This window comes from Schistocerca serialis, chromosome 5 (genome assembly GCF_023864345.2).
Source record: "Schistocerca serialis cubense isolate TAMUIC-IGC-003099 chromosome 5, iqSchSeri2.2, whole genome shotgun sequence".
NCBI classification, from domain to species: Eukaryota; Metazoa; Arthropoda; class Insecta; order Orthoptera; family Acrididae; genus Schistocerca; species Schistocerca serialis.
The window spans coordinates 97,542,936-97,603,883 of NC_064642.1; the positions used below are offsets into that span (position 1 = coordinate 97,542,936).

At 41.5% G+C, this 60,948-nt stretch overlaps 1 pseudogene; it reads right to left on the reverse strand.

The window, feature by feature from the left end:
* Positions 1-39,295: 39,295 nt before the first annotated feature.
* Positions 39,296-39,412, reverse strand: LOC126482773 (5S ribosomal RNA; annotated as a pseudogene).
* Between the last annotated feature and the right edge of the window lie 21,536 nt (positions 39,413-60,948).

Genomic DNA, 60,948 nt, shown 5'->3' on the forward strand with positions numbered 1-60,948 from the left:
GTTATGGCAGTTACACTACTCAAAAATATTTTTTTCACCTGAAGATGGCTAGTATGTAGCATGCCTCCAACGGTGACAATGTCAACAAACATGAAAATCTTATATCAGTGTTTTAATCACTCATCATAGACTGTACAGTCACTGCAGCGCACTAAATGCTGCTGTTGTCCAGTCTACGCATGTGTTCTGCTTTGTGCAGCACTGAGTACAGGCGACATCAGAACAATCAAACATACAAAGATAAAATGTAGCGGATCTTTGGCGTCTGAAAAGCCACGTAGTTTTATGGACTTAACTGTATTTGTTAGGTCTAATATATAGCTAACGCACACATGTGTGCGTTGTCTGAAGACTAGAAATCTTTCTCGAATGTCATAGCATAATAAATACTATGTGCTTCGTGTATTATCCGTTATAATTAGCGTATTATAACTGTTCCTGTGTTTTCAACTATTTCTATTGCGTAGCTTTACAGTGATCCTCCCGTGTGTCGTGCGTCGTATTTTGCCTGTTGTGGGACGACTTACTCGCAGCCGTCGCTACTGCAAAGTGAGGACGTCCAGTGCCGCCAACCTTGCACTCAATTACTGTAAACACTGAAGATAACAAAACAGTGTCATTTCAGACAATAAGAATAACACAAAGCAGCTTGATAGATATCTTGCGGCACGATTCGGATGACGATAGACTAAAGTGGCTGTGCGGGTTTACGTGTATTTGGACGTTACTCTTAATGTGTAAAATACTACCTGATCACTTGAGATGTAGATTAATACCGAATCCTTATACGGGGACAAAATCTCAAATATTAAATAGAAGAAGTCAAATATATCGCCATTCGTCTGAACAATTTTGCAAGAAAATTTAACTTAGAGAGCTTATCTGATTAAGATTTTCCATTTCTCTTGTTCTGAAAGTTGTTATTGGTTTTCTTCGATCTTTATTTATCTCAGTAATAATAGTTCTTAAAATCGTTTAGAATGGCAAAGCAAAGAGAATATGCTAATGAGATCAACTGTTTCATAATAATGGATTCCTTCATCGATCCTCGAAAAAGGGCTTTCTTATTTCAGACACTAAATAGAAAATCCCGATGTAAGTTGTCAATCAATTATCGAGTTAGGAACCTTTCCCCAGGCAACAATTGTGTTAAATGTAAAGATATTAATGAGAGCCTCAGAGGGGCAACTATTTTTCAGCACGCCCTCTTACTACCAAAGAACTTTGCTTAACTTACGCTAGATGCAATACAGTTAGAATTCGAAGCTTAACTCAGTACAGCGTTAATCACACAGAAATCAGGAACAATAATTTCAGAAGGAATCTTTCACTCAGAAATGGAGTTTACGTTGTTCCATGCCGATTAAAACTATGTCCCGATCAGGTACACAGTTTTAATAGGTCACGAAGATTCATGACCAAAAAAAATATTTAATAACATCATATACGTAATGTTTGATAATATTACAAAATACAAGGGCTAAATCGCAATTTGTTACTACCAATATAGGCAGTAGAAAGGGGCAGGCTTTGGAACACACAGAACTATCCTCTGCCCACTCTACTTTGTGACGCAAGTATGATTATGAGAGTAACTATCAAGTGCCGATTTCGCTTTTGCAGATGAAGATTTGTCGGTGAACGTCTGACTCTTAAACACACAGTATTTCTGCTTTTATTTCGTTTTACTTTATTTTTTTTATTTATTTTTTGTTTGCGTGTTTTGATGCAGTCGTATTATCTTAATTGAGTCCTCTTAATTTAATAGTTCAGTTTCTTGCGAAAATAACTCGTTAGAGAAAGCATTGGAGATATTACGGCTCAAAACTAAATTCTTTTTTATTTCTTTGATTAATTATGCCGTACAATGCTTTTGAATCAAACCTTGGTGGCACAAACGTCTCTTCTGATAAAATGCAACTGTGACGATTGTTAGACTAGTTTGACAACAAAATTAATGGCGTCTTAATTCGTTAGGGGAAGAGGATAGTGTTGTACCTCGGAACACTTTTAAGATTTTCGCCTCCCGTTTAGCACACGGTAAAGGAAAGAAGGCAGAGAACAAGAAACCAGAAGAGAAGCCTTGTATGGAAAGAGGACCCTGACTACAAATCCGGGGTCTTCTGAAGAGGTGACATAAGAAAAAACGTTAGGTTGAACTTGAAACTTAAAATTATGTTCTTTTAAAGTTTATGTACCTTTTTCTCAGAATCCATGAAGGCTAGAATTACGAATTTTTGTACACTTATTTCTATAAACACAATAAATGTTGTTTCAAGAGTAAATTTTGAAATTCTGAGTGTTAGGTGAGATATGGGGCAAAGTGCATGGAGTTTTGCATGAATTTTATATTATACTTCTAGTATTATAATTAAAAATATTAAAATAATATTATTTGGTATGTTAAAAAAACCACATAAGAGGATTACTGTATGCAAAGCGATTAAACACCTTTTTTTGGAAACCTCTTGAATATTTTCTGAGGAAAAGGTACGTATATTATTTTTTGAAAATAAAATTTTTAAATTCCATAAAAAAGTTAAATATATATAACCTAAGGAACTTAACTGTTAATGTGTCAATGTCCTGAAAGGCATGGAACAAAATGTTGTTGCCTTATGTTCAGAATTATGGATTTGGTGCACCTTTTAAATACTGTGTTTTTTATGATCGTTCGACCTTAAGCAGGACGTCTTTGCAGTGTTCGCATGTGCGGCACCTGGGCAGAAGACTCACACAGAACACTCTCCTTTATGAAGCTGAGCAGTGCTTTCCTTACCGCCACCACAATTTTTAATAATTACTTAAAACCGATCACATAGACTGCCAGATTTTCTCGAAAACTACGTTAACTTTACCCAGGAGGCTGCAGTTATTCTTTGGTAAATCGCCGTGTTCCTTCTAGTGGCTGCCCTCATAGTTACTTGCCCCAATTCATCTACACCAGATGGTTATCGCGTGTAGCACGCAAATACGAGGCGCTTTCAATAAGTAATGCAATAAATTTTTTTTTCTGAAAGCAGGTTGGTTCTATTCAGGATTCCAGTACATCATATTATTCCCCACTCTTTTGGCTACAGAAACATATTTTTTCAATATAATCTCCGTTCAATGTGACGGCCTTACGCCGTCTTACTGGCGGGGCCTGTATGCCCGCACGGTACCACTCTATACTGGTCGAGTCCACAGTTTGTGGTCCAGTGACCAGCGTTGCTGCCTCTGCATCACTGAGACCCGGGTTCGATTCCCAGCCGGGTTGGGGATTTTCTATTTTCTCTGCCCGAGGACGGGGTGTTGTCCTCATCATTTCATCATCATCGTCCTTCGTGACAGTAGCTCGATTAGACTGTGTAAAAATTGGGTCTTTGTACGGGCGCTGATGACCGTGCAGTTGAGCGCCCCATAAGCCAAACATCATCATCATCATCTATTGGTCGACGTCGATGCCAACGTCTTGCTGCATCCTTCATTGGGCCAAACAGATGGAAGTCGAAAGGTGTGAGGTCCGGGCTGTAGGGTGGATGAGGAAGAACAGTCCAATGAAGTTTTCCCTGAGCTCCTCTCAGGTGCGGAGACTTGTGCGACGCCTTGCGTTGTCATGGAGAATGAGAAGTTTCTATGCATTTCTGTGGTGACGAACACGCTGAAGTCACTTGTTCTTTTTTTCAGTTCCCTGAGGATAGTTCAATACACTTTCGAGTTGATAGTTGCACCTTGATGGAGAACATAAACAGAATAACCGCTTCAGAGAGGCAAAGGCAGCTAATGTACAATATGTACCTGAACCAAGAGTGGACTATAAGAATGGAAGATGAAGTGCGAAATGCTTGGATTAAAAAGGGCATAAGCCAGCGATATTAGTCCTTCTCGTCTATTGTTCAAGCTGTGCGTCAATGAAGCAATGAGTGAAATGAAAGAAAATTCACGAGTCGGTATAAAATTCAGGGTGAGAGGGTATCAATAATACACTCCTGGAAATTGAAATAAGAACACCGTGAATTCATTGTCCCAGGAAGGGGAAACTTTATTGACACATTCCTGGGGTCAGATACATCACACGATCACACTGACAAAACCACAGGCACATAGACACAGGCAACAGAGCATGCACAATGTCTGCACTAGTACAGTGTATATCCACCTTTCGCAGCAATGCAGGCTGCTATTCTCCCATGGAGACGATCGTAGAGATGCTGGATGTAGTCCTGTGGAACGGCTTGCCATGCCATTTCCACCTGGCTCCTCATTTGGACCAGCGTTCGTGCTGGACGTGCAGACCGCGTGAGACGACGCTTCATCCAGTCCCAAACATGATCAATGGGGGACAGATCCGGAGATCTTGCTGGCCAGGGTAGTTGACTTACACCTTCTAGAGCACGTTGGGTGGCACGGGATACATGCGGACGTGCATTGTCCTGTTGGAACAGCAAGTTCCCTTGCCGGTCTAGGAATGGTAGAACGATGGGTTCGATGACGGTTTGGATGTACCGTGCACTATTCAGTGTCCCCTCGACGATCACCAGTGGTGTACGGCCAGTGTAGGAGATCGCTCCCCACACCATGATGCCGGGTGTTGGCCCTGTGTGCCTCGGTCGTATGCAGTCCTGATTGTGGCGCTCACCTGCACGGCGCCAAACACGCATACGACCATCATTGGCACCAAGGCAGAAGCGACTCTCATCGCTGAAGACGACACGTCTCCATTCGTCCCTCCATTCACGCCTGTCGCGACACCACTGGAGGCGGGCTGCACGATGTTGGGGCGTGAGCGGAAGACGGCCTAACGGTGTGCGGGACTGTAGCCCAGCTTCATGGAGACGGTTGCGAATGGTCCTCGCCTATACCCCAGGAGCAACAGTGTCCCTAATTTGCTGGGAAGTGGCGGTGCGGTCCCCTACGGCACTGCGTAGGATCCTACGGTCTTGGCGTGCATCCGTGCGTCGCTGCGGTCCGGTCCCAGGTCGACGGGCACGTGCACCTTCCGCCGACCACTGGCGACAACATCGATGTACTGTGGAGACCTCACGCCCCACGTGTTGAGCAATTCGGCGGTACGTCCACCCGGCCTCCCGCATGCCCACTATACGCCCTCGCTCAAAGTCCGTCAACTGCACATACGGTTCACGTCCACGCTGTCGCGGCATGCTACCAGTGTTAAAGACTGCGATGGAGCTCCGTATGCCACGGCAAACTGGCTGACACTGACGGCGGCGGTGCACAAATGCTGCGCAGCTAGCGCCATTCGACGGCCAACACCGCGGTTCCTGGTGTGTCCGCTGTGCCGTGCGTGTGATCATTGCTTGTACAGCCCTCTCGCAGTGTCCGGAGCAAGTATGGTGGGTCTGACACACCGGTGTCAATGTGTTGTTTTTTCCATTTCCAGGAGTGTAAGATCTGCTGACAAGATGGTTATCCTAAGTGAATGTGATCAAGAGTTACAGGACCTGTTCAATGGAATGTACTTAGCATTTAATATGAGTTGATGGTAAACTAAAGAAAGACAAAGGTAATGAAGTGTAGCAGAAAGGAGATTATCGCAAATTTAACATCAGACTCGGTGAAGAATTCTGCAAACTTGGAAGAGAAGTAACTCGTGATGGACAAAAGAATGGGGAATTAAGAAAAGATTATCACAGCCAAAGAGAACGTTCCTCACTAAAAGAAGACTACTGGCATCAAATATAGAATGTAGACATTTGTTAGCATGTGCTTATGGAGAACGTAGATTTCCGCAATGGGGACGGTGGTGGAGGCGGCAAAATAGTGAACTCGCCCTTCCTGGTATCTGAGCACAGGTTCTTTAATTCATTGCAGATTCTCACGAATTTATAGCGATGATGTTCTGTGATTCCACCAAACTTCAGTTTTAACATTACTGAGCCCTATGGGAAGTACACTGTCTTCAGCAGTCTACTTATACTACTAGGTATATTGCAAATTTTGGTTATAACACATCAGAAAATTAACTTACTCTGCCTGTTTTCATTCACTGATTTCTTATGGTATAATTTTTTGGGGTAATTCATCATTAAGGGAAAAAAATATTCATTGCACAAAAGCATGTAATCAGAATAATAGCTGGATCCCGACCAAGATCATCTTACACACATTTATTTAAGGAACTAAGGGTATTCACAGTAGTTGATATATATATATATATATATATATATATATATATATATATATATATATATATATATATATATATATAAATCACTTATGAAATTTGTTGTTAATAATCGATCCGAATTCAAAAGCAATAGCAATGTGCAAAACTACAACACTAGCAGAAGGGCTGATATTCACTATTCTGGGATAAATCGAACTTTGGCACAGAAAGCGGTGAATTGTGTTGCCAGAGAAGTCTTTGGTTACGTACCAAATAGCATGAGAAGTCTGACAGATAGCCAACCAGCACTTAAACACAGATTAAAAGAACTTCTGAATGATAACTCCTTCTACTCAACAGATTAATTATTAGATGTAAATTAGTAATCACATAGTTTAAAAAAGTTCCACTGAATAATGACATACAAAGAAACTTTTGTTAAACTGACACGTTCCACATCATTATGAAGTGTCACACTCACGATCTATGAAAGAAGTATCAATCTAATACAATCAACATTCACATCCATATATGTAGTTCGCAAGTCGCCGTACGGTGTATGGCGAAGGGCACTCTGAAAAAATGTCGGTCATTTCCTTTCGTGTTCCACTAGGAAATATAACGAGAGAAAAATGACTGTTTATATGTCTCCGTACGGGCGCAATTTCCTTGATCTTCTGGTCCTTACGCGAAATGTACGCTGATGGCAACAGAATCGTTCTGCAGTCAGCATTACATTCCGGTTCTCCAAATTTTCTCAGTGGTGTTCCTCGGAGAGAAAGTCGTCTTCCTTCCAGGTATTCCAATTTGAGTTCCCGAAGCATCTCCGTAATACTTGCGCTTTGCCTGAGCCTAGCAGTAACAACTCTAGCAGTCTGTCTCTGAATTCTTTCCATGTCTTCCTCTATTCCGACCAGGTGTGGATCCCAAAAATTCTAGAATGCTCAAGAATAGTTCGCGCTAGTGTCCTGTGTGCGGTCTCTTTTACTTGGTGGTCCTTACTTTACTAAAATTCTCCCAATAAACTGAAATCGACCCTTTGCCTTCCCTACTAAAATCCTTACATGCTCAGTACATTCCGTATCGCTTTGAAACGTTACGCCCTGATATTTAATCGACGACTTGTGAAGCATCAGACTAATAATGCTGTATTCGAGCATTACGGGTTTCTTTTTCCTATTCATCTGCAGTAATATACATTTTTATCCATTTATACATTTTCCTACATTTACAGCTAGCTGCTATTCATCACACCAACCACAAATTTTGTCTGAGTCATCTTGTGTCCATACTACAGTAAGTCAACGTTCACAGTTTCCAGTACACCACAGGAAGATCAGCAAACAGCCGCAGTCACTATACGTTTTGGGTTTTTTTATGTTGTTGTCGCGTTTTCCACAGGAAATGTTCCCGACAGCACGTTACGACGAGTTGTTCTACAGTCAATGTCGCTGTGAACCTTTACATAACCGTGCCGAAATAGTGTCCTCAATCTTTCTGTCACTGCCTCGTACAGGCCTTACCGAGCGGCTTGGACGGACGGCTCCAACACCCTGAGGGGGAGGTTCCTTGCACAACATGCCAAGGCTTATACCTACTGTTCTGAGAATTTCAAACTACTTGCAGAATTTTACGTTATCGCACGCGTTTTCTAGGCAAACAAATCCTATGAAAGGGTCCTAATATTTACCTTATGTCTTGCCTTCATCTACATCTACATCTACGTGATTACTCTGCTATTCACAGTTTAGTGCCTGGCAGAGGGTTCAATGAACCACCGTCAAGCTGTCTCTCTACAGTTCCAATCTCGAACGGCACGCGGGAAAAACGACTTAAATTTTTCTGTGCCAGCCCTGGTTTCTCTTATTTTATCGAGATGATCATTTCTCCCTATGTTGGTGGGTTCCAACAGAATGTTTTCGCAATCGAAGGAGAAAACTAGTGATTGAAATTTCATGAGAGGATCCCGTCGCAACATAAAAGTGAATATGTTTTAATGATTGCCACTCCATTTCAAGTATCATGTATGTGGCACTATCTCCCCCAATTTCGTGATAATACAAAACGAGATATCCATCTTTCAACTTTTTCGATGTCATCCGTCAGTCCCACCTGATGCGGATCCCACACCGCACAGCAACGCTCCAGAATAGGGCGGAAAAGAGTGGTGTAAGCAGTCTCTTTAGTAAACCTTCCGCACCTTCTAAGTGTTCTGCCAATGAATCGCAGTCATTGGTTGGCTCTACCCACAACATTGTCTACGTGATCGTTCCAATTTAGTTTATTTGTGATTGTAATCCCTAAGTATTTAGTTGAATTTACAGCCTTCAGATTTGTGTGACTTGTTGCGTAATCGAAATTTAGCGGATTTCTTTGAGTACTCATGTGAATAACTTGACACTTTTCTTTATTCAGGGTCAGTTGACACTTTTCGCACCATATAGATATCTTGTCTAAATCATTTTGCAATTCGTTGTGATCATCTGATGACTTTACAAGATGGTAAATGACAGCATCATCTGCAAACAATCTTCGAGGGGTACTCAGATTGTCTCCTATGTCGTTAATATAGATCAGAGACAATAGAGGGCCGGATATTACTTCTGTTTTACTCGATGACTTTCCGTCTATTATTACGAACTGTGACCTTTTTGAAAGGAAATCACGAATCCAGTAGCACAACGCGATATTGCGTAGGCACGTAGTATGGTTAGGAAACGCTTGTGAGAAACGGTGTCGAAAGCCTTCTGGAAATGTAAAAATATGGAATCAATTTGACATCCCCAGCCGATACCACTCATTACTTCGTGCGTATAAGGAGCCAGTTGTGTTTCACAAGAACGATATTTTCTTAATCCATCCTGACTATGTGTCAATAAATCGTTTCCTTCGAGGTAATTTATAATCTTGGAACGCAGTACATGTTCCAAAACCCCACTGTAAATCGACGTTAGTTATATGGGCCTGTAATTCAGTGGATTATTCCTATTTCCCTTTTTGGGTGTTTGTGTGACTTGAGCAATTTTCCAGTCTTTAGGCATGTATCTTTCTGTGAGCGAGCGGTTGTATACGAGTACAATTGCTAAATATGGAGCTATTGTGTCAGCATACTCATTGTGAAGTACGGCGTCAGACCTGCCTCTCTGGTGCCTTTCTTTAAGCCAGACTGAGCATTATCTAACACATTTTCAGCTTTCTTTTAGATTCTTCCGTATATTATACTTGTCAGCAACTTAGTAGGTATAACAACGACACGTATTTGGTTGGTTGAATCGAGGGGGAGGGGAACAAACAGCGAGGTCATTGGTTCGACCGAATTAGGGAAGGATTGGGAAGGAAGTCGGCCGTGCCCTTTCAAAGGAACCATCACGACATTCGCTTGAAACGATCTAGGAAAATCACGGAAAACCTAAATCAGGATGGCCGGTAGCGGGTTTGAACCGTCGTCCTCCCGAATGCGAGGCCAATGTGCTAACAACTGCGCCGCCTCGCTCAGTGACGCGTATTTAGACTAACCGAATAAATCAAATCAAAAGTGCTAATGTTGTAATCTTGTCCTTTTATGCGAAACTTGCTGTGTACACACACTACAGAACACAGCATTGTATGGAAGCTCTCACGGATTGTGGGAGAAGAAGAGAATCGAAGCGTTTGGGTTGTGGTGTTGCAGAAAAGTGCTAAAATTATGTTGACAGAAAAAAGTAAGGTCCTTCGAGTGGCAGCGCGGATGACTGCCATACGGAGGACCATGGTTCGATTCGCGGTACCTGCTAGAGATTTCTTCTTGATGGGAACAGTGGACGGGGTTCACTCGGCCTCGTGAAGCAAACTGAGGGGTTACTTGACATAGTAGCTGCAGGACGCGAAAACTGACCACACGACCCTCTATGCTTCATCGAATGATTGGCAAGGGATGAGACTGCCGTTGGTCGGTACTGATGGACCCGCCAGGGCCTGTGGACAGAGTTTACGTTTATGTTTACGATAAGATAAGAAATGTTCTCCGTAGACTCAGTAGCGAAATGCGTATATGGAAAACACTGACTAGGAAAAGGGACAGGGCGATAGGATGTTTTTTAAGATATCAGTGAATAACTTCCAAGCCTAGATGCTACCGTAGATGGCAAGAATTGCAGAGAAAGAAAGACACTGGAACACACCTAGCAAATAATGGAGGACGCTGGGCGCAATCGCTATTCTGAGACGATGAGGTTGGCATAGGGGAGGAATTCGTGACGAGCAAAAACAAACCAGCCTGAAAATTTAAGGAGAAAAAAATTAAATACAAATGGCTCTAAATGGCTCTGAGCACTGTAACAAACAGAAATACAGTTACCTATCCGGACAGCTAAACCACTAAAACAAGTGTAATAACCGTGTGTGTTGACCTAAGGAATAAGCATCAGACTTCAACTCGTTTCTTCAAATAAGTCATTAGTTCAGAGGTATGGCAAATAACAGTAGTTAGACTACTATTCTGCATCGATAACAATATATGTGGTTGGTGGTGCACTATAATTCGCCAGTCTAATTAGGCACACGTAATGAAGCTGAGTAGGACAGCAGAAAAGTTTGCAATTCCCTATTTACCTAACAGACTTCATTTTATATTTAGATAAAAGATGGATCAGCAATCAGTACAAGAATAGTTTGGCAGTTCGAAACAAAACTACAGCACCCAATTGCTTAATCAAACAGACTGATTTCATGAAAACAAAAGTAAATTGGGACAGGGGGGGGGGGATTTCTACATCAACATATTTGGTACTCAACAATTCACTGATTCACTCTAAACTGTTTAACGTTACTATTTATCACCATTAATCAACAACTTAGTATTTCCTTTCATTTTTCCTACGTATTCACATACGTAAGGTGAAAGCGATACAGATAGCCGTACCGTGGGTGCAACCACAACGGAGGGGTATCTGTTGAGAGGCCAGACAAACGTGTGGTTCCTGAAGAGGGGCAGCAGCCTTTTCAGTAGTTGCAAGGGCAACAGTCTGGATGATTGACTGATCTGGCCTTGTAACAATAACCAAAACGGCCTTGCTGTGCTGGTACTGCGAACGGCTGAAAGCAAGGGGAAACTACAGCCGTAATTTTTCCCGAGGGCATGCAGCTTTACTGTATGATTAAATGATGATGGCGTCCTCTTGGGTAAAATATTCCGGAGCTAAAATAGTCCCCCATTCGGATCTCCGGGCGGGGACTACTCAAGAGGATGTCGTTATCAGGAGAAAGAAAACTGGCGTTCTACGGATCGGAGCGTGGAATGTCAGATCCCTTAATCGGGCAGGTAGGTTAGAAAATTTAAAAAGGGAAGTGGATAGGTTGAAGTTAGATATAGTGGGAATTAGTGAAGTTCGGTGGCAGGAGGAACAAGACTTCTGGTCAGGTGACTACAGGGTTATAAACACAAAATCAAGTAGGGGTAATGCAGGAGTAGGTTTAATAATGAATAGGAAAAGGGGTAAGCTACTACAAACAGCATAGTGAACGCATTATTGTGGCCAAGATAGATACGAAGCCCACACCTACTACAGTAGTACAAGTTTATATGCCAACTAGCTCTGCAGATGACGAAGAAATTGAAGAAATGTATGATGAAATAAAAGAAATTATTCAGATTGTGAAGGGAGACGAAAATTTAATAGTCATGGGTGACTGGAATTCGAGTGTAGGAAAAGGGATAGAAGGAAACATAGTAGGTGAATATGGAATGGGGCTAAGAAATGAAAGAGGAAGCCGCCTGGTAGAATTTTGCACAGAGCACAACATAATCATAACTAACACTTGGTTTAAGAATCATGAAAGAAGGTTGTATACATGGAAGAACCCTGGAGATACTAAAAGGTATCAGATAGATTGTATAATGGTAAAACAGAGATTTAGGAACCAGGTTTTAAATTGTAAGACATTTCCAGGGGCAGATGTGCACTCTGACCACAATCTATTGGTTATGACCTGTAGATTAAAACTGAAGAAACTGCAAAAAGGTGGGAATTTAAGGAGATGGGACCTGGATAAACTGAAAGAACCAGAGGGTGTTGAGAGTTTCAGGGAGAGCATAAGGGAACAATTGACAGGAATGGGGGAAAGAAATACAGTAGAAGAAGAATGGGTAGCTTTGAGGGACGAAGTAGCGAAGGCAGCAGAGGATCAAGTAGGTAAAAAGACGAGGGCTAGTAGAAATCCTTGGGTAACAGAAGAAATATTGAATTTAATTGGTGAAAGGAGAAAATATAAAAATGCAGTAAATGAAGAAGGCAAAAAGGAATACAAACGTCTCAAAAATGAGATCGACAGGAAGTGCAAAATGGCTAAGCAGGGATGGCTAGAGGACAAATGTAAGGATGTAGAGGCCTATCTCACTAGGGGTAAGATAGATACTGCCTACAGGAAAATTAAAGAGACCTTTGGAGATAAGAGAACGACTTGTATGAATATCAAGAGCTCAGATGGAAACCCAGTTCTAAGCAAAGAAGGGAAAGCAGAAAGGTGGAAGGAGTATATAGAGGGTCTATACAAGGGCGATGTACTTGAGGACAATATTATGGAAATGGAAGAGGATGTAGATGAAGATGAAATGGGAGAAATGATACTGCGTGAAGAGTTTGACAGAGCACTGAAAGACCTGAGTCGAAACAAGGCCCCCGGAGTAGACAACATTCCATTGGAACTACTGACGGCCTTGAGAGAGCCAGTCCTGACAAAACTCTACCATCTGGTGAGCAAGATGTATGAAACAGGCGAAATACCCTCAGACTTCAAGAAGAATATAATAATTCCAATCCCAAAGAAAGCAGGTGTTGACAGATGTGAAAATTACCGAACTATCAGTTTAATAAGTCACAGCTGCAAAATACTAACACGAATTCTTTACAGACGAATGGAAAAACTAGTAGAAGCCAACCTCGGGGAAGATCAGTTTGGATTCCGTAGAAACACTGGAACACGTGAGGCAATACTGACCTTACGACTTATCTTAGAAGAAAGATTAAGGAAAGGCAAACCTACGTTTCTAGCATTTGTAGACTTAGAGAAAGCTTTTGACAATGTTGACTGGAATACTCTCTTTCAAATTCTAAAGGTGGCAGGGGTAAAATACAGGGAGCGAAAGGCTATTTACAATTTGTACAGAAACCAGATGGCAGTTATAAGAGTCGAGGGACATGAAAGGGAAGCAGTGGTTGGGAAGGGAGTAAGACAGGGTTGTAGCCTCTCCCCGATGTTGTTCAATCTGTATATTGAGCAAGCAGTAAAGGAAACAAAAGAAAAATTCGGAGTAGGTATTAAACTTCATGGAGAAGAAATAAAAACTTTGAGGTTCGCCGATGACATTGTAATTCTGTCAGAGACAGCAAAGGACTTCGAAGAGCAGTTGAATGGAATGGACAGTGTCTTGAAAGGAGGATATAAGATGAACATCAACAAAGGCAAAACCAGGATAATGGAATGTAGTCTAATTAAGTCGGGTGATGCTGAGGGAATTAGATTAGGAAATGAGACACTTAAGGTAGTAAAGGAGTTTTGCTATTTGGGGAGCAAAATAACTGATGATGGTCGAAGTAGAGAGGATATAAAATGTAGGTTGGCAATGGCAAGGAAAGCGTTTCTGAAGAAGAGAAATTTGTTAACATCCAGTATTGATTTAAGTGTCAGGAAGTCATTTCTGAAAGTATTTGTATGGAGTGTAGCCATGTATGGAAGTGAAACGTGGACGATAAATAGTTTGGACAAGAAGAGAATAGAAGCTTTCGAAATGTGGTGCTACAGAAGAATGCTGAAGATTAGATGGGTAGATCACATAACTAATGAGGAAGTACTGAATAGGATTGGGGAGAAGAGAAGTTTGTGGCACAACTTGGCCAGAAGAAGGGATCGGTTGGTAGGACATGTTCTGAGGCATCAAGGGATCAATAATTTAGTATTGGAGGGCAGCGTGGAGGGTAAAAATCGTAGAGGGAGACCAAGAGATGAATACACTAAGCAGATTCAGAAGGATGTAGGTTGCAGTAGGTACTGGGAAATGAAAAAGCTTGCACAGGATAGAGTAGCATGGAGAGCTGCATCAAACCAGTCTCAGGACTGAAGACCACAACAACAACAACAAGGTGAAAGCAGCAAACAATTTATCTAATGTGGTCTCTGAATCTGGCATAACCTTACATAATCATTTTAACACAGAAAATTATAGAAATGTTAATTATGAAATTCTCAGTTATTCTTTCCATCAATTATTTCACTGATTAATCACTGATTTGCCAACAATATATTACAGATTTCACAGTCTTCGCTGAATACAGGTCACTTGGAATTTTCATTTACCGGGTTACGATCCTGCTTGGTTTATGAGCGGGATAAATTACCAGGTGGACACAGTTGTTAATTTGGATGATGGTTATTATTCTTAAAGCACATTTCAACTTCCTGGCACGCACTATAATACATAGCTAAAATGTCGTAGCCTGTAAGCTGTTATCAGCGACGGTGGCATTGGTGGCAACAACTGCATTAATATCAGAACGGCCAAGAGCAGTTATCCATGTCGGACTTATTTCCTCTACATGGCGATGATCCATCTTATAATCAACAGCCCGTTTTTCTCCCCATACCACACCGTGATAAACTGCAGTTGCCAACCGAGGCAAGATGCAACAATATGGCGCACTCCACACTACGCTGGCGCTGTACTTGCTGCCTCTAAGATCACTGGCCACCGACTGACTTTGTTCGCGCCCGCCAAAGCGCGCCAAACGTTTCCGCTCCCACCTTTTCCTACGCTTACCCAGCTTCCCGTTCCTGACGGAACTACTCCATCTTTTATACTACACATATCTCATACAGCCCTAAGTGAGTGCCAGTAACTATTACATACATAATCACATTATAGCACCTTTTTACATTTAATAATTATAACAAATAGATATCTTTACAATATTTAAAAGTAAATATTACACCCTTTTTCTTAATATGTACATTCATTTTAATCTTATCAAAGAGTTTCAATATCGATTTCGCTTCAAACAAGATGTCTCTCTTTCTGCTTTAACAGTTTCAATAAAATATTTACAAAAAAATTTTAAAAAATGAACAATAATGTCACACAACTACTGCAACAACATCTATAATAAAGACAGTTACAGCCACTAAATACGAGGCTCTAGACTTGAAAGCTGGCCTGATGTACTTTTAAAATGTACTTTCAACTGGCTGCTTATTTCTTGTATATATAGCGATAATATTAAAAATAACGTTCAGTCCTTTGCATGCAAGAAAAGTTTACTCATATTCTAACTCATATTCTAACAAGTAAAATATTTTAAATCGTTCTGACCCGGCGTACACACAGAGTTAGAATTCGTTAATGGTTCTTTCATCAAGCATTAGGATATTATAAAACCAAAACTTTGAATTCCACTTTACAACTGGTACCTATTTTCAAATATTTCATGTCACAATTATTTGTATCTCTGAGTTCTAAATAACCTTTAGACTTGTTACTGCTGTTAGCTTTAATATTACGCTACTGGCCATTAAAAATGCTACACCAAGAAGAAATGCAGATGACAAACGGGTATTCATTGCACAAATATATTATACTAGAACTGACATGTGATTACGTTTTCACGCAATTTGGGTGCATAGATCCTGAGAAATCAGTACCCAGAACAACGGCCTCTGGACATAATAACGGCCTTGATACGCCTGGGCATTGAGTCAAACAGAGCTTGGATGGCGTGTACAGGTACAGCTACCCGTGCAGCTTCAACACGATACCACAGTTCATCAAGAGTAGTGATTGGCGTATTGTCACGAGCCAGTTGCTCGGCCACCATTGACCAGACGTTATCAATTAGTGAGAGATATGGAGAATGTGCTGGCCAGGGCAGCAGTTGAACATTTTCTGTATCCAGAAAGGCCCGTACAGGACCTGAAACATGCGGTCGTGCTTTATCCTGCGGAAATGTACGGTTTCGCAGGGATCGAATGAAGGGTAGAGCCACGGGTCGTAACACATCTGAAATGTAACGTCCACTGTTCAAAGTTCCGTCAATGCGAACAAGAGGTGACCGAGATGTGTAACCAATGGCACCCCATACCATCATACCGGGTGATACGCCAGTATGGCGATGACGAATACACGCTTCCATTGTGCGTTCACCGCAATGTCGCCAAACACGGATGCGACCATCATGATGTTGTAAACAGAACCTGGATTCGTCCGAAAAAATGACGTTTTGCCATTCGTGCACCCAGGTTCGTCGTTGAGTACACCATCGCAGGTGCTCCTGCCTGTGATGCAGCGTCAAGGGTAACCGCAGCCATGGTCTCCGAGCTGATAGTCCATGTTGCTGCAAACGTCGTCGAACTGTTCGTGCAGATGGTTGTTGTCTTGCAAACGTCCCCACCTGTTGACTCAGGGATCGAGACGTGGCTGCACGATCCGTTACAGCCATGCGGATAAGATGTCTGTCATCTCGACTGCTAGTGATACGAGGCAGTTGGGATCCAGCACGGCGTTCCGTAATATCCTCCTGAACCCACCGATTCCATATTCTGCTAAGTCATTGGATCTCGACTAACGCGAGCAGTAACTTCGCGATACGATAAACCGCAATCGCGACAGGCTACAATCCGATCTTTATCAAAGTAGGAAACGTGATGGTACGCATTTCTCCTCCTTACACGAGCCATCACAAGAACGTTTCACCAGGCTACGCCTGTTAACTGCTGTTTGTGTATGAGAAATCGGTATGAAAATTTCTCATGTCTGCACGTTTTAGGTGTCGCCACCGGCGTCAACCTTGTGTTGGTGCTCTGAAAAGCTAATCAATTGCATATCACAGCATCTTCTTCCTGTCGGCTAAATTTCGCGTCTGTAGCACGTCACCTTCGTGGTGTAGCAATTTTAATGGCCAGTAGTGTACTAACCTAGTGCAGAGTACTTTTAAGTTGCGCCAAACAATGATATTTTTAATCGCCATTAAAATCAGCATCATTTACTGCCATTTCTCATTTGCCGGATTTGTCTTCTCCTGTTTTTTTTTTTCACATCTCTTGCAAGCTCTGTTAGATTCTTTGTCCTCATTGTTCTTGACTAACAGCGTTGTATGTCAGCCACTGTCGAAGAAGATAATGTGGTTTCTGTAGCTTCCTTGACAACAGCTACGAAATAATTCGTGGCCTTGAACAGTTGATAACAACAGAAGTCTTTCAAACGCAAGCAAAGCAATGTGCTACCGCAATGTATTATCAGTAAGTCGGATCACTGAGTCAGAACGCAGTATTATATAGAAATACCGATGACGCGCGGAAGTACAGGATCAAGTTAACGACGTTTTGTTTACGACCTGCATCGTGGTTTCAGGAGGAGTCGTGTATTGTTATAAAGGATTTTTTTTTTTAAAGAGTCCTCGTTGCGAAGTATATCTCAGTCACGATGTGTGCGGAGAAGCGATTTTATCTGGAGTGCTGATGAGTAACGAAAACAGCTTATGGAGCGAGATGCTCTACAGATTTAACCGTATGAATTACGAAAAAGGTAAACATTGTGCCACTAGGAAGAATTGGCTTATTACGTCACTCCTCAAGAAAGTTATACGAGTACACTAAGTGATAAAAAGAGTGAAACATCCAGAACGTTTGGAGGAAAGGAAATGAAACTTGATAGGTTGGTAGGTTATGTGATATGGTATCAATGGTTACGAAATCGAGTCCACTTTGTTAACAACTTAGCAGTAAGGGACCACTTGTCAGTATGACACTGCACCCGCTCTGGTCTGGATGCATGCACTGATTCAGTTGAGAAGGATGTCATCAAACTGCTATATCCTCTCCTGAGATAAGCTGGCTCACACCATTGTAAGTGGTCCGTCGTATCCAGGATACTGCACTAGAGCGAAGTAAATATTCAAGTTATTTCCGCCCCTGTTCTATTGGGAAACTTGTGGGAAAGTGGCTCCACCATGCTATTACACGAGAAGTAACACATGAGGACGCAGGATATCCGTAATGCACCATCGTGCCGTGCAAGTTCTTCCAGCTACTTCCAGCTAAGACCTGAAGTCATACCGGATGGCACACCATAACATTATGCCAGGAGTAACACCGCTATGTTTCTCCAAAACACTGGAAGACTACTCAGCGACGATGGTCATATGGTGTAGCGCGGAACCGCGATTCGTCATTGAACATCATGTTATGCCGTTGAGCAGCCCATGCTTCCCGGCCAAACGTCACGGTTTGTGCTGTGGTGTTAATGGCAGGGAGGCAATTTCCTAGACTGGCTGTAGTCAGTCTCCGACCAATGGTACAGGATGACACGGAACGTTGTACGAGGCCCATTACTTGTTCTGACATGACACGAGCAGATGTGAAAGGGTAGGGTGTGCCTAGTGCACAATATACTCTGAAGAGCCAAAGAAACTGTTACATCTCCCTAATGTCGTGCGTGCAGGGCCCCCGCAAACATGCAGGGGTGCCGCAACAAGCCATGACATGGACTCAACTGATATCTGAAGTAATGCTGTAGGGAATTGAAACCATTAATCTTGCAGCGCTGTCCATAAATCCGTAAGAGTACGAGGGTGTGGAGATCTCTTCTGAACTGCACGTTGCATGGCATCCCAGATATTCTCAATAATGTTCATTCCTGGGGAGTTTGGTGGTCAGAGGAAGTGTTTAAACTCAGAAGAGTGTTCCTCGAACCACTCTCTAACAATTCTGGACATGTGGAGTGTCACTTTGTCCTGCTGGAATTGCCCAAGTCCGTCGGAATGCACAATGCACATGAATGGATGCAGGTGATCAGACAGGATGCTTACACACGTCTCAAATGTCAAAGTCATATCTAGATGTATCAGGGGTCCCATATCACTTCAACTGCACACGCCCCACACCATTACAGAGCCTCCACCAGCTTGAACAGTCCTCTGCTGACATGCAGGGTCCATGGATTCATGAAGTTGTCTCTATATCCATAAACGTTCCTCCGTTCGATACAGTTTGAAAAGAGACTTGTCCAACAAGGCAACATGTTTCCAGTCATCAGCAGTCGAATGTCGGTGTTGACGGGCCCAAGCGAGGCCTAAAGCTTTGCGTCGTGCAGTCATCAAGGGTACACGAGTGGCTCCGAAAGCCCATATCGATAATGATTCGTTGAACGGTCCGCACGCTGATACTTACTGATGGCACAGCATTGAAATCTGCAGCATTTCGCGGAATGGTTGCACTTCTGTCACGTTGAACGATTCTCTTCAGTCATCGTTGGTCATGTTCTTGCAGGATCTTTTCCGGCCGCAGCAGTGTCTGAGATTTGATGTTTTACCGGATTTCTGATATTCAAAGTGCACTCGTGAAATGGTCGTACGGGAAAATCACCACTCCACTACTACCTCAGAGATGCTGTGTCCCATCGCTCGTGCGCCGATTATGACACCACGTTCTAACTCACTTAAATCTTGATAACCTGCCACGGAAGCAGCAGTAATCGACCTAACAACTCCGCCAGACACTTGTTGTCTTATATAGGCGTTGCCGATCGCAGCGCCTTATTCTGCCTGTTTACATATCTTTTTATTTGATTACGCATACCTATACCAGTTTCTTTGGCGTTTCAGTGAAGCTATCCTTCCTTCTGGCGTCACACGTAGTCGACTGGAAACTTGAACAGTTGCCTTGCCTTTAAGTTCTCATGCAGTAAAACAATGGCCTACTGTCACATCCAAATGCTCAGAGAATCTGGATATAGCAGGATCCGACCACTCGACCAGTTGGAGACGCAATAAGTTCCCTTTCAGATATTGTCACATGCTGATAACGGTCTCTCAAACGAGTACGCGGCGTTTCCGTGTACTTCAGATTGATCCCTCAACATCTCATACTGTTCACTCGCGTTATATACCCTACCTGGACATGTAACAAAACTAAACACGAACAGTCTCATGCTCTCTGGTGGCCCATTCTACCTCTCTGAGAGAACTGCAAATCTACATCATTTACGACCCACTGATGGTGTATGCATGCACGAACTTACATTGACATCCGGCCGTGTCTTCTGGCTGCTTCACTTTTTTGTCGGCAGTGTACTTACACAAATTCCAGAAAAGAAGAATTAAAATGTTCATTTTTGCCATAACGAACGTTTATACATAAAAAATATTTTTTTTACAGAGATTAGGGCTTATCTGTATCGCCAGGTGGTAGTAACCAACCCACTAACAAAATGACTGTTAATAGTTTGCAAGTTATAATTTTCTGTTTCTGTAAAGAATAAGGTAGGTTTCTTGAATGCACTGTAATAAGTCAGTGATTCTTAGCGTAAAAAATGTTGACTTTGTCCATAGTTCATAAGGTTATTCTTTGACGTCGACACGACGTTAGACGTTGAATTCTATGAAGAAGTGAAAAAAGAAATAAGAGACATAGCCAACCCGGTGAAAATGAAAAACTAAATAACTTTGTTATTGTAAGGGAATTTTTGCAGCATTTGTTCTCAAGAAATGAACTCAGAGGGCTAAAATTTGGTAATCACAAAGTTATCGAGACAAATGAATTCAAGATCTCTTTTCCAGGACAAGACCTACCCACAGTCGGATATCTTCTTACTAGCTTATATAGAACGTGCAAAGAAGTTATGATAAAAATTGGTGATACGTCTCGATGCGGACGAACCGCCTAAACTGCTATGCTCATCCAGCACGATCACAAAGAATTATTAGAAAATAAAATATATATGACGGTCCTTTTGATAGTGAAGGCTTCCTCGGCGGATATCGTCGACGGGAAGTGATAAGTTATTCTCGTGCCAGCATTGCCGTGAAACGATGTTTCTACAAGCTTCCTGCTCGTCATTCTCATGCGAACTCGACTGGAGATGACTAACACTAAAATTCTCGGAACTTGGCTGATGACTCAATTTGATTTTGTCCATTTCAGTTGATACTTTGCATCATCATGGTCCATTTTCGCACTCTTCGTGTTGACACTAATTGTAAAGCATGATCCTGGTATATCACTTTTGGGTGTATCTGCTTTATAATAATTTTGTTTAGCCTGTGTTTGAGTAGATGCGAACGGATATGCTGAGGTGTAAGATTTTGCTGTTTATATCATTTACATGTCACATTTCCTTAAGATCGTTCTAGCTGTGTGAAATATATATCATCCCTGTGGTGTCACCGCCAGACACCACACTTGCTAGGTGGTAGCTTAAATCGGCCGCGGTCCATTTAGTACATGTCGGACCCGCGTGTCGCCACTGTGTGATCGCAGACCGAGCGCCACCACAAGGCAGGTCTCGAGATACGGAATAGCACTCGCACCAGTTGTACGACGACTTTGCTAGCGACTACACTGACGAAGCCTTTCTCTCATTTGCCGAGAGACAGTTGGAATAGCCTTCAAGCGTCCATGGCTACGACCTAGCAAGGCGCCATTAGCCTTACATAGTTTGATAGTTATCGTATGAAATGTCTCATCAAGAATGCTGTATTCACAACAAGGATATATAAAAGTTAAGTATTCCCAAAGCAACGTACTTTTCTTGCTACCATTCACTACTTATCCTGTTCCAGAATTCACGCCCGTCTGCGTTAGATAGTGTGCATTTCGGCCTCCTCTATCTACAAGGTGTTGGCACATTTGCCAACACATCAATCCCGCTTTCCTATATCTGATTTTCTTCCTTCGGTTTGTACAGTATCTGTGTTAGTCCTACTTTACCAAAAAGTTTATGATACCGCTAACAAACAAAAATTATGTGAAACATACCAGTAGCGTAGCATTCTAAAAAAATAAATAAAGTCCATTAAATTATTTTATGATAAGAATTTTTAGCCATGTTGATCGAGCCATATAATTGTTTTTCTGAATTATTTTATTATATCACAGTGTTAATCAGATTGTATTTCCGTTAATCAGTACGGCTAGACCGATCTAGCGTGTGTTACGAAAACGCTTACCAGTGTGTCATCTGCCAGTGCTTGAGACGAGGGGCTTTTAGTAAGTAATGCAACACTTTTTTTTCTGAGAACAGGTTGGTTTTATTCAGGATTTTAATACACCATATTATTCCGCACTCCTTTGGCTGCACAACCCGTTTTTTTAACAAAATCTCCATTCAGTGCGCCGACCTTATGCCACCTCACTGGACGAGCCTGAACATCTGCAAGGTGACACTCTACGGATCGACGTTGAAGCCAACGCCTTGCTTCACCAATGAACTCCCCATCATCACCGTACTGTTTCCAGCGGATTGCATGCTTCATTGGGCCGCCAAACAGATGAAAGTTGAAATGTACGATATCCGGGCTGTAGAGTGGATGAGGAAGAACAATGAAGTTTTGTGAGCTCTTCTCGGGTGCGCAGACATGTATGAGGTCTTGCTTTGTCATGGAGAAGGAGAAATCCGTTTGCATTTTTGTGGCTGTTAACACTCTGAAGCCGTTTCTTCAATTTCCTGAGGGTGGCACAATACTCTTAAGAGTTGATCGTCGCACGGTGAGGAAGGACTTCGAACAAAGTAGCGCCTTAAGAACCCCGTAAGGTCACCGCCAAGACGTTACAGGCCGAGCGTGAGGCTTTAAACTTTTTATTCGGAGGAGAGATGATTAGTCGCCAGTCCGTAGATTGCTGTTTCGCTTCCGGTTCGAAGTGGTGACGCCTCGCCCAACGATTCAGCGTGCTTTTGTTCAGTGTCATGTCTCCGTAGATATTTTACAAGCGCTTGTGAATATCTGCAACGCTCTGGTTTTCCGCCAAAACAAACTCAATGACAGGTCTCCGCTTGGATTCCACCTCCTTTACGGATGTCATTCTGAAGGCCATGTCTAGAGCAGCCACCTACAGGAACTTCATGAAACTGTCGGGGCTCAATGGGGAATATTTCGGATGTCCCACAAAAAATTCAGCTTTTTTTTCAACCGAAATTGGCCGAGAAAAAAATGTGTTGCATTACTTATTGAACACCCTCGTAGTATTAGTTGCTTCAGAAGGCCAGCACGAGAAAAGACATAAAATTGTTGTAGATTATCAAAGAACGTAGCAAATGAGTTCACTCAGTTATCTGGAATGTGAAGTGCCAAGTTACACCGAAGGTATAGTTTTAAAGAAAAATATACAAAATGAAACGTGGTACATGGATACATAAAAAGGCGTCTGCGGAATAATATGAGCAAATAAGGAAAATAAGTATACACAGTGTGCTGCTAAAATCTGCAGAAGGCCTACGATATGCCAGTGGAAAATGGATTCTACAACATACAATAGAAAACAGAAATATGTTGCTAATATCTTCGTTAGGTGTAGGTTTGAACTACCTGATTCGAAGTCTTGGCATAAGACACTCAGAGTTACAAGTAGCCTCGTGGAGGATGTGAAACAGTGCCAACATAAATGGTTCCAGCATCTTCTGATAATGCTTTCAGAGAGATTAGCACTTCAATATGTCTGAAGTCCCAGGGAACGAGCGAGAAGAAATCTCTTCCCGTAACCTCGGAAAAGGACTTCATACGAACTTTGACTTTGGAAAGAAACAATTATGTCCCTGACCGAAGTTGTCTAGATACCTTCTAATTTACCTTATCAAACAATGAACTAAACTTACTATATTCGAAGAAGTCACTGACAAACGACAGTGTCAGTGTGGAGAACAATTTTAGATAATGGTCTATTTGATTTTGTAAGTTGGCGCAAATAGTTGCAGTTCTATCAATACAACAGCATCTGTCAAAGTTTGTTTCTGCCTCGTAACTGACACAAATTCTTCAGTGGAAATGAAATGAGCGTTTGGCGTCATTGGCCGGGAGGCCCGTTGCGGGGCAGGTCCGGCCGCCTTGGTGCAGTTCTTATTACATTCGACGCCACACTGGGCGACCTGCGCGCCGGATGGGGATGAAATGATGATGAAGACAGCACAACACCCAGTCCCTGAGTGGAGAAAATCCCCCACCCAGCCGGGAATCGAACCCGGGCCCTTAGGACGCCAATCCGTCACGCTGACCTCTCAGCTATAGGGGCGGACAATTCTTCAGTGATCCAACAGAGGTGAGAATGGTGTTTAACCTTGGCACGTCTGTCCATATAAAACTTTGTCCTTATAGACACAGGCGCAACTCTATACGACTGTGTCGCTCCAGTTCGCTCAGACAGAGCAATGGATTTCACACATCTAAGCTGCTGAAGTTAAATGGAAAGAACGAATGAAACAACAGATTGTGAATGACAGAAAAATTCTCCAAGAAATATAAAAGCGATATAGAATGGAACGATCATGTGAGAAATAGGGTAGGGAAAGCGAATGGACGACTTCGATTTATTCGGAGAATTATAGGTTCAAATGGTTCAAGTGGCTCTGAGCACTATGGGACTCAACTTCTGAGGTCATCAGTCCCCTAGATCTTAGAACAACGTAAACCTAAGGACATCACACACATCCATGCCCAAGGCAGGATTCGAACCTGCGACTGTAGCGGTCGCGTCGTTCCAGACTGAAGCGCCTAGAACCACTAGGCCAAACCGGTCGGCAGAATTTTAGGAAAAAGTGGTCCACGTGTATAGGAGACCGCCTATAGGACGCTGGTGTGACCTATTCTTGAGTAGTGTTCAAGTGTTTGGGACCCGTACCAGGTCGGATTGAAGGAAGACTTCGAAGCAATTCAGAGGAGGGTTACTAGATTCGCTCCCGGTAGGTTCGAACAACACTTAAGCGCTACGGAAATCCTTCTGGAACTCACATGGGACTCCCTGGAGGGAAGGCGACGTTCTTTTCGAGAAGCGCTTTTGAGAAAATTTAGCAAACCAGCATTTTAAGCTGACTGACACACAATTCTACTGCCGCCAACGTACATTGCCCATAAGGACCACGAAGATACGAGAAATTAGGGGTCATACGGAGGCTTATCGACAGTCGTTTCTTCCTCGCTCTGCGAGTGGAACAGGAAAGAAATTGAATAGTAGTGGTACATGGTACCCTCCGCTAAGCACTGTACGATGGCTTGCGAAGTGTCCATGTAGATATAGATACAGGTAGGGCTCATCAAGAAGTGCCACAGGTGTCTGAGTTGACTGCTGGCTACATCCTGTGTACCCACAAGCTGTCATAAAAACCTTCATATCTGGAGCTTTCAAGTGCGTGATATCTTTTATCATTCACTGTGAAGTTTTTCTTATTTTATTGTATAATATTTTAGAGATGTAAATAATGTACCACATCATCTATGCTCAGAGTTTCGGACTACTTGTCTCACATCAGTTGCACGTCCCTGCAGAGCCGATGTTCCTTTGTGTTCCCATCCATCAGAGCGAGATGGCTGTGCTGCAGCGCTCACGCCGTCTGTGGAAGCGTTTCTAACAGCGGGATGGTCTCCCTTCTTCAGGTGCAGAGCGTCACGTGGTTCGTGCTGGCGCTGTTGGGCGTCCTCGTCTACAAGTGCGCCATCTATCTGCCAGATGAACCTGATCCAGCAGCGCTATTCGGCACACGGCTCGCACAGTTTTACTTCGCGGGTGAGTACGTACGTACATCGCTTTGCGTAGTTATCTTGAAACCTTCCCGTCTCCTCTATATCTCTTTTGTTCCCTTCTAGAGTAACCTATGAAACCTTTCCTTAGGCTTTCTATCTCTTGCTTAATAATAACAAATGAAATCTTCCCTTTGAAACTTATTCTCTTTCTCAATCTTCGCACACAAATTTAATTGCTGCTCATTAAAAGTGATTTTCTGATTATTTCGACGAAACATAGAAAGTATCGTCGTCGTGGCCCTCAGTCGTTATCTGCAATAACCCAAAACTGTTCCTTACCTTTTTTACTGTTACTGGATCGCCATCTGACTGCTACATCGAACTGCGACATGAATATACACTCCTGGAAATGGAAAAAAGAACACATTGACACCGGTGTGTCAGACCCACCATACTTGCTCCGGACACTGCGAGAGGGCTGTACAAGCAATGATCACACGCACTGCACAGCGGACACACCAGGAACCGCGGTGTTGGCCGTCGAATGGCGCTAGCTGCGCAGCATTTGTGCACCGCCGCCGTCAGTGTCAGCCAGTTTGCCGTGGCATACGGAGCTCCATCGCAGTCTTTAACACTGGTAGCATGCCGCGACAGCGTGGACGTGAACCGTATGTGCAGTTGACGGACTTTGAGCGAGGGCGTATAGTGGGCATGCGGGAGGCCGGGTGGACGTACCGCCGAATTGCTCAACACGTGGGGCGTGAGGTCTCCACAGTACATCGATGTTGTCGCCAGTGGTCGGCGGAAGGTGCACGTGCCCGTCGACCTGGGACCGGACCGCAGCGACGCACGGATGCACGCCAAGTGCGTAGGATCCTACGCAGTGCCGTAGGGGACCGCACCGCCACTTCCCAGCACATTAGGGACACTGTTGCTCCTGGGGTATCGGCGAGGACCATTCGCAACCGTCTCCATGAAGCTGGGCTACGGTCCCGCACACCGTTAGGCCGTCTTCCGCTCACGCCCCAACATCGTGCAGCCCGCCTCCAGTGGTGTCGCGACAGGCGTGAATGGAGGGACGAATGGAGACGTGTCGTCTTCAGCGATGAGAGTCGCTTCTGCCTTGGTGCCAATGATGGTCGTATGCGTGTTTGGCGCCGTGCAGGTGAGCGCCACAATCAGGACTGCATACGACCGAGGCACACAGGGCCAACACCCGGCATCATGGTGTGGGGAGCGATCTCCTACACTGGCCGTACACCACTGGTGATCGTCGAGGGGACACTGAATAGTGCACGGTACATCCAAACCGTCATCGAACCCATCGTTCTACCATTCCTAGACCGGCAAGGGAACTTGCTGTTCCAACAGGACAATGCACGTCCGCATGTATCCCGTGCCACCCAACGTGCTCTAAAAGGTGTAAGTCAACTACCCTGGCCAGCAAGATCTCCGGATCTGTCCTCCATTGAGCATGTTTGGGACTGGATGAAGCGGCGTCTCACGCGGTCTGCACGTCCAGCACGAACGCTGGTCCAACTGAGGCGCCAGGTGGAAATGGCATGGCAAGCCGTTCCACAGGACTACATCCAGCATCTCTACGATCGTCTCCATGGGAGAATACCAGCCTGCATTGCTGCGAAAGGTGGATATACACTGTACTAGTGCCGACATTGTGCATGCTCTGTTGCCTGTGTCTATGTGCCTGTGGTTCTGTCAGTGTGATCATGTGATGTATCTGACCCCAGGAATGTGTCAATAAAGTTTCCCCTTCCTGGGACAATGAATTCACGGTGTTCTTATTTCAATTTCCAGGAGTGTACTTACTCTGGTTTACTATACTCTATTAACTGTTGGTGGGCTGTCATAATAAGTGGCTGTGTTTATTACCAAAGTTGACTTTATCCTTTAATAGCAAAGCTGACGTTATTCTTTAATTAATTTGACTGAAGCTACGTAATTCATCGTTACACTTTTTCTTGACAACAATAAAATTTTTGCAAAGTTTTACGTTGATGGTTTTTGGGATGGATTATAATCAGTAATGCAACATTGCTGGCAAAAATTAATTATATTCTGAAAATGGTTCAAATATTTACTGTTGGTAACGAAATGATTTTACAAACGTTCAAATGGGACTTACTTTTTACAATAATCTTACAACTAGCATTGCGTAAGCATACCTTCAGTAGTCTTGCGTTTCGCAAAGAAAATAATTCAATACTATTAGTTCCTCTTATGATAATAGTTAGTTGCTGTCTCTGTACATCCGTTCATAATCTCTTGTAAATCATAGTTGGTGGCTGGCAGGCACACTGCTCCTCTGAACCTCTCGCTTCAGGCCTGCTACCGACTCGCTTCACATCTAGCTTACTACTGACTTCCTACGAACGCTAAAGTGCGGTCTCTCCTGCCAACAATGCTTTCTAGTGCAGACAATCCCTGCTACCATTACAAAATGTATCAATGCGTGGTCTTTCCGGCTCTTTTCTTAAAATGTATCCATACGAGGTCTCTCCCGCCCTTTTTAAAATTATATCAATTTGCGGTCTCTCTTGCCAACAATACTTTGGTGCAGACATTCCCTGCTACCACAATTATTTCCAACATGACAAATATTAATTATTCCTACTTAATCCTATTAATAAAATATAAACATCTTTTATAAATTGTGGTTTGACAATAGACAATAGAAATATACACGTCTTACAATCTACATCTACTTTTTTCCCATCGACGAATGTTTTTCCTTTCTTTCGACTGGGTTTGCCGCAGTACAGCTCTCTTTACTTTATCAACTCGGGGACTTCAGAAAGTTGGTTATGCTTGTCGTCCCACGTTAAGAGTATTCTGCAACGAGAGTGGGCGCTGTCAGAAGAGATTACAAATTCCGGATTTCCTGCAGACACAGTTCTGCTGCGGTACAGGTAACAGGTGCCCCACAATATCCAATTGAAATTGTGTGGTAGCTGGGGACGTACTTCAAACATAAAGAAGGCTGGACAATAAATAGATTACGATTATTGTGGACAAAATTTCACAGATTCGCCTTGAAATTCCGGCGGTATATGGACCACACGCAATGTCGTGTCCAGCCTTGCTGAAAGGGTGCCAACAGTTTGACGAGGACTGCACTGACGTGGGTAGTGTTGTTCGCGACATCCAGAGCTTGCACCGTGCGATCTCCATTTTTTGGCAAGCTGGAAGAACATCTGGAGAGAAAGATACTTTCCAAGATGAGGACGTTCAGACAGCGGTTCTCGAATAGCTGCGTGATTAAGTAGCGAATTTCTATCGTCGAGGAATTCAACGATTGTCAGGACGTTCCGACACTTGTTTACAGAGACCTGTTGTCTTTGACGAAAAATAGTGTTATATATCTGCCCAACATGCTGTGCAGCGTTCGATAAAATTCATTTGGCCCGCCGTAACAATATATAACATACTTTTTGAAGTCCCCTAGTAACGAGCACAACACTCCGAGATTAGCTTACATACGAGCCGGTTACGCCGCTAAATTGTTGGGTTGATTTGTTGGAAGAGACCAAACAGCGAAGTCATCGGTCTCGGATTAGGGAAGGAAATCGGCCGTGCCCTTTCAAAGGAACCATCCCGGCATTTGCCTGAAGCGACTTAGGGAAATCACGGAAAAAATGAATCAGGATCGCCGGACGTGGGATTGAACTGTCATCCTCCCGAATGCAAGTTGAGTGTGCTAACCATTGCACCACCTCGCTCGGTCGCTATCTTGTCTACATAGTAAATGGTGGCGGTGAGAAACTATGAAGCTAATCTCACCGCTAATTTGCATTATAATTCAATCTTCAGTGCAGTCGGACAGATTTCACCTGAGAGCATTCACAAATCGTTAGGGAGGACATTATTCAGCTGATCTCAATGAAACACAACAGGCAAAAATAATAAACAAAGTCAGGACTGTAATACGATGCTGAATAGCAACACAGTTAAATTACATTATCTCGAAAGCAGTAAATGTTGAGAGCAGAAACACATTCACGCAATATCAGCACACGTACTTAGTTCAGATATATATATATATATATATATATATATATATATATATATATATCACAAAGTAATTTCAACATTGTTCAGTGCAGTCGGTCATGAAACAGTACTTAATTAAAACTTCTTTTACATAAGAACAGTGCAAACATTAAACTCTAATTTCCGTGAGATTTTGACAGCCATAGTCTTCTTCTTCTTCTTCTTTTACGCTGCAAGATTCAGACATTTTTCACTTGCATTGCCCATCTTTTCCCCGATCTTTCTTGACTTCTTCACACTTTATGTTTGTGTCGCATGTTTTTGAGAGGTAATCCTTGGCTACTCATATGGTTCAAATGGCTCTGAGCACTATGGGACTTAACATCTGAGGTCATCAGTCCCCTAGAACTTATAACTACTCAAACAAAACTAACCTAAGGACATCACACACATTCATGCCCGAGGCAGGATACGAACCTGCGACCGTAGCTGTCCTGCGATTCGAGACTGAAGCGCCTAGAACCGCTCGGTCACTACGGCCGGCTTTGGCTACTCGTCCCGCTAATATGTGTGCTCCATCTGTTCTCTTTACTTGGATGTTATTTACTATTCTATAGATGTTCAGTTCATCCCTAATTTTATCATTCTCAATTCTGTCTAAGCTACTATGTCATTTCTGCTGTCTGAATTCTGCTCTCCATTGTTCATATGGGACCGACGACTCATTTCCACACAATAAAGTGGGGACAACTGCAGTCTTGTAAAATTACAATCGCGTTTTTTTTTCTTCAGAAACTTATCTGCTCTGATCGCTATTATATTCATATTTAATGGCATATCAAAATATTTACCTTGTTTTAATGTTTCATAATCAACAACAATATTTTATCTTGTAGAGTCTTTCCCTTTTAAAAGCTTGAGTTTTCATTTTCCTATTGATATCTTTACGTTATATTCATTTCATTTTCTGCCCAACAAATAAATTCCACTTTGTCGATTATGTTCTGTACTGGCCAAAATTGTGGCACTGTCTGAACGCAATAGACAGGATCAAGGAGGGAGTCCATCGGGAGTACCGGAATCGAACTGGTGCTAGATAACAAAAACCGTGTGCATCGGACGTAGTCCGTGAAGTGAACGAAGCATTTTATATAGTGAATATTTCAAAATTCGAACGCCTTGATTCTGTGCCAAGACCGGTATCTGTAAGTAAACAAGACGAGTTTGCTGTTGGTAAGGACTGTAAAGATAAGCATTGTGTTTCACGCGCAATACTTTTCCTCAGTGGAAATTTTAATGGTGGCTTTATGGTATGAGAAACTGCAGTCTGCAAACTGTAGAAGGAACACATATCTAATTTTTTGAAGCACGTTTTCCGCATCTCCAACGGCACACTCCGAGAGGCCAGGTTTACCACTGATAAATCGCCACTGCCACAGTTCAAGCCAAACCTACGAGCAACTCTCGTGAAATGTATTTTTATTTTACTTACTTGGTGAATAGATGCCAGGCTACGCTACTTTCTGAAAGTATAGACGCATTAGGTTCCACGTATGTGCAATGTGGCCCGATTTGCAGCAACACCAGCAGCAGCACTCGAGACTTATTACTCGTAAAAAAACTAAAATGGAAATCTTTAAAGAAAAATAGGAGGCTGAAATCTGATAATGAAAAGAGACCAGGAATATTTCCAATTCCTTACGCTATATTTCCCTTTAGACCGAGACACAATTTCGGTTAAATATCTTGGAATCTCTCGTCATTTCTCAATGATCTTTCCTTATATAGTGTCAGAACAAAATCCTCCTTCGTCTTCACAAGTTAGGAGACTAAACTGTCCCTTACAAAACCCCAGAATAGTAACTCGTAGTCTCAAAACCCATAGTATTAATTAAGAACAAGTTTTGCTACACACTAACATCAAATAATAAGGATCGTTTTTACAATTACATCTATGCTGCTCACTTAAAAAAAAGAAAGAAAGAAAAAAGCCTCCCTGGCATAGCTGTAAGCTAATGTTATACATTCACTCTCATCTTTGTTCCGCGATCCCCTTATCGAATCCCGGATCATCTCTCTCCATACTTTGTGGCATGAAAAACGGAACAAACCCATTTTAACTACTGCTTCTACTTTACAAACATAATTTGAAAACATTTTAATTAAATTACACACTCTGAGACAAAAAAAACGGTGCCCCACAAAGGAATTCTCCGAATGGGACGGAAATGGGTAGATGTGTTATGCATGTACAGACAACCATTGATTACAATTTCATAAAACATGTATAGTTTATTATTCTTCTTCTTTTACGCTGCAAGATTCAGAGATTTTCCAGTTGCACTGCCCATCTTTTCCTCGATCTTTCTTGACTTCTTCTCGCTTTAGCTTTGTGTCGCATGTGTTTGAGAGGTAATCTTTGGCTACTCGTCCTGCTACTATGTGTATTCCATTTGTTCCCTTTACTTGGATTTTATTTACTGTTCTATAGATGTTCAGTTCATTCCTAATTTTATCGTTCTTAATTGTGTCTAAGCTACTATGTTTTTTTGCTGTCTGAATTCTGCTCTCCAGTGTTCATGTGGGACCGACGACTCTTTTCCACACAATTAAGTGGGGATAACTGCAGTCTTATAAAATTACAATCGTGTTTTTTTTCTTCAGAATACTTATCTTCTCTGATCTCTATTATATTCATATTTAATGGCGTATCAGAGATATTTAAAGCATTTAACTTGTTTTAATATTTCATTATCAACAACAATATTTTATATTCTAGAGTCTTTTGAAGGCTTGAGTTTTCATTTTCCTATTGATATCTATGAAGAGTGGACTGGAAAACCAGAAGACTTATAAACTCAATTTACCTTAATCAAAAAGTTTCAGTTAAAGTGAGAGGAGAAAGTACAAACTGGATCAGACTAAGGAAAGGAGTAAGACAAGGATGCTGTTTATCACCTACTCTTTTCAACCTGTACTTGGAAAATATGATTGACCAATGCTCATTAGATGACAAAGGAGTAGAAATTGGAGGAAGAAGAGTAGGGTGCTTGAGATTTGCTGATGACATGGTCCTTCTAGCCACAAGGGAAAAAGAATTACAGGATTTGGTGGACACCATTGCAACTAACGGAAAAAAATATGGAATGAAAATTAACACAAATAAAACAAAAGTATTGGCAATAGGAGGAAATAAGGAAATAAAAATTGTGCTGAATGGAGAAACACTAGAGCAGGTGCAAAATTTTAAGTATCTTGGAAGCAGGATAGACACCGACTGGAAGTGCACCACAGAAATTAAAACAAGGATAGCAATGGCAAAAGAGGCGTTTTATAAGAAAAGGAGAATCCTCTGCAGCGGTATGGACAGAGAACTCAGAAAGAGACTCATAAAATGTCTTGTATGGAGTGTTCTTCTATATGGTGCTGAAACATGGACTATGAGGAAAAAAACAGAGAAAGGCTGGAGGCTTTTGAGATCTGGACATGGCGGAAGATGGAATGAATAAGTTGGATGGACAGAGTAAAAAATGAAGAGGTACTGAGAAGAGTGGGAGAGAAAAGGCAGTTACTAGATGTAATAAAGAGAAGAAAAAGAAATTGGATTGGGCATATATTAAGAAAGAATGACGGACTGATAAAAACAGTTTTAGAAGGTTATTTAGAAGGGAAAAGGAAGCGAGGAAGGAAGAGATTCCAGATACTGGATGACATGATGGACGGTACAACATACAGCAGCCTTAAGAAGGAAGCAATGGATCGCAGAAAATGGAGAGGCAAAGAACCTGCTAATATAGCAGATAACTGATGATGATGATGATCTTTACGTTATATTCTTTTCATAGCGAGGAAGGAAGAGATTCCAGATACTCGATGACGTGATGGACGGTACAACATACAGCAGCCTTAAGAAGGAAGCAATGGATCGCAGAAAATGGAGAGGCAAAGAACCTGCTAATATAGCAGATAACTGATGATGATGATGATCTTTACGTTATATTCTTTTCATATTCTGCCCAACAAATAAACTCCACTTTGTCGATTATGTTCTGTACTGGGCAAAATTGTGGCACTGTCTGAACGCAGTAGACAGGATCAAGGAGGGAGTCCATTGGAGTACCTGCATCGAACTGGTGCTAGGTAACAAAAGCCGTGTGCATCGGACGTAGTCCGTGAACGAAGCATTTCATGTAGTGCATATTTTAAAATTCGGTCGCCTGGATTCTGTGCCAAGACCTACATCCGTAAGTAAATAAGACGAGTTTACTGTTGGCAAGGGCTGTGAAGATAAGCATTGTGTTTTACGTGCAATACTTTTCCGCGATTGAAATTTTAATGGTGGCTTTATGGTATGAGAAACTGCATTCTGCAAACTGTAGAAGAATCACTTATCTAATTTTTTGAAGCGCGTTTTCCGCATTTCCCACGGCACACTCTGAGAGGCTAGCATTACCACTGATAAATCGCCACTGCCACAGTTCAAGTCAGACCCGCGAGAAACGCTCGTGAAATGTATTTTCATTTTAGTTACTTGGTGAATAGACGCCAAGCTATGCTGCTTTCTGAAAATATCGACATACCAGGTTCCACGTATGTGCAATGTGGCCCGATCTGCAGCAACACCAACAGCAGCACTCGAGACATATTACTCGTAAAAAAACTAAAATGGAAATCTTTAAAGAAAAATAGGAGGCTGGAATCTGATAATGAAAAGAGATCAGAAATATTTCGAATAACTTGCGCTATATTTCCCTTTCGAATGAGACACAATTTCGGTTAAATATCTTGGAATCTTTCGTCATTTCTCAATGATCTTTCCTCATACAATCTCAGAACAAAATCCTTCTTCGTCTTCACAAGTTCTAAGACTAATCTCCTCTCTAGAAAAGTCCAAAATAGTAACTTGTAATCTGAAAACCCATAACATTAATTAATAATAAGTTTTGCTACATAGCAATATCAAAGAATAGAAATCGTTTCCACAATTACATCCATGCCACTTATTAAAAAAAAAAAAATAAAGCTTCCCTGGCACAGCTCTAAGTTAATGTTATACATTCACTCTCGTCTTTATTCCACGAACCCCTTATCCAATCCCGGATCACCTCTCTCCACCGTTTGCGGCATGAAAAACGAAACAAACCCATTTTAACTACTGCTTCCACCTTACCACCATAATTTGAAAACATTTAACTGCAATTACACTCTCTAAGACAAAAAGCGGTTCCCACAAAGGAATTATCCGAGTGTGATGGAAATGGATAGATGTGCTGTGCATGTACAGACAAACAGTTGATTACAATTTCATAAAACATGTATGGCTTATTCAAGAGAAAGAGCCTCCCAAACTGAGCAAGTCAGTAACGCGTTGGTGCACTTCTGGCCTTTATGCAAGCTGTTATCCGGCTTGGCATTGTTTAACAGGGTTCTAGGATATCGTTCTGTGGGATATCGTACCAGATTCTGTCCAATCGATGCGTTAGATCATTAAAATGCCGAATTGGTTTGAGAGCTCTACCCATAATGCCCCAAACGTTCTAAGTGCCCAAGGTAGGGTTCGGTAAGTAAGAAGACAAGCAGTAGAAACCCTTGCCGAGTGCGAGATGGCATTAACTTGCTGAAATGTAAGGTCAGGATGGCTTGCCATGAAAGGCAACAAAACGGGGCGTTGAATGTCGTCGACGTATCGTTGTTGTGTAGGGGAACTGCCTTCGCTGGTCGTCGATGCTCAGGTCGAAGCGTAACTCCTCACTGAATACTAGTCCAGTAAATGAGATTACAGGCGGAAGACATGTCAGGAGACTTCCCCGACTGTGGTGGAATAGCAACCTGACAATCCTCCACCATATGGCCCGAAACCCGGGAGTGGTGTCTGGTGTGCCATTTCTTTTCATACCTGAACCCCTTTTGTTATGATTCTCGTCGTCCGTTGTTATGATGACAGGTGGTCATTGCTAAATAGAAACATATATTGCAGGTTTGGCAGAGAAGTCGGTAAGGAGCTGGGTGCGTAGTCTGTATATGCAACGACTGAAATAACTAGTAGTCGTTGGTAAGAAAATAGTATACAGGGTGTTACAAAAAGGTACGGCCAAACTTTCAGGAAACATTCCTCACACACAAATAAAGAAAAGATGTTACGTGGACATGTGTCCGGAAACGCTTAATTTCCATGTTAGAGCTCATTTTAGTTTCGTCAGTATGTACTGTACTTCCTCGATTCACCGTCAGTTGGCCCAATTGAAGGAAGGTAATGTTGACTTCGGTGCTTGTGTTGACATCCGACTCATTGCTCTACAGTACTAGCATCAAGCACATCAGTACGTAGCATCAACAGGTTAGTGTTCATCACGAACGTAGTTTTGAAGTCAGTGCAATATTTACAAATGCGGAGTTGGTAGTTGCCTATTTGATGTATGGATTAGCACGGGGCAATAGCCGTGGTGTGGTACATTACTATCGAGACAGATTTCCAGAAAGAAGGTGTCCCGACAGGAAGACGTTCGAAGCAATTGATCGGCGTCTTAGGGAGCACGGAACATTCCAGCCTATGACTCGCGACTGGGGAAGACCTAGAACGACGAGGACACCTGCAATGGACGAAGCAATTCTTCGTGCAATTGACGATAACCCTAATGTCATCGTCAGAGAAGTAACTGCTGTACAAGGTAACGTTGACCACGTCACTTTATGGAGAGTGCTACGGGAGAACCAGTTGTTTCCGTACCATTTACAGCGCGTACAGGCACTGTCAGCAGCTGATTGGCCTCCACGGGTGCACTTCTGCGAATGGTTCATCCAACAATGTGTCAATCCTCATTTCAGTGCAAATGTTCTCTTTACGGATGAGGTTTCATTCCAACGTGATCAAATTGTAAATTTTCACAATCAACGTGTGTGGGCTGACGAAAATCCGCACGCAATTGTGCAATCACGTCATCAACACAGATTTTCTCTGAACGTTTGGGCAGGCATTGTTGGTAATGTCTTGATTGGGCCCCATGTTCTTCCACCTACGCTCAATGAAGCACCTTATCATGATTTCATACGGGATACTCTACCTGTGCTGCTAGAACATGTGCATTTACAAGTACGACACTACATGTGGTTCATGCACGATGGAGCTCCTACAAATTTTAGTCGAAGTGTTCGTACGCTTCTCATCAACAGATTCGGTGACCGATGGATTGGTAGAGGCGGACCAATTCCATGGCCTCCACGCTCTCCTGACCTCAACCCTCTTGACTTCCATTTATGGGGGCATTTGAAGCTCTTGTCTACGCAACCCCGGTACCAAATGTAGAGACTCTTCGTGCTCGTATTGTGGACGGCTGTGATACAATACGCCATTCTCCAGGGCTGCATAAGCGCATCAGGGATTCCATGCGACGGAGGGTGGATGCATGTATCCTCGCTAACGGAGATCATTTTGAACATTTCCTGTAACAAAGTGTTTGAAGTCACGCCGGTACGTTCTGTTGCTGTGTGTTTCCATTCTATGGTTAATGTAATTTGAAGAGGAGTAATAAAATGAGCTCTAACATGGAAAGTAAGCGTTTCCGGACACATGTCCTCATAACATATTTTCTTTCTTTGTGTGTGAGGAATTTTTCCTGAAAGTTTGACCGTACCTTTTTGTAACACCCTGTATATTGTACTTGTGTTGCAGGCTTCTTCATATGCGGCATACATATAATTACAAACAGATATCTAGAGAGGCTTTACTTATGCCATACTTGACTAAGCGCCTTGTTAGAGGTTGCTTCCTATCAGCTGAAGGCTATGCTACATTCCTAGTTGACGTCCCGAGCAAGAGTGGACGAGAGTTCGCTAGATACTTGTCACAAGCCGCGGAGCGGCGCTAGTCGCGACTCGCGGGTCCAGCGATCTCTATTACGGACGCGGTCGATATCTGCAACCCCTAACAAGTGTGGTATCGAACGTAGATACCACACCTTTCGTTTTCATCTGCGGCAGCCTTACAGCACAGTGGTAAGTGCTTCATTCCAAGCCATTCTGGGCTTACATTTCACACGGCGAGAGTTTCTACTGCTTGTCTTCGTGCTCTTGGCCAACAAGGTCATCGGGTCTCTCTCCAATAGAGGATGTTGGGACATAGTGGATAGCGCCCTCCAACCGGCTCGTGATTTTGACCATCTAACGCGCTCATTGGACAGAATTTGGCGCGGTATCCCTCAGGACAACGTCCTACAACTCTGTCAATCAATGTCAAGCAGAATAATTGCCTGCAACTGGGCCAGGAGTGGTCCAACGCGTTACTGTCTTGCACAATTTGTGAAGCCCTTTCTCTTGAATAAATTATCCGTTTCTTCACAAATTGTAATCGTTTGTTTGTCTGTACATGTTCATCACACCTACCGATTTCTGTCTCATTGGGATAATTTCTTCGTGGTGCATCTTTTTTTTATTTTTCTAGAGTATAATTCCTTTGTGTGCTGCGAGAAATTATATGCATTTACTTAGGGATGCAAAAGACACTCCTTGCGAAAGAAAATCGAGTGTTAACTATTAGTCACATAGGCACCGATTTTCATAGGTACAGACGAAGTACACTACTGGCTCAATCTTGTTAGATGAACACGCAGCAACTGAAGCTACAAAGCAGTTATGGGTTGCTCATTTTGCACGGCTACTCAAACAGCTGGCAGATTGCATCAGACTGTGATTAGGGACAGGTTGTAAAGTTGTCACCTATTTACGAAGAAGTTGTCATCTATTTGCGAAGCCCTAGTGTCATCCATCTGTGACGCACTAATTGTATTTTGCTTGTACCTCTTCATACCTATATGCCAGTAGAGATGACCTCCTCAAAACTCGAGCACTTTATCCAAGACTTGATCGTCTCCTACAGTTCCACACATTGTCGCTTACTCCTGTCCCATCGTAGTAAGTTATGACTTACATAGAAGGTATTACAACGTTGCTCCATTGTTTCTGTGAGATACTGTTTAGGCACAATCTTTCGCCTATTCACCAACTAGTTTACTGCTTCTCCCGTACCCTCCTGCATCCTACTTTTCGATTCTTGTAGTTCGTTTTTTGTTTCCATGATTCGCTCTGCTACATGCTTCATATGTATAGCTTGAGAAACTTCTCCGTCAGTTGTAGAGCAAAATAGATACTACAGCAGTGTTCAAAAGTTAACCAGAATTAAGTACTGAAAGTACATTTAATAACAAGCACGTCAGAAGACTTAGAGAAAAAATAAATTTGGCTTATAACGACGACTAAAACATGTAATTAGAAGATCTTCAAAGTTTAAACGTATTTGTAATAACAATAATGGTAATTTTTCGTAAGCAAATAAGACAGGAGTAGCAGTATAACTGGCACGCATATGCTTTCCAGCAATATGACATGCCATCTACGAAGTGATTTCGGAGGTCTATTACGAATGATACCATTTCGGAGAAAAATTTCTGTATAGGTCTACATCAATCTTTGGTTGATATTCATTATGAGCAAGCCGTCTCTCTAAAGCCTAAAGCACTCCGTCTTCAGGCCACAAGTGGCCCATCGGGACCATCCGACCGCCGTTTCATCCTCATTTAAGGATGCGGATAGGAGGGGCGTGTGGTCAGCACACCGCTCTACCGGTCGTTATGATGGTTTTCTATGACCGGAGCCGCTACTATTCGGTCGAGTAGCTCCTCAATTGGCATCACGAGGCTGAGTGCACCCCGAAAAATGGCAACAGCTCATGGCGGCTGCATGGTCACCCATCCAAGTACCTGCCACGCCCGACAGCGCTTAACTTCGGTGATCTCATGGGAACCGGTGTATCCACTGCGGCAAGGCCGTTGCCTCTCTAAACCCTAAAACTTCGCAAACTATGACCTTCATGAGCTTTTCTCGCATCTGAGAAGTCCCTGTCCAGTCAGCCAGATGTAGATATTCCACAATTTTCCTGTATCACGTAAACGGTTGTTTCCTAGAAAAGGACATGATTTGTTTACTTGCTGGTCTGTTCTCCAATCTGAGCTTGTGCCCTATCTCTAATGATCTTGTGGTTGATGGGACGTGAAACCCTAAACCTCTTTTTTTTTTTTTTCTTTGTGGCTAGCCCATACAAGGATTCATCCACCAGATCTCCAAGACACAAACTAACATTATCGTCTGCAAAGAGAAAAACAGCACCAACTGCATTGTGGCTATAGTACCTCATATATGTACTTCTAACCACCAGCGAAGATGTGACAGTGAGTCCATTAGTATGTTCCCATGTACGAGGATGAGGATCATTCTCAATGATACTGCGGGTACGCTCATTGCCGAGAGCTGGCCATTCATTCCTACAAGTCTGGCAGTCAGGTGAACTGCTCTGTGCTTCCAACAGAGTGCTTATCGGAACACAGCGATTCCGGATGCGTACGTCATTGGATTTCATAGCGCCGTTAAGGCCAGATAAGAGTTGAGTCGTCTCCCTCGGTCAATCACATACTAGCCTGTGATGGATATTTCCTGTGTGTCGCAATCGACGCCGAAGATTCGCAACTGTGTTGCAAATGCGCTTCACTTATATCTCCCAGGCTTCATATTATAGGCGGCTTCACTCAAATTGTACTGTAGGTACATGTCCTTGGCACTCACAAGTAAATCTACCCAAGGGATACGCTTTGATTGTGGTCGTCTTTGAATATGTTGTAGTGTACAACAAAATAAAACACATATATTTTTTCGTACGTATACACGCAGCCTTGAAGGGGGTGACACACCCCCTTGCAAAGACCTCAGTTTAATATTTCTGAATGAATGCTGTTGAAACGTTAACACATCTGAAAAAGACTTTTGATTTAAGTTCTGTAGCTTTTAATGTACGTTTGATCGAAAAGTTATTTTCTCGAGATCGCCTACCCCCACTATTTTCTTTTTCAGTTCGACATTTTACTAACAGCAAAACGTATAACATCGCTTATACAAAATTGATTCATATATGTATATATAAGAAGAAGGGACCGGTTGGTAGGACATGTTCTGAGGCATCAAGGGATCACAAATTTAGCATTGGAGGGCAGCGTGGAGGGTAAAAATCGTAGAGGGAGACCAATAGGTGAATACACTAAGCAGATTCAGAAGGATGTAGGTTGCAGTAAGTTCTGGGAGATGAAGGAACTTGCACAGGATAGAGTAGCATGGAGAGCTGTATCAAACCAGTCTCAGGACTGAAGACCACAACAACAACACATATGATGAAATGGTAATCAAGGTGTTCCAGCCCCTCTGCCGCACATGCGCGTGAATAAAAAAATACTAGTCAATTTTTTTTTTTTTTTTTTTTTTTTTTTTTTTTGCTCTATCAAGACCGAAGTGTATACTTTGGCTAAGTTTACTTGTCAGTTCTGTGCCACTGCGTGTTCACTTGAATTTCGTGTTTTTTATGGGTGTTGTCAGCATCTTAAATGCTGAATTGATAAATTCATTTATGAGCGCTTATAAGTTCACTTAAGTATTTCTGTGTGTGTGTGTGTGTGTGTGTGTGTGTGTGTGTGTGAGAGAGAGAGAGAGAGAGAGAGAGAGAGAAAGAGAAAGATAAACAAATACACACACACATACACATACACAAGCGAGTGAGAGAGTGAATTTGCGTACAGTACGACACAGGACTCTTATTGTGGAGGGCGACAGATTAAATTCCCCTCGGACCATCCAGATTTAGGTTTACCGTGACTTCCTTATACTGTTCAAGGCAAATACCGGGACGATTCCTCTGAAAAAGACACATTCGATTTATCAAATCAGAGCTTGTGCTCAGTCATTAACGACGTCGTCGTCGATGGGATGTTAAAGCTTGATCTTCGTTCCTTTCAACACACACACACACACACACACACACACACACACACACAACACTATAATACGATATGAATTTATTAACTCTGCGCTGACAATACTCACAAAACACAATAAAATCAAATGAACGCTTATCAACACAGTACCGAGTGCAAAGGAAATGTAGCTACAATACAGTTTGGGCGAAGCCACCTACAATATAATATTCGGGGAATTGAAGTACGCATACAGACCAAATACAGTTGAAAGAAAAATGTTTTTCTAAAAGCTGAAAGAGGCGAGAATCTCTGCTAACAACGAAGGAAAACCCGGTACTGTCAAAAAATGTGAAAAAGAACCTGCTCTGACCTTCTCAACTGAAAGAAAAACTGTTTCAACTGCCTAGAAATCGAAATACGTATTATATATTTCAAATTTTTACAGAAACGCCACTAATGGTGCTACAGCTGTAAAAAGAGCCTAGAGAAAATAAATAAGTAAATAAGTTTGTTATCTTGTTTCGCCGGCCGAAGTGGCCGAGCGGTTCTAGGCGCTTCAGCCTGGAACCACGCGACCGCGACGGTCGCAGGTTCGAATCCTGCCTCGCGCATGGGTGTGTGTGATGTTCTTAGGTTAGCTAGGTTTAAGTAGTTCTAAGTTCTAGGGGACTGATGACCTCAGATGTTAAGTCCCATAGTGCTCAGAGCCATTTGAACCATTTATCTTGTTTCGCGATCACTACAATTACGAGACCGTGTTGAAAAGTAGTTTCTCCGAATATTTTGTATGAAAAATCTTAAAGCTTTTTAAAATCACAAACGATGTTCACATTGCCGGCCGAAGTGGCCGTGCGGTTAAAGGCGCTGCAGCCTGGAACCGCAAGACTGCTACGGTCGCAGGTTCGAATCCTGCCTCGGGCATGGATGTTTGTGATGTCCTTAGGTTAGTTAGGTTTAACTAGTTCTAAGTTCTAGGGGACTAATGACCTCAGCAGTTGAGTCCCATAGTGCTCAGAGCGATTTGATTTGATGTTCACATTCTTTAGCTTTATTCTTCATACTTACATGTTTATTTCTCGACATCGTCACCGCGGCGACGAACCCCGCCGACGAACATATTTCTCCCAACGAGAGACCCGTTTGCTGATACCGTCAGTTTGACTTTGTTGACAGAGCCACAGCTTCACCTCTGCTTGCACCGCTTCGTGTTTCTCAAGTTTTGGAAACAGATGAAAATCGGCTGGTGCCAAGTCGAGACTGCATAGAGGATGCTCGATGACAGTGAACTCAAGGAGTCAGAGTGCTGTAGATGTCGCGGAGCTCGTCTGTGGTTTGGCATTCTCTTGCTGAAGGAGACTGCGCTCCACGTGAGGGCGAACTCGACCCGATAAAAAAAAGCACGCTGTCTCTCATGCACTGTCATAGTTACGTTACAGACCGCCGTATTACACGCCACAATTGGGAGCCCTTTACATAGAGAACAGAATAAAAAATTCGTAGGCATTACGTTTCAGCACGTCCTCGTATAATGGTAAGACAGAGGTTTCGGAACCAGATTTTAAGCTGCAAAAAATTTCCAGAGCAGATGTGAACGCGCTATAATTTACTGGTTATGAATTGAAGGTCAAAACTGAATAAATTTTAGAAAGGTAGGAAATTAAAACTAAGAGCCTGAATAAATTCAAAGAGGCATTGGTCGCCGAACTTTTCAAAGGGAGCATTAACCAACTACTAATTGAAACAGGGGAAATTAATACAGTAGAAGACGAATACCCATTCGAGATATGAAATAGCAAAATGAATGCAGCATTAGACGAATGTACATTCGAGGTATGAAATAATGAAATGAATACAATAGAAGACGAATATACATTCGAGTTACGAAACAGTGAAGGCAGCCAAGAATCAAGCAGACGAAAGACACAGTCTAGTATAAATCACTGAATAACACATGAGGTATAGCATTTAACTGATGAATGGAGAAAATATAAAAATCCGGAAAGTTGAGCAGAAAAATGAGAGAACAGACCAATAAAAGAAATGGAGACACAATGAGGAAAATAGTAAAGCAGGAATGGCTAAAGGAAGAATGTAAAGCTGTAGAGTATTCGTGGCTATGAGAAACTTACAATAGATGTGTGCTGCCTGTTTGAAAAACAAACTTTCGAAGGGAAGCAGCTGAATGATATAAAGAGTTCAGATGACAGATAAGAACCAAGGAAAGAAGGGAAGACCGAAAGTTGGAAGGAACAGATAGCAAGACTATACATAGAAAACGTACTTTAATACAATATTACGGAAAGCAAAGAAAAAGTGGATGAATATTACGTGTCAGACATGATACTGCGAGAAATGTTTGACGGACCTCTGAAAGACCGTAAGTTAAAACAAGCCACAGAAGTCCCAGGGAACTATTGAGATCCTTGGTAGAACATATGATGACTCAACTATTCTACCTCACATGCAATGTGTGTAAGACAGGCGAAAAACCCTTCAAGGAGAATGTAATACTTTCATTCCCAGAGAAGCCACGTAGTGACAGGTGTTAACGTTAGATAATCGTCAGTTAGATAAATCATGCTTCTAAACACTGACACTAGTTTTCAGGCGCTCAGTCCGGAACCGCGCAACTGCTACGGTCGCAGGTTCGAATCCTGCCTCGGGCATGGATGTGTGTGAGGTCCTTAGGTTAGTTAGGTTTAAGTAGTTCTAAGTTCTAGGGGACTGATGACCACAGATGTTAAGTCCCATAGTGCTCAGAACCATTTGAACCATTTCGACACTAGTTATTTATAGAAGAATATAATGTCTGGTAGGTGCAGATCTCGGGAAAGATATGGGTTCGGAGAAATTTAGTAATACCCGAAGCAATAATGATCCGACGACAATCTTAGAAGATATGCTGAAGAAAGGCAAAGCTACGTTTATAGAACTGGTAGGTTTACAGAAAAATTTTGACTATGTTGACTCGAAATAAACTCATTGAAATTCTGAAAGCAAGGGGCAGCCGTTATCTACAATTTGTTCAGAAATCAGACTGCAGTTACATGAATGGAAAGTAGTAGCCAACACGAAAGTAAGAGGAGTAAAAAATCCTAGCAAACCTAGTCTCTAAAAGCTATGAACACTTCTTCATCTCCGATACTGTGAAACGAATCACTTGTACTGCAAACTCTGTGCTCTCCACATTTTGGGAGGAGGTAGTATGAACCAAAACGAGAAAAACATTATCTGGTAAACATGGGCTCCAAAATTCATACCTTAGTCCTACGAGCACTTGTTCAATAGATGAGATGTATTTCACAGTAGCGAAGATGAACAACTGCTCGTAGGACTAAGGTATGCACTTCACAACTCATATTTACTTTCACCTCTTAAAATGCGGAAAGCATAGTTCTTTTAGTAGAAGAGATTTGTTTCACAGCACCGAAGATGTAGAAGTGCTCACAGCTGTTAAGGTATGTGTTTCAGAGCCCACGGTTACTAGACATTTTTGCTTCGAATTATCGTTCCTATCATATCTCTGAGTACTGACCATTCCTCCTGGGTCGTAGATGGGAGACAAATATGGGAAGCAGGTTAAAATAGATGCAGGTTTATTAGAAATGCAGAGATGATGAGGCAGAGGATAAACTAGAGTGATGAACTGTAAAACTAGCCTTCGAATTGAAGACCACAATACCCCTTCACTCCATTTGGACGGAGGCTGAGCTGCCGACTGCCTTTACCCCAACGGTTTAAAATATAAACAAAAACGAATCTATGTATGTAAATGGTAGAACAATTAAACTGGTTTTATTATAAAAAGATGAACTTCACGGATTGTAATTATATGGAATTGAACTACTGATGTTCTTATTAACAATGAAAATTAAACTAAATGGTAACATAAAAAGGTAGCTAAAAGATGTTTCTGACAGAGGGCGATCCTGAAACGAAGGCCTACAGTTTCACTAAAAATTTAAGGATCTCTGTGGGGACGATTAGCAGAAGGAAATATTACGTATATTCCACGTGGAATGTGGAAATACGTATAGGAGCCTGTTCGACTGTAACTATGGAGATGCGTTTAGTTGTGCGGGTGGACTGTAGGAAAAGGAAGTAGGAGACTGGGGTGTGGGTAAGGGTGAAGTATGGGGAGGAGAGTGATAAAGACGGAAGGGCGAAACGAGTCCTGGTGGGTGAAGAAGGGACAGGATGGATAAATATCGGGGCTCTGAAGAAGCCATTTTCTGAATTCTTTGGAGTTGTATTCTTTGTCAGCCTGTTGAAGATTTCGGACGGAGTGTCTTGGCGGCGAAACGGCCACACATAGTCGGGACCTGATTGAACCGGGTAGATTTTGTCCTGGAACTCTAACGCAGAGGGGCGTGATAATCTCTTTGTTGCATTTTAAGTGCGTGTGATAACACCTGAACATCGGTGTTTTTAGAGTTTCAAGCAACTGCATAAGAGTGTTTCGTTTTGTGGTAATCAGTACAACTCAGTTGTACTATCAAATGAACTTTGCAAAGCCAACATTCTCTGAACTTCCAACTCCTTTCAAAAGTACTTCTCGTTTTTTTTACTGATTGCTCAACGAAAAGACTGAATAACATATTCGGCAATCTACAACTCTTGTAACTTCTTCCTTAACCATTGTTCTCCTTCACGCCCTTCGACGGTTATAACTGCAGTCTGGTTTCTGTACAAGTTGCAAATAACTTTTCGCTCCCTGCAATTTACCCTTACTACCCTTCGAAGATCAAAGAATGTTTTACACTGAAAGTTTGCAAAAGCTTTAAATGTACAAATGCTACAAACGTAGGTTTGTCTCTCTTCAGTCTATGATACGTCATAGGGACAGTATGGCCTTACGTGTTTCTACAGTTCTCCGGAACTCATCTCAACTTCCCTGAAGTCGATTTCGACCAGTTTCTGTCAACAATTCGTGCCGGTATTTTGCAACCATAATTTGTTAAACTGATGTTTCGGTATCATTCCCACCCGTCAGTATCTGCGTTCCTTGGAATAGGATTTATTACATTCTTCTTCAAGTCTGAGGGTGTTTCCCCATCCTGATATATCTTGTTTACAAGATTGAATAGTTTTGTATGGCTGGGCCTCCCAAGGATTTCAATAATTCTGAGGGAATGTCGTCTACTACCGGGTACTCATTTCCACTGATATCTTTCAGAGGTCTGTCAAATTATTCTCGCCGTATCGTATATCCGATTCCATCTTCATTTATTCGCTCTTTTTTATCTTGATATTGTCTTCAAGTTTGAATGCCTTACATAAACCCTTCATATTTCTTCCACCTTTCGGTCTCCCCTTTTTTGCGTAGCCATATTCATACATGTGCTTCTGTTTTCACCATTCTCTTTTATTTTTCTATATGTGCTGGATCTATCTTTCCACCAGGCATACATGCTTCTACAGCCTTGTAATTCTCGTCTAGCTATTCCCTCTTTACTGCTTCGTACTTTATATCAGCCTTATCTTTTAAACGCGTGTATTTCTTTTTCCCTGCTTCACGATAAAACAACAATAAAGAAGAAAGAAAAAGAACGAATTCACGAAAGCACTTTAAACATTTTTGATAAACGTATGTTAAAGTCAAGTGGATAAACACGAGGTCTAGCGGTTCTAGGCGCTCAGTCCGGAACCGCGCGACTGCTACGGTCGCGGGTTCGAATCCTGCATCGGGCATGGATGTGTGTGATGTCCTTAGATTAGTTAGGTTTAAGTAGTTCTAAGTTCTAGGGGACTGATGACCACAGATGTTAAGTCCCATAGTGCTCAGATCCATTTGAACCACCATTTGATAAACACGAGGTGCCAACTTCATACAGCTCTCCACGCACTATTTAAGTGTTACTTAGAGTTTCCGAATATTTTCAGACTGGAAACAATCTTCAAAAGGAGCACTGTACTTTCAATAAAAACTTAAAATTTTACTGTCTTTTTAGGGAAGGTCATAATTTTACCGCAGTAAACATCTAGGCTCTAACATTTAGATAACAAGGAAGTTAGATGATGCGTAGCGTTAGCACGTGCCGTACACTATGTACATGTGTTGTATTCATCAGAAAATGGCTTAATAATTGCCTTGTGCAATTATATTTATTATGTCACAGTCAAACCACATTACTGTTCAGTAGAGGTAATTTATACTTTACTGTTCTTACCAACAGCTTTTGATTAATGTGCAGACTGTCTCTTTATAATCACTTGTTCAAGAACAATAACAATTACGTTCTATACAAACGTCCATCATGATCAAAAAGTCAGTATAAATTTGAAAACTTAATAGACCACGGAATAACATAGAAAGAGAGATAAAAATTGACACACATGCTTGGAATGACATAGGGGTTTTATTAGAACAATAAAATAACAAAGTTCACAAAATGTTCGACAGATGGCACTGGACAGCAAAACGTCAGTGACTGCGCATGACAATCGTGTATAAAAGGAGCTGTAATGAGAGAGAGAATCAGATGCGCCAGCAGTCGCAGCATGTTGACGTTACCTGAAAAGGCGCTTTTAGTGAAGCTGTATTATCAGAATGGGGAATGTGCTAGTTCAGCGTTACGATCCTATCGCCATAGGAAGGGGATTCGAACGGGTGAAGGTCCGCTGACAAATGCAGCTGTGGCGAGAATGATTTTGAAGTTCGAAGCCACGGGTTGTTTAGACGATAGACCCCGTAGTGGCCGACCGTGCACAAGGCGTAATGCTGTTGAGACAGTCCAGGAAGAAATGGAGACTGTAGCGGGTTCGTCTATGCACGGGGAAGTCAGCGCTCGTGCAGTCGCACGTCGCACCGGCATTCCATACACTACTGTTTGGTTGGCACTTGCTATCCGTACAAAATCCATCGGTATCATGAACTGTTACCTGACTATTTAGTGAAGCGGACGGCATTTGTGGTGTGGACGTTTCAAAAGATGGCGGAAGATGACGATTGGTTGAGTAACGTGTTGTGGACCGACGAAGCTCATTTCACGCTCCTAGGGTCTGTCGAAGTCCACAACTGCAGAATTTGGGCTACCGAAAATCCTAGAACTGTCCTGGAAACTCCATTGCACGACGAGAAAGTCACCGTATGGGTTGGATTTACCACATTTACAGTTATCGGGCCTTTTTTCTTCTAGGAAATGCGTGATTCTGGTTTTGTGACTGCTACCGTGACGGGTGAGAGGTACGCCGATATGTTACAAAATCGCATTATCCCCAGCCTGGCTGATAAACACCTGCTGGAACGTACGATGTTTATGCATGATGGTGCTCCACCCCATATTGCTAGACGCGTGAAAGATATCTTGCGCGGGTCGTTTGGTTATGATCGTGTGCTCAGCCGCCACTTTCGTCATGCTTGGCCTCCCAGGTCCCCAGACCTCAGTCCGTGCGATTATTGGCTTTGGGGTTACCTGAAGTCGCAAGTGTATCGTGATCGACCGACATCACTAGGGATGCTGAAAGAAAACATCCAACGGCAGTGCCTCACCATAACTCCGGACATGCTTTACAGTGCTGTTCACAACATTATTCCTATTGTTGAGGAATGATGGTGGACATATTGAGCATTTCCTGTAAAGAACATCATCTTTGCTTTGTCTTACTTTGTTATGCTAATTATTGCTATTCTGATCAGATGAAGCGCTATCTTTCGGACATTTTTTGAACTTTTGTATTTTTTTGGTTCTAATAAAACCCCATGCCATTCCAAGGTCGTATGTCAATTTGTACCTCTCTATCTACACTATTCCGTGATTTACTCAGTTTTCAAATTTATACTGACTTTTTGATATATTGAAAGGTGGCTACACTGAGCCACAGCGCCAGAGATTGCGCCAAAGAGTATTATTCAGCCGCCTCCACTGGCAGTGCTTGGGGAGAACTCGTGGTAGTCAGTGCTTGGGGAGAACTCGTAGTAGTCAGTGCTTGTTGAGATGTGCTAGTGAAAAGTGCTGGTCGAGAACTCGTAGTAGGCAGTGCTTGCTGAGATGTGATACTGGAGAGTTCTTGTTGAGATGTGGTAGTAGAGAGTCGGTGTGGAGATATATTGTAATGATTAGAGTGATTTTCGTCAATACATGAAGGTAAAAGAAAAACATTTTTCCTTTTCTTTTTATTATCTCAATGTCTTAAATTATGCGTCATTACAGGTTCAGTCAACGAAGCATCTGGCGTGTGTTCTTGTATTAGAGTGTAATTCTGGGCTACTTGCGCAATTATAGTATTTCTAATTTTTTTATCACGTCAGTATAAATGGTATTTGAAATTTCTTGTCTTATTGAAGAAGAACCGTGCCAGATGTGTACGTTGAGTCATACTTCCACACACAGAACAGTTATACTTGTGCCTTGGTTTTGTAGGTTTTATAGTTGCTGGGGACTTAATTAATTAATTGTGTTAACGAAAATTTTCATTTCATTCTTTGTTGTTGTTCTATGCAGTCAGATTGCGTAATAATACTAGTCAGGGCCAACCGTTTACGAGACACAGCGTAATCGGACTTACAGTTACGAAAAATAAAAATCATTTTCAAACATTATTTAATTAAGCCCCCATGCACGTAGCGACCGCCGCTTCGGATCGTCCCTTGGAATTCTTATGATTGTAAAAATAGTAGACAATAGTATTGTTGTAGTAATTTGTAGTTTAGTATTTGTAGTCTATATTGCATGTGTAGATTTGGTAATTGTCATTCTTCTAATGGTATTTTTTTTCAGAATTTAATTTTATTGTCTTGTAGACGCGTTTGACAATTTAGTGCAATTATTTCAATTGTTCGTTAATCGTGTTTGAGGGAAATATTTCGTGTGGATGGTATTGTTGAAGATAAGGAGTCATTGTGTATAATTTTCGTACAGTGACGAGTTTTATATGTTTTGTAAATGATTACGCGATCGATGAAAAAGGCAAAAATGATGAATAGTGAGAATGACGAAATTGTTAACATGGCGAACTCGCCAACACAGGAGAACAGTATGATGAATGATGAAGTTGAAAACAATTTAATAAGTCGAGAAAATAGTCCGGAAACAGTTCAAAATTTTTCTCAATCAGAAAATTCACAGATTACGTGGTTAACTACAGAAGAAATGGAGCAGTTAATGAGTGCAATATTAAATTTGGAATCAAAAATAGGAACAATTAGAACTGAGATGAAAGCAATGACAACACGGTTATGCTAAAAAATAGGAACAATTGAAACAGAAATAGGAACAATTAAAACCGAGATGAAAGCAGTGGGATCACAGTTACGATCTGAATTAGAAACTGATATGGGAACAATGGAAACACAGTTAGGCTCACGAACAGGGACATGTTTCAAATACATGAAAGACGAATCAAATAAAGAAATTAGAGAAGAAGTACAACCGATTTTGAAGGCTCACAATAATAGCTTAATTTCAACAGAAATCAGACAAGAGGAACAGGGCAGGGAACAGGAAGAAAAAGATCGCGTGATAGTACAGAAATTTTCAGAGTTAAATTTACAATGTGCACACGATAAGGAAGAAACACTTGTGAGAATCGAGGAGTCCGTATCAAATGACAGATTAAATAACATAACACAACAATATGAACAGTTAACTACCAAATGTGTCAATACTGAAACCCGAGTCGCGACACTTACGGAAGACGTAAATAAACAGAAAGGACAATTAAGGGACTCATCAGAAAGAGTTGAGGAGATCTCAGATAAATTGACTAGTCTTAGTTTAGCAGAGGGGTTTGAAGAAAGTAATTTATTTCATTTACGGGATGCAATAAGAGAGCGCGAGGCGCGTGAACTTGACAATAATCGACATTCGGACAGGGACAGGCGCGGTAGGTCTTTGTCGCCACGAGGCGAAAACTTTGACTATAAACACTTTTTGACTGTTCGGAAATTTAAGATCTTTCGTAATTCTAAGAATGACATACATCCATGTGCATGGTTAGATCAATTTATGTACGCACTTCCGCCAAATTTGCCTCTAAGTCACAAACTAGAAATTATGTGCAGCTATTAAAGTCCTCAGGGGGTTCACTACTCTAAGTCAATATGTGCCGTAGCGTGCATAGGGCCCCGAGCTGTAGTGGTGCTATTTTTCTTTTAGTTTTCTGCACCGCTGCCTACTCTTTTACTATTCTTTGCATCTGTCAAAAACAACTCTTCTACTATCAATCTATCGAGACAGTAGATAAACAATAACCGGATATGACTATTTTACACAAAAGTGACTTCGGAAATTACCGTTTGGACTTACTGTATCTTCAGCAGCATTCATTCGTAGCTTAAACGAAATTTTACCTGTTTATCTTCGTGACAATATTACTTGATATGTTGACGATATTCTTATTGCTAAACATTCTTGGAGTGAGCACAACAAAATTTTGGATTCATTATTACGTATTTTTGCAAGAGTTGGCATTACAGTGAACTTGGAAAAATTTGAATTTGGTCGTTCTCAGGTGAAATTTCTCGGTCACATTATTTCTACAGAAGGTATTCTTCCTGATCCAGAGAAATTAGACGCTATTCGTAATTATGCTGTTCCTACCACAAAACGTGATGTTCGTAGTTTCCTTGGTGTCTGTAATTTTCTTAGACGCTTTGTTAGATTGGACAATTTGGCCACACCTCGTTTATGTGAACTATCCGGAAAGAATTCTAATTGGTGTTGGGATGAGGAAGCTCAGTCAGAACTTGAACAGCTTCGTGATGCTTCAGTTGCTGCTCCACTTCTTTCACATCCGGATTTATCTAAAGATTTTTGTTTGGCGACGGACTCATCATACAAAGGCCTAGGGGCACACTTATTTCAAGAGATAGAAGAAGACGGCGTTGTAGTACAAAAGACTATTGCATTTGGAAGTCGTGTTCTCTCTAAATCAGAAAAAAATTATTCGATTACGGAACTTGAAGCTTTGGCTGTTGTATGGGCTTTCACAAAATTTCGCACATTTTTGTTTGGCAGACATACTAAGGTTTACACCGATCATCGAGCTCTGGAATTTCTTATGTCGACAAAATTAACTCATGGCAGATTGTCACGATGGGCGTTGTACCTACAGGAATTTGATTTTAGTATTGTTTACATACAGGGTTCTTCAAATATTGTTGCTGATGCTTTATCACGTGCACCTATGGGTTTGAAACAAAGTGCTGAAGAGGACTGCATAGAAAACAATTATTGTTTGATGTATATTCAAGGTGTTGCGTTTGAGAACTTTATTTCGTCTTCGCTCCAGGACATCGCTAAGGAGCAAAATAAGGATCCAATCTGGGAGGACATTAAGGAGAAGTGGAGGAGAAAGGAAAGCGTAGCGATTAGACAGCATTATTTAGTTCGCAATGACATTCTTTTTAAACGAAAATCGGTCGACCACTCTGTTTGGTTAGTTTGTATTCCTGAAGAGTGGGTCAATAAATTGATTTGGTATACGCATTTCAGTTATGCACACTTTGGTCCCAGAAAATGCTTTCATAAATTACGGGAAAATTGCTACTTCAGTAATATGGAAAAACGTATTCGATCTGTTCTGGCCAAATGCAAATTATGTCAAAAGGCTAAGCCGCCAACAATTTCTCACAGAGCACCATTGTTTCCTATCATTCCAGCGAAATTAAAGGACATGGCTGCAGTCGATTTGTTCGGTCCAGTGGTTCGTTCTACTAATGGTTTTGCGTACATTTTCGTAGCAGTGGAGTTGACATCAAAATATGTGTGTTTTACACCGTTACGCAAAGCAACAGCTCGTTCAGTATCTAATGCTTTCATCAAACATTTTCTTAAAGAAGTGGGTCATGTTGATAAGGTTATATCAGATAATGGATCACAGTTTCGTTCTAAAATTTGGCTTCGTACTCTACGGCGTCGTAAAATTAAACAAATTTTCATTTCACTCTTTCACCCTCAATCTAACTCTTCAGAGAGATGGATGAAGGAAATCAATAAATTGTGTCGTCTTTATTGTCATCAGAATCACAGAACTTGGGATCAGTATCTTCATATTTTTCTGCGGTAGCGTTCTCGCTTCCCACGCTCGGGTTCCCGGGTTCGATTCCCGGCGGGGTCAGGGATTTTCTCTGCCTCGTGATGGCTGGGTGTTGTGTGCTGTCCTTAGGTTAGTTAGGTTTAAGTAGTTCTAAGTTCTAGGGGACTAATGACCATAGATGTTAAGTCCCATAGTGCTCAGAGCCATTTGAACCATTTCATATTTTTCAAAACATTCTGAATGAACTTCGTAATGACTCAACTTCTTTACCGCCTATACTGATACTAAAAAACAAAGCACCGACAAATCGCATATCTGAAATCGTTCCTTTTCCGCCTACACGGAAACTGCGGCATTCTGAAGTTGTCAACCTGGCTCTACAAAATATTGCATCTGCGGCTGCTAGAAGAGAGAAATCAGCTAAACATCCTGGTCGTTTAAAAATCTTTTCAGTTGGTCAAAAGGTGTTAATCAAGTCTCATCGTTTGTCTCACAAAGGAAAAGGCTTATGTCGCAAATTTTTTCTGCTTTATAACGGTCCATATAGAATTCGCAAAATCATTCTTGATAACACTGTTGAAGTAGAAACTCTTAAATCACGACGCTCTAAGGGAATACATCATATATCTAACGTAAAATTTTTGTGGAATGATATACTTTTGAAAAATTTTTGTGGAATGACATACTTTTGAGAAACTAACAGTTACATGTAAACACACGGAGAATGCAAGGATACCGCGCTGTGTTTTGGCGGCGGCATATACTCAAAGCAACAGTCAAGTCTGCGCGCCGCACAAGGCAGTCGTTGACCGCACACAATTACTTCCTACGTCACGCGCCTACAGCTGATCGAGCGCTCAGTGCGAATGCACTGACAGCCGTAAATAAATACACAGTTTAATTTCTCCGATTAAATTCAGTATAAAGCTATAGTGACTTGATGAATTATGTTATTAACATTCAGTATTATTCAGGATACGGTTCTATAAAATATTTAAGAACTTCAGGTAAATTCTGTGCGTGTCCGACGTAAAGACGACTTGCTATCGAGAAATTTTCAGGAAGAATGTAATTTCGAAGAAAAAAGTAATAAACTAAAAAGGTAACTATTAATTGAGTACATTTTTCAGGTAACAAATTTCCACTTAGGTACGTACTTTAGACGTAATTTGCTGCTCGCGATTACGTGATTCATACTTTGTGCTAAATTTCATGTTCTATGAAATTACTTGTGAAGCGACGTGCTTGCGTACGTTAACTGATTTTGACAATGATTATTAATGAACTGGGTTGTAACTTGTGTATATTATGCATCGCTTGGCTGCACTGCTTTTTCACTGATGTCATATTTTTTTAATTATTTGCCTGCTGTGCTTATTTATTTAAATTATAATTGTAACCTGATTAATTGTGCTGACTGTGATTATGTATGTAAGTTATACTTTGTGATTTATCTGCTTGCGCCTTCATGTTTACTTATTAAGATGACATATGAACATTTATTTGCTTATGCTGATATGATGCTAATGACCTGTTTATTACGTAAGATATATGTTTACTGCTATGCGTATGGATTGCATATTTATACATTTCTGTTTGTCGTCACAACTACTCTTTAATTTGGTATATAGAAATGCTGATGTACTGTGTACGAACAGAGAGTTAAGGTCACATTATGGTATTAATTATAGATTATTCGCTTGGCAGAGCCTCGTTGTAAGAATTGTGCTGCATCCACTTGTTGACATTCTGTTCTCTACTGGTATATTTACTCGCTCTTGCATGTTTTGCTTACGCCCAGTGCCTTCTATTTTTAAGATAAGAAAATGAACTGCTATAATTCGACGAACGACATTAGTACAAGAAACTTTATAAAAGCCACATGAGCTGGAGGTTTTATGGAAGCTGTATAAATTTATGCTAATAGGAAGGAAGCTAACGACATGACATACCAAAACTAGGTTTAGACCATTGACAGTCATTACACTGCATTTTTCGTGAGCAATTGAAATAGGAAGTGACACTTGACACAAGAAATACTCCACATGTTTGCTTCTGCCATAATTCTTGAAGTGGTGTACACACTGTGAAATATTATGATCATTCACACTCTGTAATCGTACTTAATTACTGAGAGTTATTCGAACTAAGTCTGTTAGAGGTCATGTATGCATTTCTTTTATTTAATGATGGACAGAAGATTTGGCTCAGATGGATTACACAGAGGTTGTGTGTTGACAGTGTGTCTTCGGATTGTATAGGATGATGAGGTTTGCATTAGGATTTTATCTGTACTTGTTCGAGGAGACTGACTAGAGGAAAGAGTTGTTATGGAAGTGAAATGATATTGGTAATAAGGTTTATATGTATCGACGTATTGAAGAGGTATTATTGAGATTATGTGAAATTGATGATTATTGGAGTTTTGGTGGACAAGAGGTAAGGTTAATGCTATTAATGATAAGGTTTATATGTATCGACGTAAGAGGTATTATTGAAGTATTGAGATTATGTGATGCTGATGATTATTGGAGTTTTGGTGTATAAGAGGTAAAGTAAGTGAGGAGCATATTTTTTTTGTTGGTCTGTATGGAACAAGGAGGATGAAGATAGCAGACTAGAACACTAAAGTAGAAGGAAGATTGTCTACACACACTTTGTTAAATCAATAAGCAGTAAATACTTTTTTTTGGAGAGAGGTAGTAATTGCATATCTTGGCTCACTGACAGTTGTTCAGCAACCGTACATTTTGATCTGGCTTGGCAAACATTGGTCTTGACATGATGACTATGACGTTGACTTAACTATTATTGACTGTCATACATTGCTGCCACTACTACTTGATACACATGATGAACATCAAATTTTGACAGAATTGCATTTACACAGTTAACACTATTCAATTACACAGTAGTACTTAATGTGGATGAAAGATGAGTGAGTGTGTTTTGTGTGTTTTCCTTTCCTAATCCTACCCACCTATCTCCTAAATATTATTTTATTTGTTTGTAGTGGCTTGCACTGACACCCATAAATATTATAGGTTTACTGATATTTGAGTATTTGTAATAGTTAATATGACAATTATCTGATATCATTTGTGGGTTTATTAGAATTTATATGTTTAGTGTGTAAAAGCATTTGTATGTGTATTCAAACTATTGTTCATGCCTGAACTGTCTGATTAGTGATGGTGAATATTATGAACTGTTACCTGCACTTGTTCAACATTGATGGGTGCCACTTAGAAATGTTTAATTTCTGCTGGTGAACTGTCTGATTAGTGATGGCGAATATTATGAACTGTTACCTGCACTTGTTCAACATTGATGTGTGACACTTAGAAATGTTTAATTTCTGCTGATGAACTGTGTGATTAGTGATAGTGAATATTATGGACTGTTACCTGCACTTTTTCAACATAATGGGTGCCACTTAGAAATGATTAACTTCTGCTGATGAACTGTGTGATTAGGATAGTGAATATTATGGACTGTTACTCGTACTTTTTCTACATGATTGGTGCCACTAGGACATGTTTAATTTCTGCTTATAAACTCTGATGAGCAGTGTGATCAGTGATAGTGAATTTTATGGACTGTTACTTGCACTTTTTCTACATGATTGGTGCCACTAGGACATGTTTAATTTCTGCTTATAAACTCTGATGAACAGTGTGATCAGTGATAGTGAATATTATGGACTGCTCTCTGTACTTGCTCAACATTGCTGAGTGCCACTAATGGAACTGCTTCTACTGAAATAATGTCACTTGTTGGTGTCTGCACCTGTTCAACATTGCTAGGTGCCACTGATGAACTGCTTCTACTGACATAATGTCACTTGTTGGTGTCTGCACTTATTCAACATTGCTGGATGTCACTAATGGAACCGCTTCTGCTGAGAAATGTGACTTGTTGCTGTGTGTACCTCTTCAACATTGCTGAGTGCCACTAATGGAACTGCTTCTACTGAAATAATGTCACTTGTTGGTGTCTGCACCTGTTCAACATTGCTAGGTGCCACTGATGGACTGCTTCTACTGAAATAATGTCACTTGTTGGTGTCTGCACCTGATCAACATTACTGGGTGCCACTGATGAACTGCTTCTACTGAAATAATGTCACTTGTTGGTGTCTGCACCTGTTCAACATTACTGGGTGCCACTGATGGACTGCTTCTACTAAAATAATGTCACTTGTTGGTGTCTGCACCTGTTCAACATTGCTGGGTGCCACTGATGGACTGCTTCTACTGAAATAATGTCACTTGTTGGTGTCTGCACCTGTTCAACAATGCTGGGTGTCACTAATGGAACTGCTTCCGCTGAATGATGTCACTTGTTGCTCTCTGCACCTGTTGACCATTGCTGGGTGCTACTGCTGGAACTATCAACTACTTGTCCTTTTTTTTTTTCATTGAAAGCATTTTATGTGAACATTTGTATAAACTGATTTTTTGTGTATTGTGTAAACTATTATGTAAAGTCACATGTATGAAAGAATTTGTATTGCTTACTGTATTTCATATATTAGGTTATTGAAAGGTCAGTTCAAAGCCAAAATTTTATCTAATTATGTGATAGTTACGTATTAATATTATCTTTTATTTTTGTCTGTATTTTTGTGGACGAATTTGGTGGTATTTTCACCACCAATGCTGGAAAAATACTATCAAATTCTGGCCCGTGGAGGAGGGGCATATGAAAGGTGGCTACACTGAGCCACAGCGCGAGAGATTGCGCCAAAGAGTATTATTCAGCCACCTCCACTGGCAGTGCTTGGGGAGAACTCGTGGTAGTCAGTGCTTGGGGAGAACTCGTAGTAGTCAGTGCTTGTTGAGATGTGCTAGTGAAAAGTGCTGGTCGAGAACTCGTAGTAGGCAGTGCTTGCTGAGATGTGATACTGGAGAGTTCTTGTTGAGATGTGGTAGTAGAGAGTCGGTGTGGAGATATATTGTAATGATTAGAGTGATTTTCGTCAATACATGAAGGTAAAAGAAAAACATTTTTCCTTTTCTTTTTATTATCTCAATGTCTTAAATTATGCGTCATTACAGGTTCAGTCAACAAAGCATCTGGCGTGTGTTCTTGTATTAGAGTGTAATTCTGGGCTACTTGCGCAATTATAGTATTTCTAATTTTTTTTATCACGTCAGTATAAATGGTATTTGAAATTTCTTGTCTTATTGAAGAAGAACCGTGCCAGATGTGTACGTTGAGTCATACTTCCACACACAGAACAGTTATACTTGTGCCTTGGTTTTGTAGGTTTTATAGTTGCTGGGGACTTAATTAATTAATTGTGTTAACGAAAATTTTCATTTCATTCTTTGTTGTTGTTCTATGCAGTCAGATTGCGTAATAATACTAGTCAGGGCCAACCGGTTACGAGACAGAGCGTAATCGGACTTACAGTTACGAAAAATAAAAATCATTTTCAAACATTATTTAATTAAGCCCCCATGCAATATATATATATATATATATATATATATATATATATATATATATATATATATATATATATATATATATATATCACATTGAGACTTTGCCACAAAATGAAGGAATCAGTTTATTTTAAAGATCACCTCCATAGTTTATCATCGCTACTTTCGGTCAAGTAGGACCCGCGTTCCACTGCCATTAACTCCGAAGATTGTTTCAGGCGTAGGGAGTTCTGGAACGGGTTCCCTTCAGTAAGGCGAAGTGAGTAGTTGCTTGAATAAAGAAATAGCGCACCCATCACAGTTCATCTACTGGCAATAGCGGTAGGAGGGACTGGCAACACGCTGACCACGTGTCCCAAGATCGTAGATCGCTCTACCTAGCAGGCAGACATAATACATAACCCCTAAGTAGTGTTTACGTTTATATTAATAGCCTTGACACGACGCTCATTTTAATTTTCTTGGACTCCTCTTAGGTCAGTTTAATAGTTACTTTTTCTCCGTTTGTTTTTGTGACACTTTTTCACGCCATTGGCTCCAGTTACCCGAGAAGTCGTTGGTCACTTTCAACGCCGACAAAACTGTGACGTAGGTACCTGCTCCTTCTCTGCTGTCTGCTGCAATCGCCAACACAGTTGTGCCTCTATATGACACATGACTGCATTCTTCTTTCCTATCACAAGCCACGCCTCCAACTATTTCTCCATCCCATCCACCGTTTACTACCACTATATAGACCTGTCTCAAGAGCGACCATTCACTTGGCCCTGGTCACCTTACACCGTCATGTGGTACTAACATTTGGAGACGTCTGTGGAAGCTTTACACATTTTGAGATTAATAACATTGCGCAAAGAATCTTCATTGAAAACTTGTAAATTATTTAAATTTAGCGTTTCTACATTCCTTTGGATACACTATGATGAAAAATAATGATAAAAGAAATTTTTAGCTCCAGTTTTAGAATGCATCCCCTGTTTTATACCATCAACATATATATTTGTCAACAGTCTTGTCACAGTGGTAAAGCAGGGTCCCATCAGATCACCGAAGTTAAGCGCTCTCGGGCTTGGCTAGCACTTGGACGGGTCACCGTCCGGGTCAGCCGAGCTCTATTGGCAAGCAGGGTGCACTTAGCCATTGTGAGGCAAATTGAGAAGCTATTTGACTGATAAGTAGCGGCTCCAGGCCCGTAAGCTGACAGCAGCCAGGAACCAGTGTGGTGACCACATGCCCCTCCAAGGCCGCATTGACAGACGCATCTGGGCTAAGGAGGAAACGGCTTGGACCTTAAAAGGCTTTTTCGGATAGTGTTTAGTTTTATTACGTATAAGTAGCAACATTCCCTACAAACAATTAGTATAATAAATTTGCTAATAAATTTGAAACCTTCAGGTCAAGCGTCTCGAAATCACTTTCACTGATAAACTTGACTAAACAAAGACTCACAAAATTCCTTAATTAAAACGGATCTGGATAATTTTGTGCATTTTCTACAAGTGGATTATTAGGGTAGGTTACTAACAGTTCCCTTTTCTTTTAAACTGCCTGCTTAATAGCTGGATCCACGCAGAAATAGCGATGTATTATGTGATCTATGGGCTCCCTCCATACCACAGGAGCTGCAAAGGGCATTGAACACCCTTCGCCGTTAATCGAATTTCGTAGATTGCTGGCACAAGTTTTGCAAACAACATGTGGTGCCTCATCTCAAATTTTCCTGCCAAATATCTATGACAGATTTTCCGAATTGATGTTTTTGCAAAGCAAATGATACTTCCTCACAGATGTAGCAAACATTTTCAGCACTGTTAACACTACTTTGCGGTATTTTTTTCTCTCTTTTGCCTCACAAACTGCCACTTTTGTATATAAACTGTGCATTCAAAGATTTTTCACTCAAGCATGTTGAAGTCGTTCTTTTCATGCCAGTTTTAGTTTCCAAGGTAATGGAATTTTCAGAAGTATACCTCGAAATGATCCATTTCACACCGGTGATCTTTTCAGATCTGATCCACAATTGCCTAATTTTGATTACATTTCTTAAATTTTCTTGCGAATTATTTATGCGTTTCATTTCTTTTAAATATTGAAGTGACAGGCGAAAATTCAGTGTTGGTTGTAGATATGTTTGGTGACGT